Source organism: Symphalangus syndactylus, chromosome 16 (genome assembly GCF_028878055.3).
Source record: "Symphalangus syndactylus isolate Jambi chromosome 16, NHGRI_mSymSyn1-v2.1_pri, whole genome shotgun sequence".
Lineage (NCBI taxonomy): Eukaryota > Metazoa > Chordata > Mammalia > Primates > Hylobatidae > Symphalangus > Symphalangus syndactylus.
This window is the reverse complement of record NC_072438.2, coordinates 92377868-92449674: the sequence shown is the minus strand read 5'-3', so window position 1 is coordinate 92449674 and position 71807 is coordinate 92377868. Positions and strand designations below refer to the sequence as shown.

At 42.3% G+C, this 71807-nt stretch overlaps 2 protein-coding genes across 12 annotated transcripts; one reads left to right on the top strand and one right to left on the bottom strand.

Moving 5' to 3' along the window:
* Positions 1-28424: 28424 nt before the first annotated feature.
* Positions 28425-52249, bottom strand: ATPSCKMT (ATP synthase c subunit lysine N-methyltransferase). 8 transcript variants are annotated; one of them, XM_063619936.1, is made up of 6 exons: positions 52205-52220; positions 49058-49175; positions 41730-42019; positions 39185-39278; positions 37873-37923; positions 28425-29979 (listed from the first exon to the last, which is right to left on the bottom strand). In XM_063619936.1, exons 2-6 carry the CDS (start codon positions 49155-49157, stop codon positions 29954-29956), a joined length of 561 nt encoding a protein of 186 aa, XP_063476006.1. In that variant the 5' UTR covers positions 49158-49175; positions 52205-52220; the 3' UTR covers positions 28425-29953. The 8 variants fall into 8 exon arrangements, with proteins under 8 accessions (XP_063476006.1, XP_063476004.1, XP_063476009.1 ...); XM_063619934.1 differs by lacking the exon at positions 49058-49175 and having other exon boundaries at positions 39141-39278; positions 52205-52249; XM_063619939.1 differs by lacking the exon at positions 49058-49175 and having other exon boundaries at positions 52205-52249.
* Positions 52250-52346: 97 nt separating this feature from the next.
* CCT5 (chaperonin containing TCP1 subunit 5) lies at positions 52347-67489 on the top strand. Of its 4 annotated transcripts, none has more exons than XM_055245830.2 (11): positions 52347-52388; positions 56628-56688; positions 57156-57320; positions 58445-58643; positions 60598-60790; positions 60873-61022; positions 63268-63387; positions 64039-64224; positions 64966-65103; positions 65620-65800; positions 67132-67489. In XM_055245830.2, the coding sequence occupies exons 1-11, from the start codon at positions 52347-52349 to the stop codon at positions 67257-67259; spliced, it is 1563 nt and encodes a 520-aa protein (XP_055101805.1). In that variant the 3' UTR covers positions 67260-67489. The 4 variants fall into 4 exon arrangements, with proteins under 4 accessions (XP_055101805.1, XP_055101804.1, XP_055101807.1 ...); XM_055245829.2 differs by having other exon boundaries at positions 52374-52786; XM_055245831.2 differs by lacking the exon at positions 52347-52388 and adding an exon at positions 53162-53237.
* The last annotated feature ends 4318 nt before the right edge of the window (positions 67490-71807 follow it).

Sequence of the window (71807 nt, the reverse complement as noted above, 5' to 3'; positions counted from 1 at the left end):
ACCCCATCTCTACTAAAAATACAAAATCAGCTGGGCATGGGGTGTATGCCTGAAGTCCCAGCTACTCAGGAGGCTGAGGCAGGAGAATCACTTGAATCTGAGAGGCAGAGGCTGCAGTGAGCTGAGATCACACCACTGCACTCTAGCCTGGGCAACAGAGCACGACTCTGCCTCAAAACAAAAAAAAGTAAAAAAAATAAAATAAAATCAGTCAACCTTTCCAACATTGCAATTCTGAAATGCCCCATTAATTCCTGCTTGGAATTCAGCTGATTCTTTCCTGAACATGTCTTTTGTAATATCTTGTCAAATGCAGCCAATAGAAACCAACACACATTACTAATATTGTGTTTTCCTGCCTCTTTCCCTAGAGCTATAAATTTATTAGCATATAATCTGCCTTCCAAGTCACTGTGGGCAATGTTTTAACCAAAGTTTTTGTCTTTCAGACTTTATAACAGTTTCTTCACTGCCTACCACTTGTCCTGCAAGCCAATGACAAATTATAATTTTTTGTTATGTTGGCACCCCACTCCTGGTAGCAATATTTGTATTAGAATAAGCTAAGTTATACTAGTAAGAAACAACCCCAAAATGTCCATGGCTAGAAATAATAAATAATTCTTTCTGTCTCAAGTCACATGTTCATTATACATCAGCTGGTGGGAAGCACGGAGCAGACTCAGCTCCATGTCATCTTCACTAATTGATGGAGTTAACCAAAGACTCCACAACCTGGAATTATTATGGCAGGAAGAAGTGAATTTAGTTGCTGCACTAGATCTCAAAGACTTCTGCCCACATTTTACTGACCAAATCAAGTCACATTGCCATACCTACTTTCAAGAGGTTGGGAAAGTCTAATCTTACATGTGCCTGGAAAATACAGTATCAAAATAGTAAATAGTCCTTATGTTTATCACCGTTGTTTTTTTTTTTTTTTTTTTTTTTTGGTTGAGGTTCTTAAGAATAAGCTCCAAATGAACTTTCCACAAGACTACACCTAAAAAGGGAACACCAATTTCCATCTGTGTTTCTACATGTGTAAGGATACCTAGGACCATTTCCCAGACTGATCTTAAAAATGCATGTTCCACTGGTTTTGAGATGCTATGTAAAACCAGAATTGTGTTTCCTAATAGTTTTTTTTTTTAAGGTGGGTAAAAATTTCAACAGACTTCTTCACTGCAGAACTACTCAGGAGCGTCTCATGGAGCTAGAATACCTTGAAATACACTTTAGAAAAAAAATGGCTTTCATTTCGAAAAATATAATTCAATAAGTGAACTTATTCTGTGTTATATAATAAGTTTTGTTTCTCAGGTGACTTTACCCTGAGATTGGTTCTTTTGGAAGATACGATCCATGATGTCCAAAGAATTACCTATAACTAGAGAAGATCTCTCTGTGTGTTGTGGAGCCAGCTTTAGCATGCCAGAGTTACATACACTGCACTTCTGTGACTTAGGGAGGCATCTGCCGGCTAGTGTAAAAAGACTTGATGTTTCCATATAGATAATTATCCCATGACAGATTCTCTATGCTGTCTACTTCTGACCATAGATGAGGCAACTGTGTGGGACTGAGCCTCTTCTCTTCTACACAATGCTGAGGTTGCCCTTTTCAAAGTTCTCTTCCCATAAAGATTACCTTACCATTTGTATTCATGTGATTTTATTCACTTAACAATAGAAGAAAAGTACACCTATATTCCATAACCTCCATGGGCCTGACCCAAACTCACCTGTGCAGCCTCATTGATTCTAACCTACTCCACACATCTTATCTATTACTGGAGGCTTTCTTGGCTTTTGGCCACAGTGTAACTACCATGTACTGAATTTCTCTATGGAGCACAAGGAGGTTATCTACTCACTTAAAGCTAGTTACCATTGTGTTTACGACTTTAGAAATGCATGAGTGATTTATCTCCTGATACTAAACTGCATTATAAACAACTTAATGTTTGACACATTTTCCAGAATGAATTTCCTCTCTTTCTGTTCTCTTGCTTTATTTACTTCAAGAACATCGAGAGCTTACTCAAGAAGGATAATGCTCCATGGTTATGTCTTCTCTGGGAGTTGCAAACAAGACTCAGTCGGCCTGCCAAGCATATGCATATGGGTATTCCAATGTGAAACAGAAGCTTCACTGATCAGTGAACAGAATGAACCACAGCTGCTAGTTTAGATCTGGCTCGAATCAGAAGTTGTGACTTTTGCCATCTCCAAGGGCTGGTTAAAGCTCTGATTCATGCATGAACCACCCAGTCCATATGGGGTAGGTAACACAGCTTGAGCTGGAACTTTCTATTCAGATTTTATTGAGTCCAGGAAAAGAGTGATTCTCATACCAATCCATCCTCATTTTTTGATGACTACATGAATAGATGAATAGTATAATTTAAAGCTACATGCTTTTAATCTCTGAAGATACAATCAGATTTGCTTTAGGTAAAATTTGCAGACAGCTGCGAAAAATCACCCTTCCAACCAAATGGCCCATCTTTATCTCTTTTAAATGAAGGCATTAGTCTCTGACAGTCCCCTATCTTGCATTAATATGCCCTCAGGGATAAGTCATCAAGCCTATGCTTCTCAAACTTTCCCACTAAGGCACCCCTGACAGACAGTAAGGTGTATTACTAAGAAGAGAATATGGGTGTATTAGTCCATACCTGAAACTGGGTAATTTATAAAGGAAAGAGGTTTAATTGACTAACAGTTCTGCATGGCCGGGGAGGCCTCAGGAAACTTAGAATCATTGCAGAAGGCGAAGGGGAAGCAAGGCACATCTTACATGGTGGCAGGAGGTGGTGGGGGGAACTACCACACTTTAAAACCATCAGCTTCAGCTCTCGTGAGAACTCACCTACTATCACAAAAACAGCAAGGAAGAAATCCACCCCCATACTCCAATCATCTCCCACTAGGCCCCTCCTCTGACGTATGGGGATTATAATTCGAGATGAGACTTGGGTGGGGACATAGAGCCAAACCATACCACAGGGTAGCCAAAAGGGAACCCAGGAGGCATTTCTGAAGAGGGCAGAATTCCTCTGAAGAAGTTCCCCTTTTATCTTCTTTTTTTTTTTTTTTTTTTTTTTGAGACAGTCTTGCTCTGTCACCCAGGCTGGAGTGCAGTGGCATGATCTTGGTTCACTGCAACCTTTGTCTCCTGGGTTCAAGCAATTCTCTACCTCAGCCTCCCATGTAGCTGGGATTACAGGCACCTGCTGCCATGCCCCACTAATTTTTGTATTTTTAGTAAAGACAGGGTTTCACCATCTTGGCCAGGCTGGTCTTGAACTCCTGACCTTGTGATCCACCTGCCTTGGCCTCCCAAAATGCTGGGATTACAGGCATGAGCCACCTCGTCTGGCCCCCCTTTTATCTTATAAGTGTAAATAAATTTTGTGTTCTACTCTGTAAATATTTATGATTATTTTAGTATGATACTAAATACTGACTGAAGTACATATATCACTCAGAGTCAGGTCAAGAAACAGAAACCATGCCCATTATTTTAACAGAAAATTTAATAGAAAAAGTTGATAACCAAGTACTGGTGACCTAAAAAAAATGTAGAAAGAGGGTACTGAGGTAGTAATGCAGAAAACAAAACAACTAACACACTAGGGCTGGGGAACAAAGGGAAGATTTGAGGATTATTAAACCCTGGAAGCAGAAAGGAGGGGCCCCTGAGATCTGGGCCACGTCTCTGAGGAGGGGACATGAATGACTGGTGTGGGTGTTTCTGTGGGGATCAATGAGGCTGGTTCTGAGCATGTGGGAAAAACTGCAATTTGAAAGCAACCGCTGCTACTGAAACACCTGTTTTTTCCAGCGAGGTAAACAATTGTCACTGGGCTTTGGGGTCAGTCAGTAACAGGAAACAGACCAGAAGAAAGAGGTCCCGTCCTCCTTTTTCCTCCATCTTGCTGGCACTATCTAGCGCCCCCTCTTGGCAGAACAGAAAAGGGAACAGCTGGTAAAGCAGAAGTGTATTTCCAGAGTGTCAGCCCCAGTCTCACAAAGCTAAAACACAACAAAGCAAGGTTGAAGCTGAGAGGCAATAACTTAATCATCAGCCCAGTACTCAATTGTTTTCCAATAATAGTCCTAATTGAATTGATGCACCATATTTATTCAGCCTATGCCTTCATATGCCTCTGCCAAACATTTTACAGACTTGACAATGCACTGGCTTTGTCTATTACCAGCCTAGCATGAATTAGCTTAGGAGGCATTTAGCAAGGGCCAAGGACACCAGTATTCCCATTCCAGTTCAGCCACTTTTTTATGACCTGGGACACACCACTTTCTCAGTTACCTCTTACTGAACATGAGGGAGTTGCATCAAATTCTCTTCAAGTCTGTTCCAACTTTATAATTACTGGAGATTATTATGGGAAAGCTCACCGTTTATAAGCATGGCTTTTGTGGAAAGGGAAGTCCAAAACACTGAGATTTCTAAGACTTTGTTGCACATCCAGACATAGCTAAAGGGTAGGGACTGGGAGGAAAAGAGCCTTAGAAAGGAGATGTGGGAGAAGGAAACAAAAGCGGGATTAGAAAGGTGCTGAAGAGAAACCCATAGGGGTGTTAAGGGGAGAGCAGGTATGCTGAGCAGGGGAGAGCACCTGGCATTTCTGGGATTTGGATTACCCAAATTTTGCTTGATAGTTCATCTTATGATTTCTGGTGGTTGTGAAATGTAAGCTTTGCGTGCTCTGTAATTCTGTGCAGCAACAAGATAGAATGGCACAGGTCTACTCAGGTGACAGCCAACCTTTCTTCTGTAGTAAGGAATTAGAGTCCCAGTGTTGAACACCTAATCCTCTCTTCCCTTCAGGTCTGTAAAAATGGAGAGTGAGAGACCTGCACATCTTGCCATCTGCCACAAAGCATTTCTTAATCTAACTCCCTTCATCTAGATGAAATACTTTGTGCTTGGCAGAATGGTGTTATTTCAATGTAATGTATGTGTAACCTACTCCCTTGCCAAGGAAAGATTGCTTCTAACTAGATCACAGAAAAGACAAGGGTGAACCAAATGATAGACAATGTTTGGCCAGACTTTGTGTGTTTGGTGTTAATGCCTGAATGCTAACAATTCCCCTTAGGACTCTCCCTTGAACTTGGTTACAAAACACTCTGTAATTAAATATCTCCTTTAAGATATCATGCCTAATTTAATGAGGGCCAACCCCACTATAACAGATTGTTAATCTGAGCTGGTAGAGTTTTTTTCTCTTTGTTGCATCTTCAAGAATTTTTATTACTGTAAGATAGTTGGTAATATTCTTTATTAGGCTGATACGTTTTGAATTGCTTTTCATTTTATTATCACATTAGTTCCTTCTTAATGGTTTTACTAGAACTCAGAAGTCTCTGGAGTTTTAATAACCTCTCTTTTTTCCGTACTTATAGTCATGGAATTAATTTTATAAAATCACGATCCTTCACTGAATATGTCATTGGGCCAAAAGAATAAAATGCAGTAAGAAGAATTAGACCTTGAAGAGTGACTGACGATTCATCTTGCTACTGATTTTTCACTTTGAGACTTTCATTTGCTTTGCAGCAGCACAATTTCTGTTCTTTCCACCTCTAAGAATATACTTTAGGCTGAGGAATACTTTGGAATTCTTTGAACTGAGGATTATTAAACTTTTTTATATAAGCTGACTTTTTTAAATATAGGAAAGAACATATTCTTACTCATCTAAGAATACAACTCTTTTGTAGCTGGCTTTGTTTAAAGAACAGATAACGATAAGGTGAATTTTTAAAATCATCAAATTATCAATCAACCAATTTTCTTACGATCTTATTTTCATGTTTATCTTCCTTGATCCATAGTGGTAGCAATTCTCTCAAAAATAAATATCTACTAATTAAAGTCCTGAGCTCAAAACTCCTTTATTAAATATAATTTAATTGATGTGAATTAATATTAAGAGAACAAAATGTCACCTATACCATAGTCTGAAAGAACAAAAATTTTAAATCACTTTTTATCTTAGACATTGTCAAGCAATGAGACTATCAAGTGGAAATCAGTAGTCAAATTTTCAAAGAGGAATAAATAATTAAGTGCCTGATAACAATATTAAGAATTGGGTGAATTAAACTCATAGTTACAAAAGATTCATTATCACATGAAGGATTATTTCAGGTGATAAGAAACTTCTACTTTTACAGGTATATAACTGAATACATACATTGCTGCTACAGTCTCTCTGGCCACAGCAAATTAGAATATTATTACCCTCATGTCACAATTACTCCTCTAAATCTAACACATAATGGATGTGCAATAAATGTCTACTGAATGAATGGTTTTGTGCAGTTAATGGGTTGAATCAGTTAAAAGAGAACTGAGCTCTTCAAACATAACTCCTTGGTCGGACAAAGCCGCAAATTTTGCAACTTGTCAATTATTGATGGATTTGATCTTTTAACAATTCATTTGGGAAGCTGAATTATCTCTAAAGATATTTAAATAAGTAAACTATTAAGGTGATAACCAGACTAAGACACAAACTATTAATATGTTGGTTCTTGACACATATAAAACTAAACACAGATTTTAATTTCTTCAAAAGTATCAGGTATCCAAATAGCTTCACTGGTAAAAATTTACCAAATGTTTGAAGAAGAATTAACATCAATCCTTCACAAACTCTAAAATAAACTTCAAAAAATTGGAAAGGAGGAAACACTTCTGAACTCATAAGCCCAGTATTACTGTGATTCCAAAAACAGGTAAAAAAAGTCACAGGAAAAGAAAACTACAGACGAATGTCCTTTATGAGTCTACGCATAAAAATCCTCAACAAAATACAAGAAAACTGAGTCCAGCAAAAATAAAAAAATTATTTACCATAACCAAATGGGCTTTATCTTAGGAGTATGAGTTGATTCAATATATAAAAAACAATCAATGTATTAAAAATACACTGTACTACTTAATAGAAGAAAAAAACACCATATGATCTTCTAACAGAAACAGAAAAAGTATTTGACAAAATCTAACACCCTTTTACAATGACGATGTCCCATAAATCAGGAATAGAAGAGAACTTCCTCATCCACTCACCACTTCTATTCAACATTGTATAGGAAGTTCTAGCCAAGGCAATTACATAAGAAAAAGAAACAAAGACTCCAGATTAGATAACATAACCTTATGTATAGGAAATCCTAAGAGATCCACAAATAAACTATTAGATCTAATAGATGTGTTTAGAAAGGTTACAGGACAGGGCATGGTGGCCTATGCCTATAATCCCAGCACTTTGAGAGGTTGAGGTGGGAGGATCACTCGAGCCCAGGAGTTTGAGACCAGCCTGAGCAACATGGTGAGACCCTATCTCTATAAAAAATAAAATAAAATAATTAGTCACGCATAGTGGCACACGCCTATGGTCCCAGCTACTCAAGAGGCTGACGCAGAATTGCTTGAGCCAGGAGGTCAAGGTTCCAATGAGCTATGACTACGCCACTGCACCCAAGCTAGGGTGACAGAGCAAGACCCTGTCTCAAAAAGGAAAAAGAAAGGTTACAGGATGCAAGATCAATATGCAAATTGCATTTCTATACACCAGCAATGAACAATCTGGAAAAGCAATTAGGAAAATAATTTACAATAGTATATGTTTAGGAATAAACTTAACAAAAGAAGTGGAAGATTTGAATGCGAAGACTACAAAACACTGTTGAAAGAAATTAAAGACCTAAGTAAAGGGAACAACATCCAGTTTTTCTGAAGCATAAGACTTAATATTATGAAAATCTGGTTATGTTTTAAAAAGTGTATAGAAGGTTATAGCAGTTAAGCAAACATGAAAATGAAAACTCTAAAAATCGTACTTTGATTAAAGTCACATCTATTTTACTTAGGGAGATAATTTTTATCATCACTTTTCTGTATCATACAGTGTTAACATAAAAATGTATCACATCAAAGCTACATTTCTGTAGGGTAATGGCTAATAAAATGACCCCAAATATCACTCTATCTTCCTCTTTTGTTAGGATAATTATAATAAAATATGCTGCAATTCTTTTTCATCAGCAGTTAAATCACAAGTATTCTTTTGTTATTATTATTATTGTTATTATTATCGTTATTATTATTATATTATTTAGAGACAAGGTCTCACTCTGTCACCCAGGCTGGAGTACAGTGGTGTGATCACAGGTCACTGCAACCTCAAACCCCTGAGCTCGAGCAATCCTCCCATCTGAGCCTCTCAAGTAGCTGGAACTACAGGCACACACCACCATGCCCAGGTAGATCTTTTTTAGAAATAGGATCTCACTATGCTCTCCAGACTGATCTTGAACTCCCGGCCTCAAGCGATCCTCGTGCCTCACCCTCCCAAGTAGGCATTTATTCATTAATTTTGCCCCACTGACTCCCTTTTCTCAGCAAGCTTTACCATTTTACAAAATATTAATATCTGATCAGTGATGTTTAAATAATATGCCAGCCATAGTTATGACAGTATTTTCAGAGACAGAGTTCTTTTCTTCAGTTTCTGCACCTTGCATCTATTCACTGACTCATTGAAAATTTTACACATTTTACAAATTTTACCATTTACGCATACTGTCTGTGTATGTATGCGCTTAATTTTGTAAAAACAATTACAATCAGGTCAAGGAAATGACTGTAATCTAATGTTCATTAAAGTGAAGATTGATCTCAAAAGATAATTATAAAAATACAGCTTAATTCTCTCATAACCTCAGATGTACAAATTGATCTGCAAATCTAAAGACCAATCTGTTATTCTTCCCCAAATGGCAGTGAAAAAGACTAAAGAGGCTCCTGAAGGTTTAAAACACTGGAGGATAAAATTTCCATTATGTTTAATATCATTCTAGCAGTGAAACTCTGGATCTGTGATAGATTTTAGAGGGCACTGAACATATTGGATTTGAATTATAATGATCAAATCTATCAATCATTATCATAATAGACTTCTTAATTAAAATACATTATAACTATAATGGTTATAACACCTTTCTTATAAGAAGCCTGCTTTTCAGACTTCCTTCACTAATCCACGTAAAAGGAGGGAGGCAACAGATACTATTAATAATATCTTCATTTCATATTTTAAATAGACAGAAATGAAATGCTTAGCACAATGTCACCTGACATCACAAACATTTTTAACACTAGGCCAAAGGAGAGAGAAAACAAGCATAACGAACTAAGCATTTGGCACCTGTCATTTAGGGACTAAAAATTTCTACTCTAGGTCAAAGATTTTACAGGTTGAATGTGAACATAACAGTATTAAAGCTCATACAAGTATCTCTGAATTGGAATGACATTTAGATGTTACTAACACAAATGGGATAAAAACACTGAAAATGCCCTCTTTGAAACAATAGCAATGAAAAATATAGCAGTTCCCACAAAGTTTAAGAAAGTTGTTCATAAGGGCCAGGCACAGTGGCTCAAGCCTGTAATCCCAGCACTTTGGGAGGCTGAGGAAGTTTGACACCAGCCTGACCAACATGGAGAAACCCCATCTCTACTAAAAATACAAAATTAGCCGGGCGTGGTGGCGCATGCTTGTAATTCCAACTACTGGGGAGGCTGAGGCAAGAGAATCGCGTGAACCCGGGAGGCAGAGGTTGCGGTGAGCCAAGATCCCGCCACTGCACTCCAGCTTGGGCAACGAGCAAAACTCTGACTCAAAAAAAAAAAAAAGAAAGAAAAAGAAAAAGAAAGTTGTTCATAAAGATTTTAAGTTGTCAACAGGAGAATTTTTTGAAAATAAAGGAGATAAAGAAAAAAATATTTAGAGCTAGCACATACCTACATATTTTCTCACCATCCCACTATCTAGCATACAATCAGAGAGCTTTTTTCTGCAAATGGAAAATTTCACATGAATATAGGCAAATTGGAAACCTAATTCAGTGATGACACTATTTTCACACTTTTTAAATTTCTTATGGTATTGATAAAAGATATATATTTGTTCTGGCAGTTGCCTTTATATATTTATAGTGCCTTTACACACCTTTCTTCTTACCATTTTACTATCTGCTTTTCAGTCTTCACTGGAATCCTTTGACTGCCACATATTAGCTATATAACAAGAAATGGTCTTTTACCATTTTCCCTTTTCTCTCTTTTTTCCTATATTTTACTAACATTTTTTCAACTTTGTCAGAACCTATGACTTTTGCATATTTTTTCTACTCATATTTCCACTCTAGTTTTAGTCTTAATTCTACAATAAAATATATTAAATTGCCATCATTAGTCCTTTTGCTAAAATTTCCCTAGCTGTTTGTAAGTTTGATTAAGCTACTCTTCTGGTAGATACCTCAGAAAAGGTTCCTGAGTACAGTATTCCCTGAGTTCCTGCACATGTAGAACTATTTTTACACAGCTTTGATTCTTAATGAACAGCTCAACTGACTGTAAAATTCTTGGCTTGCACTTTCTTTCCTTGAGTTTCTTAAAAATGTTGCTTCACTGTTACTTTGCTTTGTACACTGCTATTGAGAAAGCTAATGCCAGCCTAATTTCCTTACCCTTCTAAGTAATATTGTCTTTTTGCAATATTTTTTCTTTGTCTTTAAAATCGGAAAATTTTTCTTTGTCTTTAAAATCGGAAAATTTTACTACACTATTATAGCCTGGAGTTGATTCTTCCATTCCATTGTTCCAGGCATATCATGGGCCATTTCAATATTTAGATTAAGGTTTTCTCTTATTTCCAGAAAGTTTTCTTGAAATATAGTTTTAAGTATTAGATCTGTTTCATTGTTTTATTTTTCTTCTTCTTCAAATATGCTTTCATTTATTCTTCTTTCTTGAAACATAGTTTTAATATTAGTTCTGGTCCATGGGTGGTAGTAAATCTTCTTCTCTTTCTCCTCCTTTCCTTCCTCCTCCTACTCCTCCTCCTTCCTCGGTATCGTCTTCTTCATCTTCATTGTCTTCTTCTTCTCCTTCCCTCCCTCTTCCTCTTCTTCAGTTTTACAAATGTTAGATCTGCTTTGCCTCTCTTCCAATTCAATCACTTTCTATCTGGCCCTTTTTACTCCTGTCTTTATCTCATTGTTATATTCTTGGTTGTTTGCCTACCTTTATTTAATAGTCTTATTAAAATTTCCAGGTACAAATAGCTTCACTAATAAATTTTACCACTGCTTAAAAAAGGAATAATAGCATTTGTGTGTCTAATTCTACATAAACTCTATCAGAAAAGAGAAAATAAGGAAACACTCTTGAACTCAAATGGCCAGCATTGCCCTGATACCAAAACCCAAAAAAGACCTTCGCAAGAAAAGAAAACTAAAGATCACTATTCTTTATGAATATAGGATACAAAATTTTTCACCAAAATATTAGCAAATGAAATCAAGTAATCATAAGAAAGATTATTCATTATAACCAAGTGCAATTTATCTTTGCAATACACAGCTAGTTCAACATTCAAAAGTCTATTAATGTCATTCATCATGTCAGCAGACTAAAAAAGAAAATACGCGATCATCTTGACAGAAACAGAAAAAGCATTTTGAGGAATGCTTTTAATCAAATGATTGACATCAATTCATTATTTGTAAAACCTCAGCAAACTAGGAATATAATAGAACTTTCTCAAGCTGATAAAGATCATGCTCAAAAAAACTACAGCTAAAGTTAACATAAAGCTTCATGGTGAAAGACTGAATACTTTCTTCCTAATACACGATAAAAGGCATGGATGTCTTCTTTCCCCACTTATAAAATATCAAAGTGAAGATCTTCACCACAGCAATAAGGCAAAAAAAAAAGAACGCATACAGATTAGAGAGGAAGAAATAAAACTGTCCCAATTTGTAAACAAAATTGTGTATATTAAAAATCACAAAGACAGCTTGGCCAACATGGCAAAACCCCATCTCTACCAAAAAATACAAAAATTAGCTGGGCATGGTGGCACATGCCTATAGTCCCGGATACTCTGGAGGCTGAGGTGGGAGAATCTCTTGAACCCAGGGACAGAGGTTCCAGTGAACTGAGATCACATCACTGTACTCCAGCCTGGGTGACAGAGTGAGACCTTGTCTCAAAAAAAAAAATTATAAAGAATCTACAAAGGAACTACTAGTAAGCTTAGCAAAGTCATTGTCAATATATAAAAATATATAAATATACAAGTATATAAAAATCAGTTGTAATTCTATGTACAAGGAATAAAACAATTCTAATTACAAACTGAAGTTTTTTAAATACCATTTACAATAGTACCCAAAACGTAAAATACTTAGGTATAAATCCAAAAAAAGTGCAAGATTTATATACTGAAAACTATAAAACACTGATGAAAAATTTTAAAGACCTAAATAAATGTGAGATAGACCATGTTCATATATTAGAAGACTCAATATTGTTCAGATATCAATTCTCCCAATTTAATAGATTTAATGTAAACCCTTTCAAAGTCCCAAAGACTTTCTGGTAGAAGTTGATAAGAAATGCCAATGAAAAGACAAAGCAATTTCAATATAGAAAACAATGTTTAAAAGGAACAAAGTTGGAGACGTACCATCCAATTTCAAAATGTACTATAAAGCTGCAATACTTAAGACTGTAGAGTATTAAATAAAGGATAGACACATAAGTCAGTGGTACAAAATATACAGTTCCAAAATAGACTCACATTTACTTTGGCCAATTAATTTTCAACACAGATGCAATGGCAATTCAATGGAGAAAGAATAGTCTTTTGAACAAATAGTACTCTACCAATTGGGTAGCCATATGCAAAGAAATAAACCTTAATCCATACCTTATCCCATAAAAACTAACCCAGAATGAATCATAGACCTAAACTGTAAAACCTAAAACTATAAAACTTCTAAAATGACACATAGAAGAAAATCTTTGTGACTGTAGCAAAGATTTATTAGATATGACACCAAAACACAATTCATAAAAGACTGATTAAATTGGACTTCATCAAAATTAAAGACTTCTGCTTTGCAAAAGACACTATTAAGTGAATGAAAAGAAAAACTAGGCTGGGCACAGTGGCTCATACCTGTAATCCCAACACTTTGGGAGGCCGAGGCAGGAGGGTTGCTTGAAGCTAGGAGTTCAACACCAGCCTGGGCAACAAAGCATGACCCTGGTCTCTATTTTAAAAAGAGAAAGGAAGAAGGGAAAAACAAAAAAGAAAGAAAGAAAAGCCCACAAACTAGGAGAAAATATTGGCAAAACACATTGAGCCAAGCGCAGTGGCTCACGCCTGTAATCCCAACACTTTGGGAGACCGACACGGGCGGATCACCTAAGGTCAGAAGTTTGAGACCAGCCTGGCCAACATGATGACACCCCATCTCTACTTAAAAAAAAATTTATATATACAAAAATTATCTGGGCATGGTGGCACACACCTGTAGTCCCAGCTACTCAGGAGGCTGAGGCAGGAGAATTGCTTGAACCTAGGGGATGGACGTTGCAGTGAGCCGAGATTGGGCCACTGCACTCCAGCCTGGGCGACAGAGTGAGACTCTATCTCCAACAACAAAAAAAAAAAGTCTGATAAAGGATTTGTATCCTATATATATAAGGAATTATCAAAACTCAATAGTAAGTAAACAAACAACCCAATTTTTAAAATAGTCAAAAGATCTGAACAGACAGTTCACCAAGGAAGATCCATAAGTAGCAAGCAAGCATATGAAAAGATGCTCCACAGAGTATGTCATTAGGAAAATGAAAAATGAGACCCTAATAAGAAACCAGTACATCAGGACAGAAGGGAGAAAACTAAGAAAACCAAGTGCTAATGAGGAAGCACAGCAACTGGAGCTGTCGTACACTGCAGGTGAGTATGCCGAATGGAACAGCACACTCAGGCAGCTTGGTGGGCCAGGCCCAGGGGCCCCCTGCTCTGTGCAGCCTGGGGTGGAATTATATGGTTTGGTTGTGTCTTCAGCCAAAATCTCATCTTGAATTGTAATCCCCACAATCCCCACATGTCAAAGGTGGGACCAGATGGAGGTAATTGGATCATGGAGGCAGTTTCCCCTATGCTGTTCTTGTGATCATGAGTGAGTCTCACAAGATCTGATGGTCTTATAAGCGTCTGGTATTTCCCCTGCTTGTACTCTCTCTCTTCTGCCCTGTGAAGAAGGTGCCTGCTTCTATTTTGCATTCTGCATGATTGTAAGTTCCCTGAGGCCGCCCCAGCCATGCGAAACTCTGAGTCAATTAAACCTCTTTACTTTATAAACTACCCAGTCTCGGGTATTCTTCATAGCAGTGAGAGTGCGGACTAACACAGGTGGCAAGCAAGCATATGAAAAGATGCTCTACATAGTATGTCATTAGGAAAACACAAAATGAAACCCTAATAAGAAACCAGTACATTAGGATAGAAGGAAGAAAACTAAGAAAACCAAGTGCTGATGAGAATGCAGAGCAACTGGACTGTCACGCACTGTGGGTGAGAATGCCAAAGGGTGCAGCACACTCAGGCAGCTTCTCATAACATTCACACATAACCCCACTTGCTTACACAATGTCAACAAAAACTCACGTTCACAACAGAAAACCTGTATGCAAATGTTTATAGTGACCTTATCCATAATCATCAAAATGGGGAAAATCCAAATGTTTCCCTACTGGTGAATGGATAAACAGACAGGTACATCCATACAATGGACCACTACTCATTGATGAAAAGTAATTAACACGCAACAACATGGATGAAACTCAAATGCATTATACTAAGGGAAAGAAGCTGGACTCAAAGGGCAATTACATTCTGTGTGATTCCACCTATGTGGCATTATAGAAAAGGCTAAACTAATTGCACTCCAGCCTGGGCAACAGAGTGAGACTCTGTCTCAAAAAAAAGAAAAGAAATAAATAAAAGGCTAAACTATAGGGACAGAAAACAGATCAGTTGTTACCAGGAAGTAGGAGTTAGAGAGGAGCTGACTTAGGGGGCACAATGGAATTTTGTGGATAATGGAATTTTTCTACCTCTTGATTGTAGTGATAGTTATGTGACTCTATGAATTGTTAGAACTCACAGCACCGTAAACCAAAAAGGGTGAATTTGTCTCTATGTAAATCATACCTCAATTTTTTTAAGTGTATGACTTTCATATTCTTCTGTTAACACCTGGAAACATTAAACTAAAACATTCCTACATAGCACTTACATAACTTATCATTATCAACCTACACTCAGAAGATATTTCTGTTTTCTCAGGACAGAATATTGGTTTTTCTGAACAAATGATTGAAAACTGAAAGAAAATACTATCAAGCCCACTTTGAACCTTTCTCCTGCTGTGGGGAAAAATTGCCTATAAATTGCAAATCACTGTCCTTCATCATTTCCCTTCACAACACAAATTGAGCGGTAAAATCCTGTTTCTTGTTTTAATTTCAGCAATAGTTCATTGGCTTCTGGGAAAGAATTCATCATAATCAATCTGATTATTTTCATGTTTGCTAGCAGTTTGCATGATTTGACCAATAGTCATATGGATAATTTGAAATATTTGTTTGTTCATATCAGTCTAACAATAATCTATTGTGTTCTGTAGCAAAGTAATTCTTTATGCCTGAAAAAAAAATCAGAATCATCTGTTTTAATGCAAACTCTCCTGATACAGGATAAAATTCCTGTCTTAAATGGCATTGAGTAAAACCAACCTGAAGAAATAATCACCAAATGACTGAAGACACAAAACACCTACTCGTGAGCCAAACCGTGAAGCAGAATAAAATGTAAATCTATCACGTACTTATCTCATCTCAGAGAACAGCTGAGCACTCAAGCTTTTCTTCTTCTTTTTGCCTAAGTGGGTGGAAATGTTTTCCTTTCATTTACTGGAAACAAAAGTGATGCCACATCAGCAGATAGACTATGAAATGAAACATTTAAAAAAAAAAAAAAAAAAAAAGATGATGCCTAGTTAAACGTAAACAAGGCACACGACAGGAGACTCCATTAGGGCATGAATTTTGCAATCAAAAACTGTATTGGGAGCCAGGCTCAGTGGCTCACACCTGTAATCCCAGCACTTGGGGAGGCCGAGGCGGGCGGATCACCTGGGATCAGGAGTTCAAGACCATCCTGGCCAACATGGTGAAACCCTGTCTCTTACTAAAAATACAAAAATTCACTGGGCATGGTGGCACGTGCCTGTAGTCCCAGCTACTAGGGAGGCTGAGGTAGGAGGATCACTTGAATCTAGGAAGTGGAGGTTGCAGTGAGCTGAGATTGCACCACTGCACTCCAGCTTGAGTGACAGAGTGAGACCCTGTCTCAAAAAAAAAAAATTGGATTGAGGAAAATGTAAATGTGGAAGGAAAAGGCCTATGATCCTATCAAAGACAGAAAGAGCACACAGCACATGCCAGTACCCACAGGGCCAAAGATGCAATATAGATAGGACAGCCAAAAAACACACCAAGTTAGCAGTGGAGGGAGGACCAAAGAAGTCAGCTCAACCAACCAGTGAACAGGAAAAAACCAATAAGTGGAAAAGAATTCATAAATTGTAAATAAAATCAGAAACACGATCAATGTGAAATAAAGAATTCTATTTTTGGAACACACCCTCCCCAAAAGACACGTTTTGACACATCATAAATGAAAAATGTTAGTAGAGTGAAATGTTCTCTCAATTAGTCATTATGCTAAGAGAAAATCTGTTACTAAAAATTCCAGTTTGGACTAGTTGGACTTTATGAAGGTCCTTATAGTCAAAACAGAGAAACAGAAGCTAGAAGAGAGCATCATTGAGTAGATTATTAGCTAAATAAACAATCAGCCAGGTGAGGTGGTCCCAGCACTTTGGGTGCCCAAGGCAGGTGGATGGCTTGAGCCCATGAGTTTGAGACCACCCATGGGCAATATGGAAAAACCCTGTCTCTACGAAAAAAAAAAAAAATGCAAAACTTAGCCGGGTGTGGTGGCGTATGCCTATAGTCCCACCTACTCAGGAGGCGGAGGTGAAAGGATCAGTTGAGCCCAGGAGGTAGAGGCTGCAGTGAGCCATGATCACGCGACTGCACTCCAGCCTGGGCAACAGAGGGAGAGCTGTCTCAAAAAAACAAATAAGTATACAAATAAATAATCTCCAAAGAGTGCTTAACAACAGCACAAATCAGATACAATTTGGCAGCTAGGGAGGTCTCAGGTGTCTGATCACAGCCCTGTCTCAAAGTTTGTGTCTGTTCCTCTCAAACAACATAGACAAGAACACTGATCACATGGTTATTAAAGTCGCATGTGGCATAAAGTACACAGAGATAACCAAATGATTGGTTAAATGTATACCCCAAAAGCCCTAAATAACCCATAGCAATGGGGCAAATCTAACATGATGAAATTTAAAAAGGAATATATTTCAGGTTCCTCAGTTGCTTCAAAAACATAAAACCCACTTGGGTCAAAAATAACTCCACTTACGTGGTTTATATAAGATATATTATGTGGCATATGTGGCTTATCAGAAGCATAAGCAAAAATTCCACCGAAGTTGAGAGTGTGATGTCCCAGCCTCATGCATGAGCAAGGAAAGGAGTGGTCTGTTCTCCTCTGCACTAGGTGGCCCACACCAGAGGCTGTGTCTGGCTCTAGGAGCCACATTCCAGAAAGATGATTTACAACCTAGCTTCTGTTAAGGAGAGTTACCAGCCTAGGGGACCATTGGGTTATGTAAAGAACTGTAAGAACAGAAGATTGGGGACACGAGAGACCTTCCGGCATTCCAAGTTCTAGCCCATAGTGAAAGTGTTAGATTTGCTCAGCCTGGTCCCCAGAGGATGAAATTAGGGCCAGTGGGTGGCAAATGCTAGACAGCCAGGTTTTAGCCAGGTATAGGAAGACACTTCCAAGCTAGGTGTGGCCCCTGTAATCCCAGCACTTTGGGAGGCCGAGCTGGAAGGATCACGTGAGTCCAGGAGTTCAAGGCCAGCTTAGGCAACATAGTGAAACCCCATCTCTACAAAAACTTTTTTTTTTTAATTAACCAGGTATGGTGGTGCATTCCTATAGTCCCAGCTACTCAGGAGGCTGAGGCAGGAGGATCTCTTGAGCCCAGGAGGTCAAGGCTGCAGTGATTGCACCACTGCTCTCCAGCCTGGGCAACAGAGCAAGACCCTTTCTCTAAAAAAATAAAAAAGAAAAGAGAAAAGAGGAAGACATTTCTGACAGGGGTGCCTCAAGGTAAAACAGGCTGCCTTAAGAATTGGGAGCAAATTGCCAGTTTCTGGACACATTTCTGCAGAGGCTCCAAAACCACAAAAGAAAAATTTTAGATGAGGGCTGATGGTCATTTGGGGTTAGAAACCTAAAGGTTCCTCTCGGTGCTGTTTGTATGTGTCATTTGCTCTTCACCCAATATGTCCTCTTTTAGACAATACAAAAAGCAAAAGAGAACGTGTCTTGGCTTTTATCCTGCTGTCAAAATCTGGTGCAGGAATAACCAGTTCTAAAAGGTAGCATTAAACTTTCAGAGAAGGCAAGAAAGGACAAGGAGGGCCAAGGGCAGAGGGAGGGCCACTGGAGACCAGACATCACCCACCATGGCCAGGGGATGGGAAGGACCCACCGAGAAGGGGGTTCTGCCCAAGGCTGCTCCCTTGCTTCTCCACGCTGAGTCCGAGGCCTTTCCCTGCCCACCCACTGTCTGCCCCTTGCTAACTTTTTCAGCTCTTTAAGCTGCTGGCCTAAATCTCACAAATAGTGTGTTTCTGTCTTTTTATTTTATTATAAAAACATAACAGAAAAAAAAAGGTAAAGGACTTAGAAGTTTAAAATAAATCAAATCATGAACTAACACTATTTACCCAATGCAAGTCATCTGAAATTACCTTCTCCATCTTCGGGAAAGCTTCGCTCTGAATGCTAGTGGATTTGCCCTGAAGTACCCCAGCTCTGATTTCCGGAGCATTATTTACTACTGTACATGGTCACGACAGTTCAGTCTATTTCAGTCCCACAGCAACACTGAGTATTTCTCTCTTCCATACTTGCTTTAAAAAGTTGCAACTCATATATGGATCAAAGCTAATCTTCTACTTAAATGTGCAAGCCTTCAAAACCTTTTATTGAAAAGTCATAAACACAGTAAAAAATGCCGAAAATATTTTAAAATATATAATGAAGAAGTCTTCCTCTCAGGTCCCAATCCCCATCCACCTTCCCCAAAGGCACAAGTGATGACCAATTTCTTGTATTAATCTATGCATAGATTATTTCTTTATTTTATTTATTTTTGTTTTTTTGAGATGGAGTTTTGCTCTTTCACCCAGGCTGGAGTGCAGTGGCATGATCTTGGCTCACTGCAACCTCTGCCCCCTGGGTTCAAGCAATTCTCCTCCCTCAGCCTCCCGAGTATCTGGGATTACAGGCGCTCGCCACCACACCTGGCTAATTTTTGTATTTTTAGTAGAGATGGGGTTTCACCATGGTGGCCAGGCTGGTCTCAAACTCCTGACCTCAGGTGATCCACCCGCCTCAGCCTCCCAAAGTGCTAGGATTACAGGCGTGAGCCACCGCGCCCAGCCTGCACAGATTATTTCTAACATGATATGCAAGTGCATGTGTATGCTCACACACACACATATGTGTGCATGCATCAACATGTGAACACTCTTTTTCACATAAATAGAAGCAACTCTCACATTGTTCTGCCTTGTTTTTGCGCTCAACAAGGTGTGCTACACTTGTCACTATACCAATTAACTCACACACCACTGGCATGCAGAGGATGAAGTGAGAGTAACCTGAAAGTTGCGTTGGTTCATAGGCCATTTTTTCTAGGCAAGGGGAGCTTAGCTTTGAATTACAAGTGTAGAATTAGAACCTTCAGCAAGAAAGGAAATGGCTCTCCACATGAAAGTCTTTCAGTTGTGTCTTAAGAAAATGTAAAAGGAGTGCCTACACGGCCCCAGAGAGGAACACCCCACCCTGCCAGTCCCCACCTTGTCGGTCCTGGGCTTGCAACAAGGTGTAAATCCTTCAGTGCTCATGTGCCTGCCATCCCCAAAGCAGTATCCCCACGCCATTTATTATTAATAGTATCATCATCCCCTCAAGCAGTTTCAGCTCCACTGAGCTACCTGCCTGGACTGCCCAAGTTACCTCCCTATGTACTAGGATTGCTTCTGTCAATGCTCAGGTTTGGAAGTTGCACGTGTCTCGAGAGGGGTCCTAATAAAGCTGCCTTTTCTATAAAGCTGGTTATGTTTAATGTGTGCCGGGCAGAGTGCATATGATAGCAGAGAAGGCTGCATCTTGGGAATCCCACATGAACTGGTGCAGGTCGCTGGACAGTCTTCCTCACAGCTGCTCCATACACTAGCTGTGTACTTCACTAGTCTCGAACCAGTGCCCATCCAGGCTGCATGCAGTGACTTACTAATTAAATGATGCTGTAATTAACCTAGGAAGGCATGGTTATGAACTGAATTGTGTTCCCCTCCAGAATTCATATGCTGAAGTCTTAACTCCCAGGACCTCAGATCGTGACTGTATTTGGAGACAAGGTCTTTAAAGAGGTAACTACAGGGCCGGGCATGGTGGCTCATGCCTGTAATCCCAGCACTTTGGGAGGCCGAAGAAGGTGGATCATCTGAGGTCAGGAGTTCGAGACCAGCCTGGCTAACATGGTGAAACCCTGTCTCTACTAAAAATACAAAAACTTAGCCAGGCATGGTGGCAGGAACCTGTAATCCCAGCTACTTGGGAGGCTGAGGCACGAGAATTGCTTGAACCTGGGAGGTGGAGGTTACAGTAAGCTGACATCGTGCCACTGCACTCCAGCCTGGGTGACAGAGTGAGACTCTGTCCCACAAAAAATAAAAATAAAATAATAAAGATATAATTAATATATTAAATATAATATATTAAATATAATAAATATAATAAAATAAAAATAGCAATATGTAATCTAACACTTAAATCAAAGATCAGTGGGCATGTGAAAAAAAAAAGCCATGTGATAAAATCACAAAGGGTAAGTGCCTGGGATGAGGCATAGGAAAGCAGAAAGGGAAAATCCCCTGCACGGTGGAAGATTTACCTGCCTCACAATCCTAACTGCTAGCCGTGCTTTACCTGGATTTAGCCTAATGCATCGTGTCACCCTGTCGCTCCTTTAACTCTCACAGTCCACACGAGAAACACTACAAAGCCACTTTACAGCAAACCCTATCGGACCGTGCCACTTTCATGCACCACCCAGTGTGGGATGCACATGCATTTTGTGAAATTATTCTGACATTTGGATTCTTTTAAAAAATAATTGTGTGGCCCACTTTTTCATTCCACGATATTACAGAGAAGAAAGCTAATTTGATTCCTTCTTTCCGGCTTTGAATTAAACCTAGTGATCAATGAACTAGTATTTTATCAATCTTTCCTGGATAATGTTCACACCATAATATTAAATTAGAAAAAGAAGACATCTAATTTCCCTCACCTATAAAAGTTATATGATCTTTCTGCTCATGTTCAATTTGCATCAGTCCATTGAGTCACAAGTGTTCCAACTCCAATATAATCGTGATGTGTCATTATCACAGGAGCACCTCATTCTGAAGGAATAAGGTGTTCCGCCTAAGAGGAGTCCCAGATAACTAAAGTTTGCTATTTGAGCACAGGAACTTTATTATTTAAATGCAGCTATCCTTACATTTATATACCTGTACATTTTTCTATTTAAATATACAGCCCGCATTGTCTTTGGGGGAAAATAAGTTCCTTGTGTTTAATAATTGCCATGGCAAGTGGTATTTCCATTCATCATAAAATCACTTATGTCATAGTGGAGTTCTTCCAGGAACATGACACTCAATGTAATCAGATGAGGAGACAAGCCCAGACATTCTGAGGTTCAGCGGCAGCTCTGCTCCTGCTGAACTCAGGGCCAAGGCCCCGCTGGCCAGTGGATGGAGTAAGCCCCTGGCTTGGTCTTACCCCTCAGGACGGTGGCCTGCTCCCTGGACTCAGAGAAAAGCCTGACTGTTATTCTCCCATCTCTCTCACAGCCACTGCCATTCCTCTGGCCTCAATCTCATGACCTTAATTCTATGTGCCCAATCTTTCTGTTCCCTAAATTCTCAACATGGAAGCTGACATCTCATCTCTTCCTGCCAGCCACTTTGCTGGCCAGCCTACAGCCTGGCCTGCTTTGGCTCAGAGGCCCAATACTGATCCCATCCATTGGGGAAGGGCTGGAAAGGGGCAAGGGTTGGTCCTCATAAGGCTGCTCCCTTGGCAATGAAGCAGTGTCACTTAAAAGAGGATGAGACACCACTAATGACATATTCCCAACAGGGGCTTCAAGAACAGTCCCCCAGTTCTAATTGGCATGGGGTTAGCATCACTGTGTTAGCTCCAGCTAAACCCTCTGGGATCTGACAGACGCCAACTTTCTCTTCTGAGCATCCGCACTTCCTAGCTGGATTCTGATACAGTCTACCTTCATCCATCACCTTTGCCAATATTTTGGCTACTTTATTAGGCAATACCAGAGTGAAAAATTGCCACAGCGCCCTCATGTCTCGGGGGATGCTAGGTTTAGATGGAGTTACGTGACACACTTTTATTGCCAAAGTTTGCTTTAGTGCCTCACAGATCTTCCGCGGAGGTCTGCCGAAAGGATTCAGGTGGCCCTGCTCAGACTGGAAAACTCCTCATTGTTCAGGGTCATTTTAGGACTCCATGCCTGCCTGTAGATGGATCCCTTCTACAACATCCCCACCAAGTCGCTGTCCAGCCTCCGCTCTGCATCTCCAGGAAGAAGGAACTGCGCCCACAGGCAACGCATTCTAACTTTTAATGACTTTGTTAAGACGGTACTTTGTATTGAGCTTAAACTTCACATCCCTTCAACATCCACCCAATGACCCTACTTTGCTCCCCAAAGCCAATCAGAACAGGTTTACTTCCAGGGAAGCAACTGAGTGTAACAAAGACCTGGTGCTCCTGTGTCTGGCTGTGATTCTGAGCAAGTTAACTACCCTTGATTTAAAAAAAAAAAAGGAAGCCAGGGCTATGTCCCTGCGGAGGAGAAGGGTATACAGCGCATGGAAACCCCTGGCACACAGTCATGCCCACTACCTTCCTTTCATCTGCATGGCAGCCCTGCAGATATGTGAAAATACCTGTCATGCTGCCTCCAAACATCCTCTCGTCCAGAGTAAACATTCACAACCTCTTTAATTGTGCTGCCTAGGATATGTTTTCAAGGCATTGACCATCCGGAATGTATTTCTGTTGATCAGTGTGGCTTCTGTTCCTTTTTTCTATTTCTAGTTTTTTATCTCATCCATTCTAAACCATTGTTAGTTTAGGGACAGGCCATACCAAAGGCATCTCTCATTGTGAACCAGGAAGGGGCGGCTCAGAGGAGACCCCACCCAAGAAGACCTCCCCATGGAGGGATGGTGCCAACTGTACCCCCAGTTGCCACCCACAGGGACAGTGGAACTTCTGGAGCCTGTTTAGCCAACCAGCTGGACTGTCATGCTGCAGGTATGGTTGGCCTCTTCCCGGCCACCCCACTGGAGAATCCTTTGGAAGTATGGCTCCCTCCACTTCCCATCCTAATGAGGGCTAAGGAGATGTTGACTAGAGCTGGGAGAAGAGTGGATAGTGCTGGGGCTCAGGACTGGGGGTGGCTCTTCTAAGTTACCAGCTCCTATACTTGGTAACCCTACCTGCCAAGAACAGCAGTCTGAAAGTGACCTTCGTTTCCCTAATTCCTTTCTAATCCTGAGAAATAGTCTCCTCACCTATAAAGCTCCCTGTGGTATGAGGGCACGGCTGAGGCTATGCTGTGGCTTGCCCATACTCCTAAGAACAGGATGTCCTCCTGGGGTGACTGGTGTTCCTCAGGAGCCATCTGATCACCTGGGAAGTCTGGTCCAAATGCACAGCCCTCTTGACTTGGTGGAGTTCCCCCAGACACCACTCCTAGGAGCTACTGTGAGTGGGGCTCCCTCCCCCTGGGAAGTCTCCATCCCTCACATGCTCCAGACGCACCTTCCAGTCCTCTAGTCCTCTCTGGGTGGAGAGAGTGGCCTCTCCATGCCTGCACTGCACAGTCGGCTCCCCTTGCCCGAGGTCAGCCTTACAACCCTCCTTCCTCCTTCAGAATGATGTAGGGTGCAAATAACACTCATGTAAAGCAGCATAAAACACGGGCTTATTACTTCATATAACAAGACATCTTGCAGTACGAGGCTCAGGGTCAATGCAGCAGCTCAGCAGCATATCCAAGACCCAGGGTCGTTCTGTCTGTCTGCTCCACCAGCCTTGGCATCTTGGCTTCCATCTTCGCTTTTCCCCGCATGGTTACAGACTAGCTGCTAAAGCTCCAGGCATTACCATCTTACATAGCATGTCCAAAAATAGGAAGGATGCTTGCTCCTCATGTGACACCTTCTATTAGCAACAAAAGCCTTTCCCAAAGCTCCTAGCAGACTTCCCCTCAAATCTCATTGGTAGGAACCAGGTCACATGCCCACAGCCCACCCTAACACCCATGGCAAAGGGGAATGGAATTGGGTAATTGATAGGGCCTCTCTTCACTGAGCACATTGATCCTGACACTTGAGAAATGGAGGGCTCTGCTGGCAAGACAAAGAGGCGGGGGTAGGAGGCAGGCAGTGTCTGCACACCACCTTCCCAGCCCCCTAGTGTCCCTGCTCCAGGACAGGCGAGCTGGGTCAGAAGCCTACAGATGTTACTGCACAGCCAGGTAAGAATAGCTCCATGGTCCAGATGACTTCAGGCATCTTAATGAAAGGCTGGTCACACTAAGGCACATAGGGCCCCAAGGGTAATTCTTGTTCTTCTGTTTGTTGACTTAAGTAGACTCCTGAAGTATGCACTGCAATGACTACGGTTTTTCCCAGAATGTGCTCAGCCAGCAATAAGCTAAGAAATAAATGCAACAGCACAAGCTCACAAGACTCCTGGACTTCAGAACACTTATTTCTTCACAGCCAGGTCTTTAACACCTTTGGCCACCAGGTAAAGTACTTTGGCAGAGGAATGGAATCCAGCTGCACGGCTTAAATGTCTAAAATCTTGCATTGCTTCTATTCTGTTGAGCTGTAACGTATGTTGTGCATAACATCTCCCAGCAATGATGAACACAGTGTATCTGGAAGAAAGTCTCATTTCTTAACTCTTTTGAACTTGATCTCTCCTGTACTTAATGGAGCTAAGCATCTGAGGGAGTCTGAACACAAGAACTAACCGAGGGTCTGAGGAGTCCACCTGAGACACCTGGGGAGCACAGGGTTGCATTCCTGGGGGTCATGCTTTTGGAGGAAGATGCATTCAGATGGGAGTTTGCTTAAGTCATCAGCCCAAGTGTTCATGGAAACCCCCATTTCTGTCTATCACAGGTCCTGTTAGGCTACATCACCCCTAAACTATACTTCTTTTGTTTTCGATTTTATCAAGTTAGCATTGGCCCCTGATTTCAATCTGTACCTGCATTTATAAATCCTATTTTTGACAGCCAACACAGTAGCTCTCATTCCCTGATTCATGTCATGTACAAATTTGATCGATGTCCTTAACCTAATAACTGATAAAAATTTAAATCAGAGAAGCCACACTAACCTCTGCAGGAAAATCCTTACTGTACAGTTTACTTAACAAGCCACAATTTCAAAAAGCAATTAAAGATCCTGCAGACTCCAAATCACAACACTTCTATGAAACAGCCCGTTTGAGGTTGAGAGACAAGCATCATCTAATTCTTGTGAAACTAAGTGCTAAGTTATTAATAACTTAATTAAAAACAAAAATGCTAAGTTATTAATAACTCTGCACATAGCTTGATGCCTGTATTAGTCTGTTTTCACGCTGCTGATAAAGATATACCTGAGACTGGCCAATTTACAAAATAAAGGGGTTCAATTGGCCTTACAGTTCCACATGGCTGGGGAAGCCTCACAATCATAGCGGAAGGCAAGGAGGGGCAAGTCACATCTTACGTGCATGGCGGCAGGCAAAAAGAGCTTGTGCAGGAAACTCCCCCTTACAATAACCATCAGATCTCGTGAGACTTACTATCAAAACAACAGCATGGGAAAGACCTGCCCCCATGATTCAATTACCTCCCACTGGGTCCCTCCCACAACACATGGGAATTCAAGATGAGATCTCAGTGGGGACACAGCCAAACCATATCATTCCATCCCTGGCCCCTCCCAAATCTCATGTCCTCACATTTCAAAACCAATCGTACCTTCCCAACATTCCTCCAGAGTCTTATCTCATTTCAGCATTAACTCAAAAGTCCACAGTCCAAAGTCTCATCTGAGACAAGGCAATCCCTTCCACCTATGAGACTGTAAAATCAAAAGCAAGTTAGTTACCTTCTAGATATAATGGGGGTACAGGCATTGGATAAATACCGCCATTCCAAATGGGAGACATGGGCCAAAACAAAGGGGATACAGGCCCCATGCAAGTCCGAAATCCAGCAGGGTGGCAAATCTTAAAGCTCCAAAATGACTCCTTTGACTCCATGTCTCACATCCCGGTCACACTGATGCAAAAGGTGGGTTCCCATGGTCTTGGGCAGCTCCACCCCTGTGGCTTTGCAGGGTACAGCCTCCCTCCTGTTCATGGGCTGGTGTTGAATGTCTGTGGCTTTTCCAGGTGCACAGTGCAAGCTGTCAGTAGATCTACCATTCTGGGGTAGGCCCTCTTCTCACAGCTCCACTAGGCAGTGCCCCAGTAAGGACTCTGTGTGGGGGCTCTAACCCCACATTTCCCTTCCGCACTGCCCTAGCAGGCCTCACTGCCCACGAGGGCCCCGTCCCTGAAGCAAACTTTTGCCTGGGCATCCAGGCATTTCCATACATCTTCTGAAATCTAAGCGGAGGTTCCCAAACCTCAATTCTTGACTTCTGTGCACCCACAGGCTCAACACCACATGGAAGCTGCCAAAACTTGGGGCTTCCACCCTCTGAAGCAACAGCCCAAGCTGTACCTTGGCCCCTTTTAGTCATGACTGGAATGGCTGGGACACAAGGCACCAAGTCCCTAGACTGCACCAAGCACAGTGACCCTGGGCATGGACCACAAAACCATTTTCTCGTAGGCCTCCAGGCCTGTGATGGGAGGGGCTGCCATGAAGACCTCTGACATGCCCTGGAGACATTTTCCCCATCGTCTTGGGGACTGACATTCAGCTCCTTGTTACTTATGCAAACTTATGCAAATTTCTGCATTCAGCTTCAATTTCACCTCAGAAAATGTGTTTTTCTTTTCTATTACATTGTCAGGCTGCAAACTTTCCAAACTTTTATGCTCTGCTTCCCTTATAAAACTGAATGCCTTTAACAGCACCCAAGTCACCTCTTGAATGCTTTGCTGCTTAGAAATTTCTTCTGCCAGATACCCTCAAGCATCTTTCTGAGGTTCAAAATTCCACAAATCTCTAGGGCAGAGGCAAAATGTCACCAGTCTCTTTGCTAAACATAACAAGAGTCACTTTTGCTCCAGTTCCCAACAAGTTCCTCATCTCCATCTGAGACCACCTCAGCCTGGACCTTATTGTCCATATCACTATCAGGCTTTTGGTCAAAGCCATTCAACAAGTCTCAAGGAAGTTCCAAACCTTCCCATATTTTCCTGTCTTCTTCTGAGCCCTTCAAACTGTTCCAACCTCTGCCTGTTATCCAGTTCCAAAGTTGCTTCCACATTTTCGGGTTATCTTTTCAGCAACATACCAATTTACTATATTACTCTGTTTTCACGCTGCTGATAAAGACATACCTGAGACTGGGCAATTTACAAAAGAAACAGCTTTAATTGGACTTACAGTTCCATGTGGCTGGAATATCTTACGTGAATGGTAGCAGGCAAAAAGAGCTTGTGCAGGAAAACTCCCCCTTATAATAACCATCAGATCTCATGAAACTGACTCACTAACACGAGAACAGCACAGGAAAGACCTGCCCCCATAATTCAATCACCTCCCACTGGGTCCTTCCCACAACACATGGGAATTCAAGATGAGATTTGCATAGGGACACAGCCAAACCATATCAATGCCTCTATAAATCCACCAGGAACACTTCTAGAAAATGTTGAACACCTCCAAGGCCCCACAGAACCCTCCTCTACCCACATCTTCATGGTAAGGAGCTACCATGGATCCCCCTCCAAGTGTGCCCAGACCATTACAGGACTGGCTACAGTGGAAGGCAACTGAGAGGCACAGAGCAAGAGCTGCCCTCCCACTAAAGCCACACACCACAGTAAGAACTCATTCTTCATAAGGAGATTGGAGCTACTGGAAAAGGGACAGACACTAGCTGCCAAAAACCTGGCTGAAGTCCACAACATCGCATCCCCTCATCTCAGACTCACACAGGTGTTCTCTACACCATCACACTGTTTATTTCTTTCAGAGAACTCCACACACACTAAGACTCCCTTGCTTATTTGTTTGTCTCTCCTTTCCAGAATAGGAATTCCATGAGGCCAGGGGCTTTGCATGTCTATTCACCGCAGAATCTCAGAGCTTCTTCTACAGTAGATACTGAAGACATATTTGTTGAATAAATGAATGTGTCCCCAGATGTTACTCATTTAAATGAAAATTATCAAACTGACCAATTTTTATAAGTTGAGTTAAAGATGTGACCATCTTACTTCATTACATCTCCATTAAGACAGTTTGGTATTTCAGTTACAGGTGTATGACTGGGAGTTCAATTCTTTTCCGTGTTAAGTACAAATGACTCAAGCTACCATTCAATATTCACTTTACAGATATATGAAGCTTGTCTACTCACGTTCAAAGGTTTTCGTTAATTCATCTTTTATCTAAATCAGTCAAGTCTCTTCTCATAAATGAGAAATATTAAATAAGTGGCAGCTCTCAAGAAACAAAAAAGTGACTAGCAGAAATAATCTGCAACTTCTGTGAATAAGATTTTTCTCAGTGTCTAAAATAACAAACATCATTTATGGACCAAAGACTAGGTACCATGAGTTTTAGAAATTGGTCCCCAGTCCACTGTTATGTGTACCATTATCCCAATGGCAGAGATACACAGAAAGCCAAGGCTCAGAGGCAGTAAGTTATGGGTCCGAGGCCTCTTGCTGATGACGAAACTGGAATCTGAACCCACCTCGGGCTTACATTTACACATACATGTACACAAATGTACACACATACAGCTTAGATTCCATAAAACACAGTAATCTAGTAGTGGAGCAAATTATTTCTAATAAATGTTACAAAATATAAATGCCTCTCTGAATCCTTTAGAAAATTAATTTTGCCATGAAGTACAAAAAGGAAAGAGATACAACTTAAGTATGAACAAAGTTATAGGAGACTGCAAACATTTGGTAATATACACTGTCTTTAAAAATCATTTCTCCTTATCGAGGCATTAAGCCATATTGTTTATAATGTGAAGAGCTATTGGCATCTTATTTTCCTACCCATAACCATGACCATCACTTATTCATCTTTTCATGCATCCAGGTGCATGAAAAGGCAGTAAGTACATTTTTTAAGAAAATAGCATCAAAAGCAGATTTTAAATCTACCCGTTTTTCTTCTGTTTGTTTTCTCCAACAGTTAAGGAAAGTAATAGTAATTTCTCATTCCAAACCAAAGACAATTACGCTCCTTTGCTAAGGACACAGCTGTAAGTCTCTACAAGATCAGGGACGACTACAACACTTCAGAACAGCACTCTCAGTAAGGTTTATGCTTGAATGGGCGGCTGGAAATGTATCGATGTTCAGGGCCTCTTTTCACGGCCTCTGAAAGTGCTCGCATCATATGCCCACACTGTGTCTATCCCCTCCCCCGTGACGTGGTCCGGAGTCCAGTGTGGGAAAGGGAACCGGCAAGCAATGACTCGTGCATCATCCTCAAGTTCAAGTTCAAGTTTCTTCTCCAACTGCAGCATCTGTGGGGAGTAACAGCTATTATTTTAATGAGCAGTGAGTCAGAGGAAATGATCCCAAAATTTCCTCTGTATTTAAGAGTCCCTGAAAATACCTGAGCAAAAATTACTACTTGTTAAAAAGAGCACTCTGGGACACAAACACATGAACAAACAATCCACTGAAATACAGAAGATACACTGACAGCAGTTGTACGAACATCTTCTAGTATTAATTACAAAATATGCCATTTTTAGCAGATGTCTATCATAGATTGTTTTCTAAATAAAATCAGGGTGTGGCAGTAATTATAAGAAGAAGCAGTTTTAAATAACTTACTTCAACACTTCAATATACCTAGTCTCATATATTTAAGACATTATTTTTCCATAATTTTTTAAGAGAGAGGGGTCTTGTTATGTTGCCCAGGCTGGTCTCAAACTCCTGGGCTCAAGCAATCTGCCCACTTCGGCCTCCCAAAGTGCTGGGATTACAGGCGTGAGCCACTGTGCCCAGCCACATTTTTCCACATTTTTAACATCTCTGAAATCAGGACACATCACACAACACTAATTGTCTTAGAATTATAATTACCAATTTTTTTGTTTCTCAATAGCAATGGTGCATCCTAAAATCAAGATCTACAGCCAATGAAACGTGGTATAGTTAGATCATGAAAAAATATACACAATTCTACCAACTGGAAATATCATGAAATATTTCATAATTTTTAAAAATGTATTCATAATATACTGATAATGAATTTCTTGATAGTTAGCCTAACTTATACCACCGTTGTACCATTTTATTATCAATCTACCAATAAAGTTTTTATTATTTGCTAAAAGTATTGATATTTTAATTACATCAACAAATTAACAACTACTTAAAAATTTATCTGCAGATCCTAAAAATATATTACCACCTTCACCATCTTCACATCCTAAAAATACTTTTTTTTCTACTTTCTTCTTTTAACTTGCTATTTTGGGATGATTTCAAACTTCTAGAAAAGTTGCAATAACAGAACAAAGAACTCCTGTATACCTATACCTGGGTTCAAATAATTTTTTTTTTTGAGACAAGATTTATTGCCCAGGCTGGACTGCAATGGTGTGATCTTGGCTCAATGAAACCTCCGCCTCCTGGACTCAAACCATCCTCCCACCTCAACCTCCTAATTTTGTAGAGACGGGGTTTTACCATGTTGCCCGGGCTGGTCCTGAACTCTTGAGCTCAAGCCATCTGCCCGCCTCAGCCTCTCAAAGTGTTGGGACTACAGGCGTGAGCCACTGCACCTGGCCTACGGGTTTACCGATTTTCAACATTTTGTCACATTTGTTCTCTTCCTCTCTCTCTGAACATTTTTTTCCTAAACCACTGGAGAAAAGGTTGTATGCAATATGCTCCTTTACTCCCTTAATACTTCAGTGTGTATTTTCTAAGAAAATATTTTCATACATAATCCCAGCACAGTTATATTCAGGAAATTTAACATTGTATTCCAATAGAATAATTCCAAATAACACTGCGATTCTGTCATTGTCCCAATAATGTTCTGTATAACATTTCCCAAGGGTATGATCCAGTCCAGGATCATTTTTGCACTTAGCCGTAACATTCCTTTGGTCTCCTTGGATGGAAAACAGTTCCTCAGTCTTTCTTTGGTTTTCGTGACAATAAAACCAAAGTGGCCCTGGCGGTGGGTCCTCTGATGTATGCTCATGAGCAGTGCAGTGTGTAGTCTCTGGCAACACCCCACCTGTGAGGCTGTGAACTTACCAGGCTCCACAGACACCCAGGAGGCCCTTCTGCTCTTGATGATGGCATTAACCACACAGTGAAGGTGGGATGCGGTGTCTCCATTGTGCGGTTGCTTTTTCTCCTTTTATAATGAGTAGTGTGTGGGGAGATGCTTTGGGATGATGTAAATCCTGTTACTCATCAGAGAGTCCCCACACTTGAAGTAGCACTCACGGACGATTCTGGCCTGAATCAATCTGCTAATTCTGTCCTTTCTTCTAGATGTACAGTTGGCACTCTACCGTAAGGAACGGCTTTCCCCTCACTTGCTCTGCCTCTCTCTCTCTCCTTACCTACCAATCTGCTATAAGGACAAACACCTATATTCTTATTTCATTGGACGGATTATAATCCATTACTGTCCTTGTGTATTCAAATGCTCCAATTCTCCTAATGTGGCCACTGGGAGGCTCTTGCCACTGGCTTCTCTGTCCTTTGGACATGCTGTTATCAAATATTGTGAGCACTTCCTTACATTCAGGCTCAATAAAATGTTCCTGGCTTTTGTATCTTCTCTTCCACAGTCCTGATTCAGCCTCTTTCTCCAAGATTCCTGGTTCCTCTTAGTGAGAAGTGATATTTAGAAAACAAGACCTAAGCAAAAATTACTCCTCTAAAAAGAAACAGATTAAATCAGGATGAAATTGATAGGGCTTCTATGATGGTTTTATTCCTGACCTATATCTTATAAAAGTGCTTAGAAAAACTCTTCTACATGACCGATGGTTGGAATGAACCAAATTCTAATTCTTCATTAGAATCAATGCCAAGATAACACAGAATAAATTCTATTAAGGATGGAGAAATTTCTATTCTTTTAACAGCCAGTATAGGATTAAAAAAAAAAAGTTCTGTTCCTTGAGGGAAAAATTAAATAAGCAAAGAATGAAACAATATGTGTTTTTCCAAAATATCAGAGATTTCTTATGGTAATTTTGTTCATAAAAAGGATAATTGTAAACTTATTCATGATGCTATTATTCTTTTCTCTTTTATAGTTTCTTTTATTTCCAAATGATTGTCATATGCTAAGTCAAGATAAACCTAAAAATGAAAGGAGCTATTTCCATCATAAGAAATTAACTGACTAAATTACACATAAATATGCAAAGAATCTGGTGCTTGATATCATACACAAAGAGAAGCCGTGATGTGTCATGTCTGCCTAATGGAATTCAAAATTATTCATACAATTATACGTTTCAAAGTGGCATGAACTCATCCTATTCTAATTACGTCTACAAAACTTTAAACACAGTTTTCAAAGGTATAAGATAACTCAGCCCTGCCACACCTACACACCCTGCCCCCCAGGATCCCTGGTTTCACTGGGCCACCAGGGTAACTGACTCCTGGCACTTCCTCCTCCCCAGGCTCCCCTCTCAAGTCCTACTGGTTGCCCCTAATTTCCCAAACCTCTAATGCCAGGGTCCAGAGCCCAGGCCTTCAACAGCTCATCCTTGTGCTCCCCAGGGAATCTCTGCTACTCCCCAGGGAATCTCACCTACTCCCAGGCTCCATCTGTGCGGATGCCCAACAAACCTATATCTCCAGCCCACCCTCTGGCCCGAACCCCAGACTCCTTCTCACCCACCACCGCCAGCCTGATGTCATGTATACCCAAACTTCACATGCCCATGCTGACTTTCCCAGCCAGCTCCGCCTGCACCTTCCCCAGCATAGTTCAAGGCAACCCCAAGCGTGTGGCAGGATGGCCCCGTGGTCTAAGGTGCTAGACACAAGCTTCCACTTCCCAAGGCAACTCCAAACTTCCAGTAACTTGGGCCAACACCCTGGGGCTGCCTGTGACCCCGCCTTTGTCTCTCTCCCCAACGTTAGATCTGCCATCTAGTCCTGTGGATTTTATCTTCACAATGCACACAGAATTTGACGCTTCTCACCAGCTACTCCGTGGCCTGGACACCCTCAAGAGCTTATAACCTGTCTCCCAGCTTGTACCCACCCCTGCCTCCACATGGCAGCATGCGACCCTTCTCAAGCCCAGCCAGCCCTGCACTCCTCTCTGCTCACCCAAGGCTCCTGCCCTTCCAAGGGCTGGTGTCCTTCCCATCCTGCTTCCTCTCTGACCTCCCCACGCACACTCATGCCACACCTGCCTGCTTGCCGCACTGCCCCCCACCCTGCCCGAGGCGCTCTTCCCTGCACGCCCCCTCCCTAACCTCAAAGGTCACCTTTGCAGGGATCCTGTCCCTGCCCCACCCCACCCTTGCTTTGCTTTGCTCCACAGCACTTTTGCTTCTGCTGTATGATGCATCTTCTACAGGCGTCTCATGTAATATCTGCTCTCCCCACTAGCATATGAGCACCTGGGGCAGGTGTGTTTTCTCTTGTACTCACTGAAGTATTCCAAGCGATTAGAACAGGGCTTGCTATAGTGGCCACACTTGTCAAATGAATGAAGGAAGGAAGGAAGAAAAAGTGATTCAGCTATGAGTTATTTTTCTTTACTAGAACATAATGATAATATTTTTGTTCATCAGTTCATAAAAGCCAAGCATGGTGGCTCACGCCTGTAATCCCAACACACTGGGAGTCTGCAGCGGGAGGACTGCTTGAGCCCAGGAGTTTGAGACCAGCCTGGGCAACATAGTGAGACTCCGTCCCTACAAAAACTAAAACCATTAGCCGGACATGGTGGCACACACTTGTATTCCCAGCGACTTGGCTGGCTGAGACAGGTGATCGCTTGAACCCAGGAGGCTGGGGCTGCAGTGAGCCAAGATCACTCACTACTGCACTGCAATCTGGGCAACAGAGTGAGACTCCGTCTCAAAAAAAAGAAAAAAAAATTCATAACAGAATTTGTAACTAAAATTAGTCATTCTTTGAGGTTATGAAAGTAGACAGTTTTCTGGGAAAAGTATAAATAATGGGTATACTTAGACCACATTCATTCATTCAGCAACCGTTTACTGAGTGATGCCTGTGCTGGTGCTGTGGTGCTGGAGGCCTGGGCCAGCTGGAAGAAGAAAGGCCTGGTCCCTGCCCCTGAGCTGATGGTGCACTGCACACAGCAAGCACTGTCGAAGGCTTCAGACAAAGAAACGCACAATAACCCATCTAAGGACAGGGCAACAAGGTACTATATGAGTGCAAAGCGGGCCGCTGGAGCTCGCCTTATTGTCATCAAGGACTGCCTTGCAGAGGAAAAGACAGCGGCCCATGAGTGGTCAGTGCTGTTCAATGAAGTCCAGAGCCAGGGGGACCACAGTCAGAAGGAAGGAAACAGCCCCAGGCTCTGGGAAGAGCAGCAATGGTGAGGTCCAGGGGGCCGAGAGAAGGACGGAGGGCTGGTGCAGAGCGCTGAGGGCAGCACGGCCCAGGGGAGGCTGGAGGGGAGCAGGGGCCACTGCACGCCAGCCTCAGGGCCACAGTGAGCGTTTGGGCCTTATGCCTAAAAACAGCAGGAAGTCACAGAAGGGTTTTACACAAGAACAAGGTTGATCTGCTCTGCACTTTGAAAAGATGCTCTCGGTGCATAAGCTCATGTTAAACGTGGATGTTCACAACCCCACAACTGGCTTGACCAGATCCAGATGGGATTCCTGCTCCTTTTTAGATAGATACATACCTGTGTGGAAATGCTAGGGCACCTCTGATTTTCAGCTACAACTGCACAGAGCTGTTAGGGATCATCAGTCTGGTATCAGAAGCAGGGGTGAGGGTTTACAGCCCCAGGGATTCCTGGCTCTGGACCTCCCCAAGGCTCCCCTGGCTCTCTGAGTATCTACCTGGGCATCAGCAGGGAACGTCACATGGCATGCCGGCTTTGTGGAGTCACCCAGCCATGGCTGGGATGGTGACTGGCACAGCACACGCCCCCTCCCCTCATGGCCTCCACTGAGACACAGCTTGATGAAGGCTGAAAGTAGGGCCCTCCAAACACAAAACTCAGCCTTCCAAACTAACAGAAGCCATCCCGGCCCCCACACCCCTGACCGACCCACCAGAGTGGAGACAGCAAGCTGGCCAAATCCCTATTACAGGGAATGTGGACACTTTGTATTTTTCAGCTGCTTGCCTTTCTCCTTGGGAATAGTGAAATGCTGCATGTTCCTTATTTCAGATTTCTCTACATACAGAAGAATGGACAGTAATCGCAAAAGTATTCATAAATAATAAGACTCCGGCCGGGCGCGGTGGCTCACGCTTGTAATCCCAGCACTTTGGGAGGCCGAGGCGGGTGGATCACAAGGTCAGGAGATCGAGACCACGGTGAAACCCCGTCTCTACTAAAAAATACAAAAAATTAGCCGGGCGTGGTGGCGGGCGCCTGTAGTCCCAGCTACTCGGAGAGGCTGAGGCAGGAGAATGGCGTGAACCCGGCAGGCGGAGCTTGCAGTGAGCCGAGATTGCGCCACTGCACTCCACCCCGGGCGACAGAGCGAGACTCCGTCTCAAAAAAAAAAAAAAAAAAAAAAAAAAAAAAAAAATAATAAGACTCCTATTTCCCCTGACCGAACAGCTCCATAAAGTGAGTCAGTCCACTTCAAACATGGTAAGAAGCACCCGGAGTCGGCTCCACAGGTCCTGGAGTGACGATGACTACCAAAGGCCACTGCTGCCCCCCGCTGGGACAAGTAACCCCGATTTCATCATCCTGCCTCTCCACAACGCACGGCATTTCCAGTAAATGCTAACGTTCTATTTTTATAAAGCATAGATTCAAATTAAAGTTACTTGTCTCCAAAAAGCTAACAATTCCATTTTAGAACGAAAGCCCAAACATCACAGGTAATAAATCACCATCAAAATTACATATCGAGCTATGATCCCAATCAGTTTTTTAAAAACGACCAGGGAGTGTGCCCTTCTACCTCATTTCACTCCTATAAGAAAAGGCTGAATACCAAAGTGTGGTCTTAATTTCAGGCCTAATGAGAATTATGAATGTACAGGATACTGTCACTTTCCAGAACATTTTACAAGACCGGGCACAGTGGCTCACACCTGTAATCCTAGCACTTTGGGAGGCCAAAGCAGGCAAATCACTTGAGGTCAGGAATTCAAGACCAGCCTGGCCAACATGGCAAAACCCCACCTCTACTAAAAATATAAAAATTAGCCGGGCGTGGTGGCAGGTGCCTGTAGTCCCAGCTACTCAGGAGGCTGATGCAGGAGAATTGCTTGAACCAGGGAGGTAGAGGTTGCAGTGAGCCAAGATCATGCCACTGCACTTCAGCCTGGGCAACAGAGCAAGACCCTGGCTCAAAAAAAAGAATATTTTATAAAAGCATTTCTACATTATATTTTAAAAGTAAAGAATATGGCATTATACTGAAGGTCTTAGTAGTAGAAATACATTTCTCAAGCACTGAAATGTCTTATACAAAAATTTGGGTATTAATTTAAAAACAAAATAAAAAAAGGTAAATTGTCTTTTTAAAAAATTAAAACCCTATCAGCTATATCACAGCATTTTAGCAAACATCCAATTCTGCCAATTTTATTATGGCTACAATGTTAGACTTTGAAAAGTGAAAAGGGATTTCTTTCCATGGTCTGTGCACCAGCAATACAGTAAAAGCTTCCCACCAAGACCATCCTTCCAAAGGCTAAGGAGGGCCATTTTCAGTACAATACTGTGGCATTTTCACTTTTGAAAGTACATAATCAAAGTTCAATACGCCATTCTTTAGCAAATCAGTAAACTGAGGTAAACTGAAACTACTCAATGCTCATCCACCCAGAAAATTATCTTCCTTCCAAATGGGAGGAATGATCAATTCAGAGGGAACATCCCATTAACTTTCCAGACTGATTTCAGCGAAGTGGAAGTGAGCGGCTGTGAAAACTGCAAACTACATTACACACGGGGACCTCAGAAAGCAGTTTCCAAACTGGAATGTTTAAGGCTTAGGGAAATCATTGAGAATTTCATCTGAAGCCAAAGTTTAAAAGTATGACTGAATCTTTTATGATTAAACTTCTAAGACTCTGAAGTATTTTATTAAATCAATGAACTGAAACCTAGTGTTCCCTAAAATCTCTAGGAGGCCATCACCGTCACACGGGTAAGTGGTGGTGTTGTGGCTGGAAGGGCCTTCAACATCATCTAACCCCAAACAGACAGCAGGAAAGCGCGTACTCACCATTTGAGGCACACCGAAAATAACAACGTTCGAGTACTGCGAAAAAGTAACCTGAACAAGTGGGAAAAGAATCGGTAGATTACGTGCAAAAAGCCAAACATTAAGCTTAACCTGTTTCACAGAAATGGAGAGCAGTTTTCCATTTTACCAAACGGTGGGTTTTGACAAACTCCTAAAAACAGCGGCCCTCCTTAAGATTTCACAAGGAAAAAAATGACATGTTCATGCTCTCATTCATTTTAATTCAGTCCATTACAGTTTTCCACACGCTTCCCTGTAAGTCATCCCATCTCATCCTCAGGGCGACTCCATGCAGGGCTCGCCCCAGTGATCAGGCGTCAGACAGCTAGTGACCACACTGTGACCCCACTGTGACCAGCTGGTGGCACCAGGGCCACGTGTTCCCACACCAGTCCACTCTACACCACCAGCTTCACCAGAACACAAGAGACTTCAGAACCATCTGTGTTTTGTTGTTGTTGAACCATCCTTAAAATTTGAATCCCCCTCTTCTTCTCTAAAATACTATATAAAAAAGTGCAATAAAATGGTCTTTAGTTGAAAAACTGAGGGGAAATGTGCTTTGCCAGTTAAAATTCTTATTGCCCAATAAAAGCCTTATTTACTCTATAGAGAGATCGTTTATGCACATACGGCATAAAAAAACAATGCAAGCAAAACTCAAGTGAATTTTTGTAAGCTACTGATGACAATATTATAATGGAAAATTCTTATTTAAGAAAAAGCATTTTATGGAACATTCCTAAAGCAAAATTACAGGGCACTTTTAGAGTTTTTAGCGTACAAATAAATTTGGAAGTATCTTATACTTTATGAGGATATGAAATAACCATGACAGCCTGATTCTCTAGCAACCATCTCTGTGTCTCTCTAAATATACGAATATGCATACACACACACACACAGGCACACAAATGGAAAAGTCTAATATTTATCGATAATAACTTATAGGATTTCCAAATGAGATGAAAAATCTCATTATTTTATAAGAAACAGAAACGACAACATTTTAATTTAGTAAATAAATTCTTGGAATTCACAAGACCTATCACATAAAAACCTTAAACTTCTCTCTAAAGGAGACTATTTGTAAAATGTATCAATGTTACACATTTCATTATGCCAGAATATTCACTTGGATTTTAATTATTTTTCTTTTAATAAATTTTTCAGTTTTCAGTCATACTAATTTTGAATAATAAAATGTTTCCTTGGATTTCTCTAGGGCCATTCTCTGCCTTACATACCTTCCACAAATCCGAAATATAAAATTTGGCAGAACCATGCACACCTTCTCGCCAAGCGCGGTATCTGGAGTACCAAACTAGCCATGGGTTTAATTCATAACCAACTGCTGTGAACCCTTCCTTCGCAGCCGCTATGACCTGTGGAGAGAGGCAGGATTTATTCAAAATAAGAAGAAAAAATGAACATACATGGTCAAACAATATGAATATTTCCTATCGACGGTTTAAACATCCAATCAAAAAACGCCTCCTGTGACTAAGACCTCATTTAAAAATGTGTCTCTAAAGTGATACAGCTTTGTGGACAAGGTAACAGTCAACCCACATAACTTAGTTTTCTTGATTGGTTAAAGATTTCACCTCAAGTATCAGAACAGACATTCAGGTTCACTTTGAACACCTCCATAATTGATTCTAGGTCAGCCAACCCCCAGGGAGGTCCAACAAAACATTGCTGAAAATCCACTGCATCTCTCCATCAGTGGGCTAGCACAGCAGCAGTGAAATGAATGTGTCTGGGAGGATGATTTTGTCAACAAGCAATAAAAATAACCTGTCAATGAAAAGTCTGCAATTAGTTACATATTTCCTTTGTAGTTAATGACTGTTCACTCAAAACTGAAAAAAGGTAAAAGTAAAATGAAATGAATCCCAATAACGTCAACTGTGGAATCCCACCGGCCTCCGGAGAGTTGGAGGGGTGTGAGGCAGTCCAGGGTTCTCTCTGCCCGTTCTGTCCTGCCCCATTCTTTCAGGGAGCATCCCTTGACTCAGCTGTCCCACCTAAGATGGTTCCCAAGTAACTACAGTGCTCCAAGAAAACATTTCCTCGGAAACCACAAAGATACTGTTCAAATACGTAAAGCATTCAAATCTGGATTTTAAAACTTTCTCTTTGATTTCTTGATATGGTTTGGCTCTGTGTCCCCACCCAAATCTCATTTTGAATTCCCATGTGTTATGGGAGGTACCTGGCGGGAGGTAACTGAATAACGGGGGCAGGTCTTTCCCATGCTATTCTCATGACAGTGAATAAGTCTCACAAGATCTAATGGTTTTATAAGGGGGAATTTCCCTGCACAAGCTCTCTCCTTGCCTGCCACCATCCATGTAAGACATGACTTGCTCCTCCTTGCCTTTCACCTTCCCCCATGATTGTGAGGCCTCCCCAGCCATGTGAAACTAAGTCTAATCAACCTCTTTCTTTTGTAAACTGCCCAGTCTCGGGTATGGCTTTATCAGCAGCATGAAAACTGACTAATAAATTTCTTTTTTTTTTTTTTTCTTTTGAGACGGAGTCTCGCTCTGTCACCCAGGCTGGAGTGCAGTGGCATGATCTTGGCTCACTGCAGTCTCCGCCTCCTGGGTTCAAGTGATTCTCCTGCCTCAGCCTCCTGAGTAGCTGGGATTACAGGCATGCGCCACCATGCCTGGCTAATTTTTGTATTTTTAGTAGAGAAAGGGTTTCACCATGTTGGTTAGGCTGGTCTTGAACTCCTGACCTCGTTATCTGCCCACCTCAGCCTCCCAAAGTGCTGGGATTACAGGCACGAGCCACCGTACCCAGCCACTAATAAATTTCTTAGAAACAAATAGTGGCTCCCAGAGGGTGAGGGGAGGAGGGGAATAGAAAGTTATCATTTAATCAGGGCAGAGTTTCAGTTTTGCAAGATGAAAAGAGCTCTGGAGATGGGTGGTGGTGATGGTGGCATGGCAACGTGAATATGCTTCACACCCTGAACCGTACACCTGCACATGGTTAAGATGGTAAACACTATGGTATGTCTATCTTAACACAATTTTAAAAGTAAAAAAAAAAAGTTAAATTAAAAATATCTTAACTTTCTAAACTCCTCCTGATTATTCTAGCTCAGAATCACAAAATCAGTCTCTATGTCTGCAGGAGCTGGTGATAGAGCCCTGCTGGCCTTCACACTAAATGCTTCATAGAACCAGCCTTTCCCACTGCTGCTGGAACTTTTCAGCTCATCATTGGGATGAAGCCAAGGATGGTGCCATCCTGCCCACAGAGGAACCTGCTCTGAGACACCCACTTGCCCGTCAGTGGCCTTTTGTCTTTATTTATAGGTGCCCAACTGGGGTCAAGTGAGAGAAGTTCATAAAAAGTCTGATCTTCAGCTTAGTGAGGGCTAATTACTGGCTCTTTCTTATTTTAACTCTATATTACCCCACAGGAATTATTACTTATACATGGATAAAAACAGACAAATATAGAAGCAAACAACTACGGGGCAAAAATGTAAAGGAGTGAAACACCATGATTTAACATGTTTCTTCTCATGCCACCTCTGTCGGCCCACATATTTTAACAGACAATTTGATAATTACCAGTTAACTGTACTTTTTCACCTGGCATGTCTACAGCATACTTCCTCCTTTAAGAACAAATTAAATCTGGGAAAAATGAATTCCAAATATGCTGGTAGTTTAATAGTTTAGTCAAACAAACATGAAATGAGCACTCTTTCAAGCTGTCAGATTTAGTAAGTCTCTGTGTAGCCTTATTAAATGTAAAGCAAAAATTTTAAGTTCTGGCTCCAAATCTTAAAATGTTTTAGCAGAACTCACAATGCGTCCGTCGCCACTACCGATGTCTACAAGGGATCCTCTTCGGCATTGCAACATTTTCACAACATTTTCAATCTGCTTTGTAGTTGCAGGTACAAACGGCAAACAGACTTTTCGAAGGGCTGGCGTTACAAACGGTGTGGCTACAGCATACACAGCCACCAGGGTCCCACCCACAAGCCCAGTAAGTAAGAAACCCCAGTTGCTTTTCTGCAAACTGTTGGCTTCAAAACTTGCAGGTAGAGCATGTCTTGACTGACTTTCTTCTTTAAGTGTTTCTAGGCGAATACCTAGATTGAAAGCAAGCAGAAAAGACACATGCAGCACCAAATCTGAAATCCAAGACAGTATTTTTTTCTACAATTCTCATTGACAAACTCATGCTTTTTAAAGAATAATTTAGCTGAATACAAGCTAAATGTCAAGCGTAGGATCCCACAATAAGTTCTAAATCCTATTAAGATATTTTGAAGAACATTATTCAATACTACGAGAAGACTACAATCTTTTCTTTCCAACATATTGATTTTTTGTGCGTCTAGGAGTCATCCTTAGAAAACAATGTATTCAAACTTATTGAGTAATTTATTAATTTAATATCCATTAGTACAAGTTTTAATCATGCACTACATATTTTTATGTTCTGAACTAACAAAGCCTCATAAACAAATAAGCATAAAGCTGTCTAATTATTACCCAATTTCAAGTAGAATTAAAGGATTCCACATCAAATCTGGTCTGGCATTTACAATCCAGTTTCACCAATGAAATTTTAAAGTAATAGAAGAGACAAAAATCAGGTTTTACCAAATATCTTAAATAAGTATGGTTATAAAGAGACTTTTACAGCAGATCCAAAAAGAATAAAAAATAAGGCCGGGCACGGTGGCCCAAGCCTGTAATCCCAACACTTTGGGAGGCCGAGGAGGGCGGATCACAAGGTCAGGACATCGAGACCATCCTGGCTAACATGGTGAAACCCCGTCTGTACTAAAAATAGAAGAATAAAAATTAGCCGGGCCCGGTGGCGGGCACCTGTAGTCCCAGCTACTTGGGAGGCTGAGGCAGGAGAATGGCATGAATCCGGGAGGCGGAGCTGACAGTGAGCCAAGATAGCGCCACTGCACTCCAGCCGGGGTGACAGAGTGAGACTCCATCTCAAAAAAAAAAAAAAAAAGAATAAAAAATAAGATCATCATTTTAGTACTATCATAAACATAAAATAATGCAGACCCCAATCACTGATTACAAAGAAATGAATGGTACCTTAAATATCCTTTTGAGATTTGTCCTTTAAAATGCATTTAAATGGGATCTCAAGATTTTGAAATTAATATTGACTTGAAATTGATTTTAAAATTGATTAATGAGGAGCACAGCACAGGAGGTAAACGCAGGACTCCTCCAGAGCCAGCCAAAGTTAGGATCCCAGCTCTGCCACCTCACTAATGATGGGACCCCGAATCCCTTGTCCTTGCTGAACCTGTTTTCTCATCTGCAAAGTGGGGGTCACAGGGATATTGAGAGGATGAAATGAGTGGATGGAGGTAAAGCACTTAGAACAGGGTGGAATGCAGTTATAGGTTTCCTGTAACTGCTGTAAGAAATTGCCACAAAATTAGTGGCTAAAAATAACACCATTTATGGCCAGGCGCAGTGGCTCACGCCTATAATCCCAGCACTATGGGAGGCCAAGGCAGGCAGATCACCTGAGATTGAGAGTTCAAGACCAGCCTGACCAACATAGAGAAACCCCATCTCTACTAAAAATACAAAATTAGCCAGGTGTGGTGGTGCATGCTTGTGATCCCAGCTACTTGGGAGGCTGAGGCAGGAGAATCGCTTGAACCCGGGAGGCAGAGCTCGCAGTGAGCTGAGATCACACCATTGCACTGCAGCCTGGGCAACAAAAGTGAAACTCCATGTCAAAAAGAAAGAAAAGAAAATCACCATTTATTATCATACAGTTCTGGAGGTCAGTCTGAAATGAATTGGCAGGCCTGCGTTCCTTCTGGGGGCCCTCGGGCAGGTTTTCTTATCTCTTCCCGCTTCCAGAGGCTGCCCACATTCCTAGGCTCTTGATCCCACATCATTCCAATCTCTGCTTCTGTCCTGACATCACCTTCTCTCACATGCCTGGCTCTGTCTTAATTTATAGGAACCCTCATGATAACACTGGGCCCACATAAATAATCCAAAATAATCTCCCATCTCAAGACCATTGATTACATCTGTACAGGTGCAGGAATTAGAATGTGGACGTTCCTGGAGAGGACATTTTTCTTCCCACCACACCCGTGAACTATGGCAATCTATTCTAGTGCAGTACAAATTTGAACCCAAGACACACAGAAAGCTGACACACAGCAGTGGGTCACCCTCAGGGCAGCCAGCCAATCGCCAGCATCCCCCACTCAGCGCAGCTTTGTTCTTGATTCCTGAAGCCCCTTAAAATGAGTTGTAAAGCTGATTTCACAGTGGAAAACCAACTGGGTCGGGGGAGGGGGCGGTGGGAGGAAGAATGCTACTAGTGCTAGTGCTAGTATTAATGCTAGTGATGGTGGTAAGGAAAATTAACTTTAAGAAGGTGATGGCATTTGATAGAAAGCAAAAGCTCTAAATAATTTCAGTTATAATTTTGGCATTTTACAGAGGAACTTACAGGCATACCTTGGAAATATTTAGTTCCAGACCACTGCAATAAAGTGAGTATTGCAATAAAGCAAGATACACAAACATTTTTGGTTTCCCACTATATATAAAAGTTATGTTTACACTACACTGGAGCCTATTATGTGCGCAATTCACTGTTCAAAAACAATGTATGTACCTTAATTTTAAAATCCTTTATTGCTTGACATTTTGGTCTGATTTATCTTCAAAAAGTTTTTTTTAATTTTTAAAAAATAGTTTATTGCTAAGAAATGCTAATGATCATCTCAGCCTTCAGTGAGTCATAATCTTTTCATTGGCGTAGGATCTGGCCTTGACGTTAATGGTTGCTCACTGATGAGGGTGGTGGTTGCCGAAGACTGGGGTGGTTGAGGCAATTTTTAAAAATAAGACAACAATGAAGTTTGCTGCATTGATAGACTCTTCCCTTCATGAAAGATTGCTCTGCGGCATGTGATGCTGTTTGACAGCATTTTACCCACAGTAGAACTTCTTTCAAATTTGGAGTCAATTTTCTCAAACTCTGCCACTACTTTATCAACTAAGTTTATAAAATATTCTAAACTCTTCGTCATCATTTCAACAATGTTTACAGCATCCTCACTAGTAGTAGATTCCACCTCAAGAAACAACTTCCCTTGCTCATCCATAAAAAGCAACTTCTCATCCACTGATATTTTATCATGGGGTTGCAGCAACTCAGTCTCATCTTCAGGCTCCACTTCTAATTCTCTTGCTATTTCGACCACATCTGCAGTTACTTCCTCCACTTAAGTCTCAAAGTCATCCATGAGGATTGAAATCAACTTCTTCCAAACTCCTATTAATGTTGATACTTTGACCTCCTCCCATGAATCATGAATGTTATTAATGGCATCTAGAATGGTGAATCCTTTCCTGAAGGTTTTGAATTAACTTTGCCCAGATCCATCAGTGTAATCACTATCTATTTCATCTCTAGCCTTACGAAATGTATTTCTTAAATAACAAGACTTAAAAGTCAAAATTACCCCCTTGATCCTTGGGCTACAAAATGAATGCTGTGTTGACAGGCATGAAAACAACATTCATGCGCTTGTACACTGCCACCAGAGCACCTGAGTAGTAACTAGGTGCATTATCAATGAGCAGTAATATTTTGAAAGGAATCCTTTTTCTGATCAGTAGGTTTCAACAGTGGGCTTAAAATATTCAAAAATCATGCTGTAAAGAAAGGTACTGTCATCCAGGCTTTGTTGTTCCATTTATAGAGCAAGGCAGAGTAGATTTAGCATCATTCCTAAGGACTCTGTGATTTTCAGAATGGCCAGTGAGCACTGGCTTCAACTTAAAGTCACCAGCTGCACTGACCCCTAACAAGAGAGTCAGCTTATTCTTTGAAGCTTTGAAACCAGGCATTGATTTCTCTTTAGGTTCCAATAGAAGGTTGTTTCATCCATACTGAAAATCTGTTGGTCAGGCACAGTGGCTCACGCCTATAATCTCAACACTTTGGGAGGCTGAGGTGGGCGGATCACAAGGTCAGAAGTTCAAGACCAGCCTGACCAACATGGCGAAACCCTGTCACTACCAAAAATACAAAAATTAGCCAGGCGTGGTGGTGCGTGCCTGTAATCCCAGCTACTCAGGAGGCTGAGGCAGGAGAATCATTTGAACTCAGGAGGCAGAGGTTGCAGTGAGCCAAGATCAGGCCACTGCACTCTACCCTGGGTGACAGAGCGAGACTCTGTCTCAAAAGAAAAAAAAAAAGAAAAGAAAAAAAAAGAAAATCTGTTTAGTGTAGCAACCTTCATCAACAATCTTAGCTAGATCTGGATAACTTGCTGCAGCTTCTCCATCAGCACTTGCTGCTTCACCTTGCATTTTCATGCTCTGGAAATGGCTGCTCTTTCCTTAAACCTAATGAACCTACCACTGCTAGCTTCAAACTTTTCTTCTGCACCGTCCTCACTTCTCTCAGCCTTCAGAGAACTGAAAAGAGTTAGGGCCTTGCTCTAGATTAGGCTTTGGCTTAAAGATATGCTGTGGCTGGTTTGATTTTCTATCCAGACCACTCAAACTTTCTCCGTATCAGCAATAAAGCTGTTTCACTTTCTTATGATTTGCGTGTTCACTGGAGTAGCACTTTTAACCTCCTTCAGGAACTTTTTCTTTGCATTCACAACTTGGCTAACTGTTTGATGCCAGAGGCTTAATTTTCAGTCTATTTCAGTTTTCCACATGCCTTCTTCACTAAGCTTAATAATTTCTAGCTTTTGATTTAAAATGGTAGAAGTGTGACTCATTCACTTGAACACTTGGAGCCCATTATAGGGTTATTAATCAGCCTAATTTCAATGTTGTTGTGTCTCAGGAAATAGGAGGGCCCAAGGAGATGGAGAGAGATGGAGGAATGGCCAGTGCAGCAGTAGGAACACACACATTTATCGATTAAGTTCACTCTTATTTGGGCATGGCTTGCAGAGCCCCAAAACATTTACAATAGAAACATCAAAAATCTCTGATCATAGATCACCATAACAGACATAAAAATAGTGGAAAATTTGAAATATTGCAAGAATTACCAAAATGTGACACAGAGACAAAAAGTGAGCATGATGCTGTTGAAAAAATGGTGTCAACAGACTTGCTCCATGTAGGGCTGCCATAAACCTTCCATTTGTAAGAAGCACCTTACTGAATGGGGCATGTTGGTTCACACATGTAATCTCAGCTACTTAGAAGGCTGAGGCCAGAAGATTGCTTGAGCCCAGGAGTTTGAGACCAGCCTGGGCAATAATAGCAAAATCCCATCTCTAACAACAACAACAAAAAAAAAGCGCACTATCTGCAAAGTGCAATAAAACAAGGTATGCCTCTACTTGCTAAAGTGGTAGTCATGCATTTAATTATTTAAGAAAAGTCAGCCAGGCACAGCGGTTCATGCCTATAATCCCAGCATTCTGGAAGGCCGAGGCAGGAGGACTGCTTGAGGCCAGGAGTTCAAGAGCAGCCTGGGCAACATGGCAAGACCCCATCTCTACAAAAAATAAATTAGCCATGTGTGGTGGCATGCACTTGTAGTCCCAGCTTTTTGGGAGGCTGAAACAGGAGGATCACTTAGGCCCAGAAGGCTGAAGCTGCAGTGAGCCATGATCACACCACTACATTACAGTCCGGACAACTGAGCAATACCCTGGTATCAAAAAAAAGAAAGAAAGAAAAGTCAAGGCACATTTGTCAGGCCCTCTATAAAGAAATTATCTTGTGGACATTCCAATTGTACAGTACAGCAGTTAAGAAGATTTGGGTCACACAGTTCTGGAGTCTCAGAACTTAATTAGTTGTTTAACACAAGGTAAGTTGTTACTAAGGCATGGCTTTCTCCTTGGTAAAATTTAGAAATAATCTGTTTAAACACAATTCAAAATTGGCCAGGCACAGTGGCTCATGCATGTAATCCCAGCACTTTGGGAGGCTGAGGCGGGTGGATCACCTGAGCTCAGAAGCTCAAGATCAGCCTGGGCAACATGCCAATACCTCATCTCTACCAAAAATACAAAAAATTAGCCAGGCCTTGAGGTGTGCACCTGTGGTCCCTGCTACTTGGGAGGCTGAGGTGGGAGGACTGCTTGAGCCTGGGAGGTGGAGGTTGCAGTGAGCCGAGATCGCGCCACTGTATTCCAACCTGGGTAACAGAGTGAGACCTCATCTCAAAAAAAAAAGATTTTGCAGTAATACTATCCTCATAGGATTCTTGGAACAGGTAAATAATGTAAACAAAGCATTTAGCACAAGCCTGAGAGGCTAAGTAATGGCTATTCATTGCTATTATTATTCTCAATACTATCATTTGCAGGGAGGGGCTCAATTTTTAACAGCTTTGAGATATAATTCATATACATACAATTTGTCCGCTTAAAGTATAAAATTTAATATTTCTTTTTATATTCAGATATATGCAACCATCACTACAGTCAATTTTTGAACATTTTCATTACCTCAAGAGGAAACCCCTTATCCTTTAGCTATCACCCCCGCATTCACCCTCTATCCCCCAGCCCTAAGCAACCACTAATCTACTTTTTGTCTCAAGAATCCCCTATTCTGGGGCCAGGTACGGTGGCTCCCACCTGTAATCCCAGCACTTTGGGAGGCCAAGGTGGGCAGATCACTTGACGTCAGGAGTTTGAGACCAGCCTGGCCAATATCGTGAAACGACATCTCTACTAAAAATACAAAAAAAAAAAAAAAAAATTAGCCAGGCATGGTGGCACACTCCTGTAATCCCAGCTACTTGGGAGGCTGGGGCAAGAGAATCGCTTGAACTGGGGAGGCAGAGGTTGCAGTGAACAGAGGAGCCAAGATCGCATCACTGCACTCCAGCCTGGGAGACAGAGCAAGACTCTGTCTCAAAAAAAAAAAAAAATCCCCTATTCTGGACTTAAAGGAATGGAATTGTATAGTGTGTGGACTCTCGTAACTAACTTTTTTCACTCAGCATATCTTCAAGATTTATCCATGTTGCAACTTGCATCAGTTCTTTCTTTTTATGGCTTAATAATATTCCATTGTATGGATATGCCGTATTTTTGTTTACCCATTTGCTCACCAAGTTTATTAAGCAAACACAAGTCAAATGACCCAAATTTCATTTAACCTGTGTAGATATGTACCTTTCAATTCAACCAGCAAAAGACATAATAAAAAGTTCCTGTTCTTCACGGCCTCCCATCTAGGCAGATGAGAGGTGGGGTCCAGGAGAGGCAGACACATGTCAGGTTCTGAGAAATGCTATAATACAAACAAAATGCTACAGGTGTACAGGAGAGGTGGAGGAAACACTGATTCCAACAATAGGACCAGTAAGGTGTTGGCAGAGAGAATATTTGAGCTGGAGCCAAAAGCAGCAAGCCTTGGAACCAAGGTGTGGAAGGCAGGGAAAGCCTTTCTGGAGCACAGAGTGAGAGATAAGCAGGAAGGCAGGCCTCTGAAAGCCAGGCTCAATGTGTATTTTATTCTATGTGCACTGTGAGGAAACTTTTTGAGCAAAGTCACTATAATATTTGTGTTTTTAAGAAAGGCAACACAGGCAATGAGTCTCTTGATGAAATCATTCTATTTTCTGTCCCAAGTTTTGATGCCTGCAAGTCTTGCAACGTCACAAACATTTGCATGGGGAAATCAAGATCCATACCCATTGCTAGAGCTTTGGAAAGAGTTACTATGTACATCCAGTAGAGGAGTACATCCAATATAGGACTACATTGTTAGCTCCCTTCAGCAAAAACAATTGATTCCTTTCTGACATGGGGTCTCACTTTGTCGTCCAGGCTGGAGTGCAGTAGCACAATCACAGCTCACCATAGCCTTGACCTCTGAGGCTCAAGCGATCCTCCCACTTCAGCCTCCCAAGTAGGTGGGACTACAGGCACATGCCACCACACCCAGCTAATGTTTTTAATTTTTTTGTTGGTTTGTTTTTAAGAGACAGGGTCTCCCTATGTTGCCCAGGCTGGTCTCAAAACTCCTGGGCTCAAGCAATTCTCTCGCCTCAGCCTCCCAAAGTGCCTCCATGCCAGGCCCTGTATTGATTCTTATCAGTGAAAATCAGGCCCTTAATATTCAAAACTAAAATCAAGACTGTTCCTACAAATCCTTCTAATGGAACATGTTCAGACTCCCAGACTATCCTATATATAAATGGCAAGAAATTTCTGTCAGGTGTTCTTTGGAACAAGGAGCCATTCTATTAAATAACGGCTGCGGTGGCCACTGGCTACTTTCATTAAGCACTTAGTAGGAGTCTATCCTTGAAAGTCAAACACAGGATGAGGTTAACTTCTACTATGTCCAGGCCCTGCTTGCTTACTGACTTCTAATATTGGTTGAAAACTTCAATTTTCAGTGGCAGATTTGCATCAACTGAAGCTAGAGGCAGTGACAGATGTACAATAAGGTACTCAAGGTTCTTATCCAAGTTCAAGCCAAAAGAAAAAGGCCAGGAAGAGAGAAGGAGCCTGTTTGGAATAGTAACTAGCCACGTGTTTAAAGCGGGCTTATATCAGAATGTCACAACTCTTAAGGACTGTTCATTGTGCACTTGTATGTGCATACCTGTTTAATAACTACAGCATATGTTATGTCCCTTTAGCATATATTCTTATGTCCTTACGAACCCTTTCTTATACTAGTCTAATGTCATTTGTGTCCTTTTGACATACATGAGCTATTGATATTAGGAAAAATCCTCTCTCGCTCCCCAGTGTTTTGACAGGGAATAAACTACACAGAGGATGCCATAGGACATTCTATTTTTCACAACAATCGAAGGAGCCAAATGAATTGCAGAAGTCAGCATTTTTAACGAGGAAACACTGAATTGGCAAAGCTAACGTGAAATAAGACCTGACTTCAAAATCTAAAATGTCCTTGAAGTGTTACTCTACGTCTAGCGCGTAAGTATTCCAAGCATGAAGAGTTAACAGATCACCAACCATCCCATGACAAAGTCAGTCCTCCCTGTTTTGTTTTAGAGAGAATCTCGCTCTGTCACCCAGGATGGAGTGCACTGGTGCGATTATAGCGCACTGTAAACTGAACTCCTGGGCTCCACCCATCCTCCTGCCTCAGCCCCCGGAGTAGGTGGGAACACAGTCGCCAAGTCTGTTCTTGAGTTTCAGGCCAGGGTCAAATGTTACAGTGCATGTATTCATTTCAGCATTTAGTGAGTACCTAATAAAGTCTGGGAATAATACAACTTTATTAGTTAAGTCCCTGCCTATGGCAGTAGGGGAGAAGCAAGGCTGGAAACCTTCAACAAATAAATCTAAACCTATCAAATATTAAGTCATGATCTTGGAGGGCGCGGAGGAAGGCAGCATAAGAGCTTTAGAGGACAGCTGCGGTTGCCAAGATCTTTCTGAGGCAGCATAATACAGGGCTTAAGAGTGGGACCTGCCGGGCACCGCGGTGGCTCATGCCCAACACTTCGGGAGACCTAGACGGGTATTATCACTTGAGGTCAGCAGTTCGAGACTAGCCTGGCCACCACGGCGTAACGCCGTCTCTCCTAAAGATACAAAAGTTAGCGAGCGTGGTGGTCTGTGCCTGTAGTCCCAGCTGCCTGGGAGGCTGAGGCACGAGAATCACTGGAACTCGGGAGGCGGAGGCTGCAGTGAGCCGAGACCGCGCCACTGCACTCCAGCCTGGGCAACAGTCTTGTCTCAAAAAAAAAAAAAAAAAAGAGTGTAGGACCCATTGCATCAGGCTGTGTAACTGTTTCTTACTAGCTGTATAACAGTGGCAAGTTACTGAACCATTTGTGCAAAATGTTAATTTATTTACCAACACTGTGTTCAGCTTGCCAGGCACCGTTCTCCTTGAATCTCACAGCAGCCCTGTAAGGTAGGCACTACTGTTACCACCGTTATTTTGCAGACAGGGAACCCGAGGGACAAAGAAGTTAAGGGACTTCCCCAAAGCCACAGCTAGGAAGAGCAGCAGAACTGCGATTCCAATCCATCAGTGTGCCTCCACTATCCCTATTCCTTAAGATCGTGCTAAAGGCTGAGTCACTTGCACTAAGCAGCCTACAACAGTCTCTGGGGAAACGCGCCCGCCGCCAAGGATCGCCAGAACCGGCGCGGGCACGGCGCGGCGGCCAGGAGCTCTGGGCACCGAACGCCAGGCTGGAGGCCAGGGCAGCCGCCCGCACCCGGTCACCGCCTCGACAGTGGAGACCTCAGCTGACCGCGAGCACCCCGGCCCGCCCGCACCCCTTCTCACGCCCGCAGGAGCCCACCATGCCGCTCCAGCCTCACCTCCTCCTCCCTCCATCGCGAGATTTCCAACAGCGTTTAAAAAAAAAAAAAAAAAAAAAAAAAAAAAAAAAATCCGGAAATGGATCCTACCATCTTCACGGAGCAGGAGTGCTAAGAAATGAAGATATAGTGCTTTAAGTCAATGAATTCCTCCTTGGGACCCACTATCGAGAAACCATCAATGGTAAAGTTTTAAAAAATGACAAATTCAATCTGCTTTTGATTTGTGTGTCCTAAGATTTCCACTAAGTGTCTTCAAACCTCCCCCCACGGCTTCCTGGATAATAGAAGTTCCCGGAGGCCGCCGATTCCAGAAGATACGGTCTGGCGTGAAATTAGTCTCAGTAGAAACATAAGTCTCGCGCGTCTTGTGCTGCGCGTGCGCAAGCTTTTGGGTCCTCCCGCGAGAGGAAAGTGCGTTCTCGCTTCCGTAGCGGTCTCCGCCGGTTGGGGGAGAGTAACTCCGGCTGTTGCACCATGGCGTCCATGGGGACCCTCGCCTTCGATGAATATGGGCGCCCTTTCCTCATCATCAAGGATCAGGACCGCAAGTCCCGTCTTATGGGACTTGAGGCCCTCAAGGTAATGGCACAGGGACCTGCTTGCGGTGGGCTAAGGGGAGGCGGCCGCGGCCGTGGCTCTGCGCCTGCGCGAGCTTAGGAGCGGCTCTGCCATGTGCTCCCCGGAAAGGTCGAGAATCTCCGTCTCCCGGCGGTCTCCGGCCCCGGCGCACCCCGCTCACTGAGCTCGGGAGAGGCCGGCGCCTAATCCTGGGCTCGGAATGTGGGGGCCAGCCAGGCTGGGCCACCAGCGCCCTTCGGAGCTGGGCGGGGCCGCTCAGTCCGGTCGCCCGCGGGAGCGAAGCGGGACCGCCTCCCCGCCCGGCCCCTCCAGCCTGACGGCCGCGTGGGACTGCGCTCCAGTGGGAAGGCGCCGGGGAGATGCTCCGTCACCTGTCGGTTAAGGCGCTGCTGCTTAACCTTTCGCTGGTCCACCCGCAACGGCCCTTCCGTTTTCTTTGTCACTCGTAAAGGTGTGGTCACTTAACAGGGTATTTCATTTCTGAGTGCTTTTTTGCCCACCCTTGAGGAGAAATAGCGAAGAGTGAAAAACGGACGCACATAACCGTAATACAAGGCGGTGTGCAGTGAGGATAGCTACGGAGAGGGTGCAGATAAGCGTGGTGCTGGAGGACAGCTTTAGATCGGGGTAAGAGGTAGCATTCTAGGGAGAGGAAACGGTAGAAGTAAAGGCTTGGGCAAGAATGCGCATGGCACGTTGTAGAATGGAAGAGCCATTCGGTTTTAATGGAGCACTGACTACTTTAACTTAACAATAGTTCCCGAAGGTGGAAGTTATTGAATGCCCGACATGGAAAATACGACGTTATCTTTGGGGAAGAAGGGGAGCCATTGAGGGGGTTTTGAGCAGAATTTCAGTAGAGCTGCACTTCAGGCAGCAAAGCTTGAGATAGACCGAAGGGAATAAGGAAGACCAGAGGGGTTAAAGAAACCAGGGCAGGGGCGCAGATAGGAAAGGAATGGTCATCTGGCACCAGACGTTGACAGAAAATGCAGAGGAAGGGACACTCCGAGAGGGCCTTCAGGGTTTGTTATAAAGTGAATTCATAATAGACCATTCCACCAGGTCTCAGGTGTCCCTGCTCACTTAGTGTCTTGGAGGTTTACTTACACAAAGTTAGAAACAGTACAGTTCCCCCATGGACTCTTCGTTTGACTTAGTGCTAGTTACACAACCTCTCGGAACCTCCTTTTCCAGTGGAGGTGGTACGCCTCTGTCAAGCTGAAGACTTGACAGTGATATTAAATGGAGTGACTTAGAGGGGCTGCACAGTGGTTGATCCACGGTGGGCACTCAGTATTTGTTTCCTTTCTAGAAAGAAAAAAGTTTCAAGCTACTTGTATTATAATACATATAATACAGTTTATTTTCCACTTAAGAGGGACCTGCAGAGAAAGTAACATCCAATACACACACCTGGTATAACAACATAACTAAAGCTAGGTTGTTTTGCATCAGCCATTTTGTTCTAACTGCATGCATTTGTGCCCAGAAGTCTCACACTCTGAGACAGGTGTTATTTTACAAAACTGGGGACTTGGGCCCAGAGCAGTTGAGAAATTGTTCTAAAGAGCAATTGCTACTAAAGAGCATTACCATGGTTCAAGGCCACCTCTGTCAGAGTCAAAGCCAGTGGTCTAGAGCAGCATTCTCAAGTTTGACATTATTGACATTCGAGGTTGGATCATTCTTTGCTGTGGGAGCTCATTTGGACAGTAACCTGGGTGTTTAAGTCTCTTAAAAGAGTTGGATGCTGTGGGTAAGCATCCTTTGAGTGTTGAGGCTCAGCAGTTTAGGGATATACACTTGCTCCCTACCTCATAGAACGTCCAGCTAACTTGAAAAACCAAAATGTATGGAAATTGAAGGCAACGGTAAAAGAAATGTATAGGCCAGGATGTGAACGTTGTAATGGTAATGGTCACAGTTCCTTCTTTCTGGTCATTTAGAGCCTTAAAGGTAATACGTATTTTGTTGAGATTCTTCAGTTGTTTAACACTTAAGTGTATAATATTTCACCTTAAAAATAAAGGCATTGACCGTGGTGGCTCACGCCTGTAATCCCAGCACTTTGGGAGGCTGAAGCGGGTGGATCACGGGGTCAGGAGTTCGAGACCACCCGACCAACATGGTGAAACCCCATCTCTACTAAAGATACAAAAAGAAGCCGGGCATGGTGGCACGCACCTGTAATCCCAGCTACTTAGGAGGCTGAGGCAGGAGAATCGCTGGAACCTGGGAGGCGGAGGTTGCAGTGAGCCGAGATCACGACACTGCACTCCAGCCTGGGTGACAGAGCAAGACTCTGTCTCAAAAAAAAAAAAAAAAAAAACAGGCATTAGTTGGCTTAGGAAAGAATCATATTCTAAAACCGTATAACCTAAAACAGAGCAGGCCAGCCAGCATAATTCTGTTTTATGCATGTATTATGCCTTGATGTTTAGACTCTTCCCTCAGACTCTTCCCTCTGGAAACACACAGAAGTAGCAGAAGGAAGAAAAAGGTTTTTTCCACTTTCCCGAGCAGTAGGGTAAAATAGATCTCGGGATTTCGAGATCTCTCCTATTTGCCAAATTCTTTACATGCTTTTCTTTCTGCCTCTTGCTTTCTCCTTTAAAAAAAAAAAAAAATTCTGTCACTCAATTTGGTAGCTAAATGTGAAAAAAAATAACAGGTAACTTTTCTGTTGTCACTTTGACAGCTACTTACCTTCCTTAAGAGGGCCAGTTGTGGGCCAGGCACGGTTGCTCACACCTGTAATCCTGGCACTTTGGGCAGCCAAGGCGGGTGGATCACCTGAGGTCAGGAATTAAAGACCAGCTTGGCCACATGGCGAAACCCTGTCTCTACTAAAAATCCAAAAAAATATGAGCCAGGCTTGATGGCGCGTGCCTGTAATCCCACCTACTAGGGGGCCTGAGGCAGGAGGATCACTTAAACCCGGGAGGCGGAGGTTGCAGTGAGCAGAGATCATGCCACTGCACTCCAGCCTGGGCAACAGAGCAAGACTGTGTCTCAAAAAAAAAAATAAATAAAGAGGGCCAGTCACTAACTTTCATCTATAAATATAATTATTGGGATTTCAGGTGGGTGGAGGAAGATTTTTAAAGCAAGAACATTTTTTCTTTTTATTTTGTGACGGGGTCTCGCCATGCTTCTCAGGCTGATCTCAAACTCCTGGCCTCAAGCGATCCTCCTGCCTCAGCCTCCCAAGTAGGTGGGGTTACAGGCTCTAGTACTGCATCCAGCTCAAAAGATTACAATTCTGCAGTAAATCATAGTGTGACAGTAAGGTGTTGTATGTTTACAGTTGGACTGTTTGTCATGAGTACAGGCCCCTCCTGATCTGCAGATGGGGAACCTGCAGATATAGAAGCCTAGATGCAAGGGACTGGAGCATCTGTGAATTTGGGTATCCTCAGAGGCTCCTGGAACTGGTTCCCCATAGATGCCCAGGGAGGACTGTGGCTCCTGGAACCAATTCCCCATGGATGCTCAGGGAGGACTGTGTTGCACAGTGGTCTCGCAAGGCCCATAAGGTCATTGTCATACTGTCCCTCTTCTCAGCTGTAAATGGGCTGGTAAAAGAATCTGTCTCGTTAATGTGTTGAAAATTCAGTGAGATAACACAAAGCACTTGGTTCTCTTTTACGTAAGAATTACTTATTAAAACTGGAGTTGTAAATGTCATAATACTTAAACCTGTCTGTTGCCCCTTAAATGTAGAAGCTTCTAGAAAATAGAAACTAAGTCATAAGTGATTTTTGTAATCATCAGATGTGTGCTTTTAACCATTGAAATTATATGTAACAGTGTTTGCTTTTTCTGTTTGTTTCATTAGTCTCACATAATGGCAGCAAAGGCTGTAGCAAATACAATGAGAACATCACTGGGACCAAATGGTAAGAGTCCACCATTCCATGTTTTTTAGCAAAAGATTTAAATCATAAAACTGTCAATACAAACCTCTCTACAGAAAGGTGGAGTATTGAGGGGAGGCATCTTACTTCCTTAGCACAGCCAAAATTTTTTAGTGTATTTCAGGTTTCTTAAACATGGTTATAATCGTGTGCAATTTTAGGTCGGACCTTTTTTTTTTTTTTAACATGTAACATCATTTCATTAGCATTTTCCAAATCATAGTTGTCTTTTGAGATTAACACTATACTTAATGATGCTCCATAATTTTTTGCCATTTATGTTAGCCAATCTAAAAATGCCTTCATGCAGCTACTATTTTGTGTATGTCGAATTATTTGTATATAATAAATTGCATAGATAAGAGCTGGGTCAAGAGGTCTTTTTTTATAGTTTGTGATACTGGTTGCCAGTTTCTTGCCCAAAGCCTACTAAACGTTGTTTTTTTTAGGGCTTGATAAGATGATGGTGGATAAGGATGGAGATGTGACTGTAACTAATGATGGGGCCACCATCTTAAGCATGATGGATGTTGATCATCAGATTGCCAAGCTGATGGTGGAACTGTCCAAGTCTCAGGATGATGAAATTGGAGATGGAACCACAGGAGTGGTTGGTAAGAAAAGACAAAACATCCTTCCTTTCTCGTTTAAGAGACGTCATTTAAGACCACAGGGCTAACACGCCTGCTGAGATTGTCTCTGAATCAGAGCATGAAAAGACAGACAAATCCAAGTTGAAGAACACGCTACAAAACAAATGCCTTGGACTTTCAAAACTGACAGTGTTACAAAAGAACAGAAAGAGGGCTGGGGGTTGTTAGGCAAGGAGAAATGTGTAATGATTGATTGGACACTGATTTTGTTTGTCTTTTAAGCTATAAAGGACGTTTGGGAAACGTGGAGGAATTTGATTATGGATCATGTACTACAATGCTGAGTTTCCTCAGTGAACTGTGACCATTATATTGCAGATGTGTAGGAGAATGCCCTTGTTCTTAGCTGTATACCTAAATACTTAGGAGTGACACGTCATGGTTTCTGTAACTAATTCTCAAATAGTTGAACAGAAACAGTATGTACATGTAGAGAAAATGTGGCAAAATGTTAATAAGTAAACTGGTATTCATTTTAGTATTGTACCTTTTTTTTCTGAAGATCTGAAATCTTTAAAAAGTTGGGGAGATTGAAGACAAGATACTAGTAAGGTTACCTTTTCTGCAGAGATGAAATTTGAATTCATTCAACAAATATTTATTGGATACCATTGTATGCCAAGCACTGTTCTTGGTGCGCTTGGAGAGCTGTAGATTTAAACAAAATTCATCTTCGTGACCCTAAAATGAGGAGAAAGGAGGATGGGGGTGGGGGGAATAAATAATAAACAAATGTTTTAGTCTTATCACTTGGGTGAATTTCACTGAATACACCCTGGCCCAGGAAACATAATAGCTTTTTACCTCTTAGAAAAATGTTCTTTTTGCATTATATTCTTTAGTTACATTCTTTACATCACTGAGGGTTGAATGTTCATTTGTGAGGGGACACACGTCCTATTCGACCTTCGCTAGAACCAAAATGAGGCTTTCTTTTAAAAATAGATGGTTTCTGCCTCTAAGATGACTTCCAGCTTAATTCTAGAAGCTGCTTCTTTCCATGATAGCATCTAACTTGTGCTGATTATACTAAAAGTGAAGTTTTGTTGTTTTCCTGAACTGATTGTCTGCTGGCTTGTTTGCAGTCCTGGCTGGTGCCTTGTTAGAAGAAGCGGAGCAATTGCTAGACCGAGGCATTCACCCAATCAGAATAGCTGATGGCTATGAGCAGGCTGCTCGCGTTGCTATTGAACACCTGGACAAGATCAGCGATAGCGTTCTTGTTGACATAAAGGACACCGAACCCCTGATTCAGACAGCAAAAACCACGCTGGGCTCCAAAGTGTACGTTTCAGTGGACGATATGATTACACATTTGTAGAGGAGGCAGTTTGTTTGCCATTTCTTAAAGGCAACACAAAATAACCACTGGTGAATTTGTATCCATTTGATTCTTTTCATTACTTGGTTTTGCTTTGTTTTTAATGTAGACGTAGACACATTCATTTTGTATTTAAGTTGAGAACTGAATTTCTAAGGTCAGGTATAAATCTCCTTGACAATATTTGCAAAATACAGTTATTTTAATTTAGCAGAATAGGTTGTGTTAGAAATCAGCTAGGGCTGGGTGCAGTGGCTCATACTTGTAATCTCAGCACTTTAGGAGGCCAAAGCAGTAGCCTGCTTGAGCTCAGGAATTCAAGACCAGCCAGGGCAACGTAGTGGGACCCCATCGCTACAAAACAAAAAACTAGCCAGGCATGGTAGCACATACTTCAGCAACTCCAGAGGCTGAGGAGAGAGGTCGAGGCTGCAACAAGCCGTGATCATGCCACTGCACTCCGGCGTGAGCAACAGAGTGAGACCCTGTCTCAAAAAAAAAAAAAAAAAAAAAAAAATCAACTAGAAAGGGTCCTACCTGGAGGATATGTGAATTTTCTTAACACTTCTTTCTATAATTTCTTTGCTGGGGAGCCATTGGGGGTGGGTTCCACTTTTTATTCAGCAAATTGCCGATCCAAAATTATAATTTAGTAAAGAGAGTCTTGAAAATGACTTGCCTCTAGTGTTTTCAGCGTTTGCGTAGTATCTGTTTGCCAGGCTTACTGCCAGGTCCTATGGGCACTAAGACACAGCTCTTCTCCCAGGAGACTCAAGCAACCTCAGCCAAGGGGTGCACTGATTATGAACAATGCCAAAGACTTCAGGTCTGTTGCCATAATATAAAAATCCAGTGTAAGCTACTTTATTACATTATATTAAATCAGTGAGAGATGTTTTCAATTGTGTGCTTGTGGTAGTTTTAGCAAAAAGGAATGAGGGATCTTCTAAACTCAGAGTAGTCAGGGAAAATGCAGGAAAAGTGTCTGCTTCTGTTGCCTTTTCCCCTGAGCAAAGCCTGTGTTAGGGCAGAAGCCTTCAGCAATGCCTGCTGTCCTCCTCTAACCACAGATCTCAGCAGAGACTAGCTCCCTAGGCAAGAGTGAGTACCCTAAGGGTAGCCTCTGTCACAAGTATAACACTTAATTTCTCCTAAAAGGAGGACATCATTACTTGAAGTGTACAAATCTGTTTTCTTGTTGCTTTATAAGTTGGCCTTGTTCTGTTTGCAAGTATTAAGTCATCTACTTAAGATACAACATGTTTACTTTCGTGGTTCTCTTTTATAGATAACCTACGATTTCAGACATTATTTCAAGTGCTAGGTTTCCCTAGTTGTTTTTCTTGGCTCAAAAATTAATTTATTGAGCAGTCTATTCACATGTTTCAAAGCTTTCAAAAAGGTAACACCCTCCATCTGTAATGGATGTTGTGGTGAATTCTTGGAAAGTTTGAATGCCTTGTCCAGTCCTTTCTCTTCCCGGTTAGTGCTACACTTCATTGAGGTAAGATTGAATCTTCCTGAGTGATGACTTACCTTTCCCACTCTGTTCTGAACTTGTAAAATAGTAACAGTATTCTGTAAAAGTGGTGCGTTCTAAGAAGACCTTAATTCATGCCAGACTACAGTGGTTTCTTCAGTACATTCATAATGGAAGGAAATAGTAAATTTCAGAGTTAGCGAAAATAAAGATGTAATTTTTTTCCCATGTAAGTATACAGTCCCCTTTAGGGCCCATGGATCACAGGTTAAGAATCTGCCCCAGACTGTTGAAAATGCAGGTTGAGATGGCATTCCCTTCTAGAAGACTCAAAACGTCATTTTATTTATATCTTTGAGTAACATTGTATTATGTGGCCTGCTTTGGTTGCAGTAATTGTGAAACCAGTGAAGTTTGTTTTGTGGTGTTTTCATCAGGGTCAACAGTTGTCACCGACAGATGGCTGAGATTGCTGTGAATGCCGTCCTCACTGTAGCAGATATGGAGCGGAGAGACGTTGACTTTGAGCTTATCAAAGTAGAAGGCAAAGTGGGCGGCAGGCTGGAGGACACTAAACTGATCAAGGGCGTGATTGTGGACAAGGATTTCAGTCACCCACAGATGCCAAAAGTAAGCCATTGCATTTCACAGCTTCGCACTGTTGGTTCACTCTTAATTCCACCAATTAAAATGTCCTTATGTTCCCCCATAGAAAGTGGAAGATGCTAAGATTGCAATTCTCACATGTCCATTTGAACCACCAAAACCAAAAACAAAGCATAAGCTGGATGTGACCTCTGTCGAAGATTATAAAGCCCTTCAGAAATATGAAAAGGAGAAATTTGAAGAGATGATTCAACAAGTAAGTCTCACCAAAGTCCTCAGTGGAATTTAAACTCCCAAAGGATACAGTTAGTTAGGTTTGATTAGTAAAAATGTGTAGTCTTTCTTCAGTTCTAAAACATAGGAAAAAACCAAATTGCATAGAAAGGCATAAACAGGGAAGAATTCTAATTTTGTCTTAAAATGGTAGTGTGTTCAGGCCAGGTGCAATGGCTCACGCCTGTAATCCCAGCACTTTGAGAGGCTAAGGTAGGCAGATCGTGAGGTCATCGAGACCATCTGACTAACACGGTGAAAACCCATCTCTACTAAAAACACAAAAAATAAGCCAGGCGTGGTGGCAGGCACCCATAGTCCTAGCTACTCAGGAGGCTGAGACAGGAGAATCTCTTGAACCCAGGAGGCAGAGGTTGCAGTGAGCTGAGCTCGTGCCACTACACTCCATCCTGGGCGACAGAGTGAGACTCTGTCTCAAAAAAAAATGGTAGTGTGTTCAGGGTCCTGAAAGAAGTGACCCTGTTACCTAAAGCTGTGCTTTCAATTGTACATACTATGTTTGCTGTCCTGGACAAATTTAACGTAGCTTACCTTGCCTTTAAGATTTCTGACTATACCTTTTAGGCAAGAGTTAATGAGTAACTGGAGTTAAACCAGAATGCACTTATAGTAATCCCAGTTCTTCCCTCAGTTAAGTCTAGTTTGGGTTCATGAATACATTAGCGTAGGTGTGCTTTCTCTCTGACGTAGCAACTCCTCTTTGGGGGCTCCAGCCTTGGGAGTTGAAAACACCAATACTCAAGAAGACAGGAACATGGGTTGGTTAGAGCATTATTTATCATAGCAAACCAACTAGAGACTATTTTCATGTCTGTTCTTGGGAAAGTTGTTGAATTTACTCATTGATGATATGGTTCTTTGTGCCTACGACGTACCAGGCTCTGTTGTAGGCACTAAAGGTACAGCAGGGAATGAAGCCAAGCTTGTGTCTTAAGGCACAGATAAGGGAAAAGTGGGTACAGCTCCATTACAGACACTGGTCAGAGACGTGACCTGTCAGGAGAGGCCAACACTGGGTGAGAGCAGTGCCCCTGGGGAAGGAGCATTCCAGGCTGAGGACAGATGGGGTTGCTCTTGAGCCAGAAACGTTGTTGGCTTGTGCAAGGAAGAGCCAGCCTCAGGGATTGGAGCATGCTGGCAGGAGCTTATACATAAAAGGCCATCATCTGGGCCGGTGGGACAGTGGTCATGAGAATGGTGCCTCAGCTGTGCTGGGGGGTCACAGATAAACTGAGAGGCCAGGGATGTTACTGGATCATGCTGGTGAGGCACAGGTTGCTGAGAATGAGAAAGGAATGGTGATGGGGCTAGATGCTAAAATGTTAAAAGCATGAGAGGCAGGGACCCAAAGAGGAACATTGTAGGTGACTGAGGAGCAAGAAGGACCCCTCTCTGTTTTGAGCACGTGAGAGGGAAAGCAGCTGCCATCTGAGGAGGGTTGCAGGGGCAGGCTGGTTTTCAGGGGTTGTGACGGAGAGGTTGTATAAGGAGGCTGCTGTTCTGGACTGAGTTCCAGAGGGTCAGGGAAGGAAGAGAGGGAGAACCAGGCAGTAGCGGGTCATCTGGGAGGCCTGATGGACACAGGTAAGAGTTCTGGGACACGGTGTGGCAGTCCCAGGTGAGCACCAGAGGTGGGGTGGGCAGCCTGATCGTTGCCCTCCCAAGGAAAAGTGACTTTGCCATTCGCAGGTCGGGGTGAGGGTGCTTCTTACTGGAAGCAGGGTTGCCTCTGTGGGCGCCTGAATTAGTTTATGGATCCACTGAGGATTGTCCACTCAGGTGAGAAGGGCAAGTTGCAAGTGGTTCATAACGTTGTTTGTTTAAAACATACTCAGATGAAACTACTGTAGGTATTTGTGACAGGACAGAGCTGTTAGCTCTTGGGAAAGGGTGTTAGCTTTGTTTGTTGACATTTCTGTTGGTTTTGCATCACTGTAACAATAGGGTTCAGCATGAATTACTGCTTGTGGTTTTTAAAGCATAGTTTAAACAATGAGGTGATCCCCATTGATAAAATATTCACTATTTAGAATTTGGAACTGACAGAAAAGTGGACACTTGTCTATTTCTTTCCTTCTCTTTGCTTTGCTTTTGTGTTTGAGTGCACCTGCCTTACACCCAACTGTGCCTCTCCTTTTTTCAAACATTGTAATGAAGAATAAATACCCATTTTCTCTTAATACGATTTGTGATGTTTCTTTTCCCAGATTAAAGAGACTGGTGCTAACCTAGCAATTTGTCAGTGGGGCTTTGATGATGAAGCAAATCACTTACTTCTTCAGAACAACTTGCCTGCGGTTCGCTGGGTAGGAGGACCTGAAATTGAGGTAGGATGTTCCACGTGAAGAGACTTTGGGATGCAGGAGTTCAGCTTATGTGTTGAGGAGTGTTTTAATAGCCCTGCCTTAAATAACTGCATCACACCAAGGCTGGCAGATGAGGGGAGGGTGAGCTGGGAGAGAGGAAAGTGCTGGAATCTTTGTTACTGTTTGGATAACAGTGCTGTGTGTTTCTGGTGTTCCCTGGCATTTTGAAATTCTCTCGCTGTGTTGTCTCACTTGGCCCTGTTGTTGACTTACTAAGGCTGGAAGACCTGGTCTCATCCAAATACTAATAGCAGTCCCAGGCAACGATGCCTCGGTGGTTCTCACTGCAGCACGGTGCAAGGAACATGCAGGCTGGGTTCCCAGAGAGAGGGAGGGCTGCACAGAGGGGAGATGAGGGCATGAGCTTAGGGGACAGGCGCCGGATGATAGATCCAGGCAGCACCAAAGCCCCAATCAAGACGCCCAGCTCCTCAAGAGCCTTGTTACCTAACAAGGTGCCTTGGGTTGAACTGGAGATGTTTTGGTCAAAGTCGGGCAGCAATTCTAGTGAACAAGTTGGTCTTAGATCAGGTTTTGCTCATTTGTGGCCCAGTTTTGAAAGTTAACTTCACCAGTACTGTCTTCGTGCTTCTCCCTGACCACCCCAATTAGCTGATTGCCATCGCAACAGGAGGGCGGATCGTCCCCAGGTTCTCAGAGCTCACAGCCGAGAAGCTGGGCTTTGCTGGTCTTGTACAGGAGATCTCATTTGGGACAACTAAGGATAAAATGCTGGTCATCGAGCAGTGTAAGAACTCCAGAGCTGTAACCATTTTTATTAGAGGAGGAAATAAGATGGTGAGAATTCAACTATTTGTCCTATACTATTGCTTATTTTACTTCATGGTCTGGCTTTTTTGCCTGTATGTATTTAACAGAGACACAGTCACCGTAAGAAAAATAATCATGTTTCTCAAACAGTGATGTATCATGGTGTAAAATTACTGAAGACCATGTTAAATTGTTAATTTCACACGGCACATTTGCCTTTCTGCTGTCCCTTAGAGTATACAATATACACTATGAGATTTTTATATCTTTTTAATACTCAAACACAGTTTAAATGTTCAAGTCCTGGATTTTAGAATGTTTGATACAATTACCTTAGGGATTAGTTAAGCTGTTAGTCCTAGCAACATAAGACTCATTTTAATAACAAATTACAATATGGTGTTATTACCAAGGATGACTTACATCTGTCCCTTAGGTAGAAAAAGGGAACCCGAGTGAATAACCATTGACGATCTCTGTTCTTTGAGAGTGAGTTTTTAGCACATTGTGGTAAATCTTTGTGAGGTTTGTCAGTTTTTGACTCTTGCTTGACCGTGTATCCTATAATGAGTCACTGGCCGCCTCTGCCTCTTGAATTTTGTTAACTACGTTGCAGGAAGGAAAGCTAGAAAGATACAGGTTATCCGATAGTGGAGGCCATCTAAATATTAGAGCACAGCCTCTCTGTCTTTAAAAGGGTGCCAGATACTTGGCTCTAAATTGAATAGATCTTGATCACATTAATTTAGGCAAAGCTATTTTCCTTAGATCATTGAGGAGGCGAAACGATCCCTTCACGATGCTTTGTGTGTCATCCGGAACCTCATCCGCGATAATCGTGTGGTGTACGGAGGAGGGGCTGCTGAGATATCCTGTGCCCTGGCAGTTAGCCAAGAGGCAGATAAGGTAAGAGATATGTGGAGATTTAGTGAAAGACTCAGGCCTCGCTGGTGGTAGAGTGTGAAGCTGCGGAATAGCGAGGTGCTGGACGCAAAACGAACAAAAGCATCGTGAGCTGTGTGTAGGTGACAGGTGTTTTAATCTAAGTTAAATCCCACATTCCTGTATTCAGATTCTGGCTACCATAAACTAGCATTTCTCAGCTGTTTTCAGCCAGTTCATCCTTGAAATAATCTCTAGTCTTTTAATGTTATTTGAAATTCAAAATTAATATTATAACTTAAAAAATAAAGCCATAAGAGCTGCTGTATTTTGAGACATCTCTCACATGTATGTGTACCCTCTGCCTGTATTCTGCAGTGACATTATAATATTCTGATAGATACAAAGATAAAGACAGCCTACTCTTAAAATTCTTTGTGAGCTGACTTTTCAAAGTGTGTGATACAGTTATGTTTTCAGGGTGCCGCTGGGTTGTTTTGTTTCGCCAAGTGCACTCACCATACCTCTGTACCTTTCCAGTGCCCCACCTTAGAACAGTATGCCATGAGAGCGTTTGCCGATGCACTGGAGGTCATCCCCATGGCCCTGTCTGAAAACAGTGGCATGAATCCCATCCAGACTATGACCGAAGTCCGAGCCAGACAGGTGAAGGAGATGAACCCTGCTCTTGGCATCGACTGTTTGCACAAGGGGACAAATGGTGAGGAGCTGTCACGCCTCTGTGTGGGGTGTCTGATTTAAACTGAATAATCATCCACTGTATGTGCTGTGAGATGATGGTGTCTTTTTAAATATGTAAACCCACTTCAGGTATTCAAGTCCTGAATTTTAGAATGTTTGATTGCTGTAGGAATTGGTTAGACTACTAGACCTAGCAACATAAGACTCATTGTAATAACAGTAAACTGCATATGGTACTATCACCAAAGATGACTTAGGTTTTAATCTCTGGTTTTTGGGAAGTAATGCCATATTGCTGTTTTTACACAAATGTCTGTCAGTGGACAGCATATATATAACAGCTCTGAAGTGGGCTTTAGTTCACAGTTCACTGTGTGGTTAATCCTGCACACTGTGGAGCATTTTCTAAATGTAATACTATAACCTCTGTAGCCACTTGTGTAGCTCAGCTCCCGAAAAGATATGGTGACGGTAGCTTGTTGAAGCAGTGGTCTCAGGCATTTCTGTACTAAATCAGGCCATGTCTGTAATCCATTCACAGAATGTGACAGTTTTTGCTTAAGGTATAGGTACATTGTGCTTTCCATGCTCATATTCCAGGGGCTTCAATAATAGCAACTCTTTGTGAGGCAAATATGTAATATTTCTAACTTGAATGCCTGGTTGTGCTCAAGTTTAGCATTTCTAGGGCTGGGTGCAGTGACTCATGTCTGTAATCCCAGCACTTTAGGACGCCAAGCCAGGTGGATCACCTGAGGTCAGGAGTTTGACACCAGCCTGACCAACATGATGAAACACCATCTCTACTAAAAAATACAAAAATTAGCCAGGCCTGGTCAGGGCAGGCACCTGTAATCCCAGCTACTCGGGAGGCTGAGGCAGGAGAATCGCTTGAACCCGGGATGCAGAGGTTCCAGTGAGCCAAGATCGCACAGTTGTACTCCAGCCTGGGCAACGCCTGTCTCCAAAAAAAAAATTAGCATTTCTAGATCTTTCTTGGAAATATCTTACATTTCAGCTATGGTCACATTCACTTACTTTAGATTTCCTAAGTTAGAGTATGGATACTTTGTGGGATGTTACTGAAAAATTTCACCCTGTAGCTAGTCATTGAAGACAGCGCCCTCCCAACAGCTCTCTTTACCAGGTTCGAGTTCCAGAGTGTCCTTGGAAGTAATGAAATTACATTCATCTGAAAATGAAATATAACTGAAATTAGTGGCTTCCTGCTTGGCTTCCAGGAGTTCGTATTTCTTAAGTCTTACTGTGCTTCCACAAATCAGGAAGAGCTGGTTATTGATAGTTTATTGTATGCTATTTTAGGATAATCAATGTCCTTGTATTTTTCAGATATGAAGCAACAGCATGTCATAGAAACCTTGATTGGCAAAAAGCAACAGATATCTCTTGCAACACAAATGGTAAGAATGATTTTAAAGATTGACGACATTCGTAAGCCTGGAGAATCTGAAGAATGAAGACACTGAGAATACTATGTAGCAAGATCCACTTCTGTGATTAAGTAAATGGATGTCTTGTGATGCGTCTACAGCTATTTATTGTTACATCCTTTTCCAGACACTGTAGATGCTATAATAAAAATAGCTGTTTGGTAACCATAGTTTCACTTGTTCAGAGCTGTGTAATTGTGGGGGTACTATCTCAACTGCTTTTGTATTCATTGTATTAAAAGAATCTGTTTAAACAACCTTTATCTTCTCTTCGGGTTTAAGAAACATTTATTGTAACAGTAATTAAATGCTGCCTTAATTGAAGGGGTTTGGGTGGTTTTTTTTTTCCTCAAAATAAGCTGTAGGGGGCCGGGCACAGTGGCTCACGCTTGTAATCCCAGCACTTTGGGAGGCCGAGGCGGGCGAATCATGAGGTCAGGAGATCGAGACCACGGTGAAACCCCATCTCTACTAAAAATACAAAAAATTACCCAGGCGTGGTGGCGGACGCCTGTAGTCCCAGCTATTCGGAGAGGCTGAGGCAGGAGAATGGCGTGAACCTGGGAGGCGGAGCTTGCAGTGAGCCAAGATTGCGCCACTGCACTCCAGCCTGGGCGACAGAGCAAGACTCCATCTCAAAAAAAAAAAAAAAAAAAAAAAAGCTGTAGGGACTATTTTAACAGCTTAAACATGAACTCTCAAGATGCAGTTTCGTGTTGAGAGGAATATGGGCTTGATCCTCTTCCTATCTAAACGGGTGGGCCCTTTGATTGTAGGGGGTCTACCACAGAATTATGGGATGCCTTAAGTGTTGTTACTAGGTTGCTCACAGCCTAACCTAGCATGTTTAGAGCTGATGGAGACCCGTGTGAGCCTCTGCTTTCCTCTGGCCCTGGCCCCACCCTGAACACATCTCATGTGCAGAATCAGAACTAGCATGTGCAGAGCTGACGACCAGCACAGGCTTAGGGCAGTTCAGAACCCACTTGTTTTCTTATCAAAGGGACAGTTAAGTGGAGGTTAAAGTAAATTACAGGAAATAAGGGAGAAATCTTGCAGTTAACCATGTTCAGATAGAGTGACTGAAATTAATTGTACTTGCTAAAGTAGTACTAGCTAACTGATGGGCCAAGACTTGCTCCGAGAACTCTACTGGGATTGTCTGTTCTCACAACCCAGTGAGGCAGAACACTTTCCTACTGCTCACATCTTACAGGTGAGTACTAATAATTTGCCAGCATCTCACCACCAGCAAGTAGTAGGGCCAGGTCAATCCCAGGCAGTCTGACCCCAGAGTGGCCCAGCTCATCCTCTACCCTATTCTGCTATTTGCTTGTTCATGATTCTCTAGATTTTCTAAAATAATGTTTCTTAAAGAGCATCGTGATGATAAAGCTCATCATGATGAACTCTATCACTAGTTAAGCCACCTTAACTAGTCAGATTCCCTAGAATTAGGAGATGGTGACTTGTCTAAATTTGCGTAAGTGATGAATTTGGGTTACCTTCTCACGTGAACCTGGAGATTTACCAGTCTTTTAACTGTTGGGTCATTGTCTTCTCTCTACATTCATGCATTGGATGTTTTGCTAAATAACTCCTGTGGATTTAGGAATGTGTGCTAATAGCATTCTTCCTAATTTTCATGTTTATATGGAACTATGCAGTTGAGTATTGAAAGTTTTAAACAGTGTATTTACAAGGACTGATTCTAGCCTACAGAGAACATACAGCAGCCTTCTTTGGACCACAGTCTTATCCAAGGGGTCTATGGTTGTATCAGAAGAGCCACTAAACCAATCCCGCTTTCCAAAATTGAACCTCACAGACATTCCTGATATTTTTTGTGGTTGAGAAACTGGTCAATTAACAGAAAAACTTAGAGATGTTTCACAAGCCTTTGATTTTTGTTTCATCTATTTGTAATAAACCTCTTGCAGGTGATGTTTTTTATCTTTCACGTTCCAGATCACTCAGGTTTTATTTTGCTGGTACTTTGGCCACACCCTCTCCTTCCCCATGTGGAGCAAAAGCAACTTAGGCTGCTTGACCCAAAGGCTAGATTCCCATGTGAGTCCCCATGTATTACTGCTGGTTCCCGATTTCTACACCTGCTGGATTCATCGGAGGTTTGTTAAATGTCCTGTTCTTAATTTCAGCCTACTCAATTTCTATGTGGGGGTGGTTCCAGGATGTCCTGTAGGTGCCAGATTTCATGAATGCTCAAGTCCGTGATAAAAATCATGTGGTATTTGCATATAACATACATCTTCCTGTATAATTTAAATCATCTCTGTTATTCATAATACCTAATATAAATGATATGTAAATGTCATACTGTAGGGAGTAATGACAAGAAAAAATCTACATGTTCAGTACAGATGCAATTTTTTTTCTCTGAATGTTCTCAACCTGAGGTTGGTTGAATTCAGATGAGGGTGAACTCTGCAAGCAGCCGCTGGGAGGGCTGAGAGGCCTGTCTCTGTTACATGGGACTGAATTTCCTGAATCTCATTTTCTGTCTAGGTGAAACAGTTCCAACAGATTGAGGGTTGAGGGGGGCCAGAGGAAGGTGACATGGTAGTAACTGACTAATCAGTAATTTGTAAGCACGGAGAAGTTTCTCCAACCTAGATGTTCCTTGCAGGCAGCCTTGGCAGGATGGAGTCATCTAAAAGCACCAGAAAAGTGGGGACCAAAGGCAAATGGCCGAGAAAGTGTTGAAGGGCAGGAAAAGTGGGGAAAACATGACAAAGTAGTAAAAATGTAAATGTGTGTGCCCTATCACTGCTCTAAACGGTTTATGTACATTAAAGCTGGTTTTCAAAGTCTGCTCCATGGATCCCTCGGCGTCCTGGGTCTTTTCAAGGGGCCCGTGAGGTCAAATGTATTTTCCTACACTAAAGTTACTGCCTTTTTCACTGTGTTGACTTTTGCACTGATGGTGCAAAAGCAGTGACCATTAAAACCACATCTTAGTGTGAGTCAGGTAGTGGCACCATACACTTTCAAAACGAAAATCAATTTTTTTGGCCAGGTGCAGTGGCTCGTGCCTGTAATCCCAGCACTTTGGGAGGCTGAGGCAAGAGGATCGCTCTAGCCCAGGAGTCAGAGACCAGCCTGGGCAACATAGACCCTGTCTCTACCAAAAATAAGTTAGTTGGGCCTGGTGGCATGCTTGTGTGGTCCCAGATACTTGGCAAGATCCTTTTGAGCCCAGGAGGTTGAAGGTGCAGTGAGCCATGGTCACACCACTGCAATCCAGCCTGGATGACAGAGCGAGACTCTCAGTAATAAAGGATGAATCTTTGACATGGCATAATGGAATGTGTCAACAACTGGAAGATCTGCTCACTAGACCAATATTTGCCAAATATGCATATGATGTTACAGCATCATGCACAGGTACCAGACCTTTTCAAGATGCAAGATGGACCAGTGTGACAGAAGAAAGCGTATCCAGTCTATCCCTTGTTGGGTTTTGCTGCAATATTGAAGAATATCCAGTTTTGTGAAAGGCAATTAAAATACTTCTCCCTTGTCCAACTACATATCTGTGTGTGGCCAGATCTTCATATTCCAGAACATGCTGTGGCCAGGCACAGTGGTTCATGCCTGTAACCCCAGCACTTTGAGAGGCTGAGGCAGGAGTATCCCTTGAGCCTAGGAGTTCGAGACCAGCCTGGGCAACAAAGTGAGACTCTGTCTCTACAAAAAAAAAAATTGTTTAATTAGAGGGCATGGTGATGTGTGCCTGTAGTCTTACCTACTTGGGAAGCTGAGAAAGGAGGATCCCTTGAGCCCAGGGGGTTAAGGCTGCAGTGAGCCATGATCATGCTGTTACTGGCGTTGAATCTGTACAGGTCTGCAACAGCCTCAATTCTCGCCTCCTCAGAAGAAAGAATTCGACTGAGGGGCATAACGCAGGAGAGACCAAGGCAAGTTTTAGAGCAGGAGTGAACGTTTGTTAAAAAGCTTTAGGCCGGGCGCGGTGGCTCATGCCTGTAATCCTAGCACTTTGGGAGGCCAAGGTGGGCAGATCACTTGAGGTAAGAAGTTTGAAACCAGCCTGGCCAACATGGTGAAACCCCGTCTCTACTAAAAACGCAAAAAAATTAGCTGGGCGTAGTGACAGGAGCCTGTAACCCCAGCTACTCAGAAGGCTGAGGCAAGAGAATCGCTTGAACCAGGGAGGCGGAGGTTGCAGTGAGCCGAGATCACGTCACTATACCCCAGCCTGGGTGACACAGCAAGACTCCGTCTCAAAAACCAAAAATAAAAACAAAAAGCTTTAGAGCAGGAATGAAAGAAAAGTACACTGGGAAGAGGGCCAAGCAGGCAACGAGAGATCCAATGCACGGTTGGGCCTTTCAACTTGGGGTTTTATATGTTGGTGTACTTCCAGGGTCTTGTGTTACTTCTCCCCTGATTACACACCCCTGGCGTGGGCTGTCGCATATGCAGTGGTCTGCCAGCACTTGGGAGAGGAGCAGGGCAGTATGTTTACTGGAGTTCTACACATGCTGACTTGAGGCCTTCCCTTACCAGTCTAGCGTTCCAGTTAGATGACGCCAT

Coding starts and splice junctions, on each gene's coding strand:
- ATPSCKMT (XM_063619933.1), bottom strand. CDS start 49,157: ATGTGTCTGCCTCTCCTGGACCCCACCTCTCATCTGCCTAGATGGGAG. Junction 42,020..49,057: donor TTTGCTGGTTGAATTGAAAG/GTACATATCTAC, acceptor CTTTCAATCTAG/GTATTCGCCTAGAAACACTT. Junction 29,980..39,140: donor ATATTTCGGATTTGTGGAAG/GTATGTAAGGCA, acceptor TACTCCCCACAG/ATGCTGCAGTTGGAGAAGAA.
- CCT5 (XM_055245829.2), top strand. CDS start 52,682: ATGGCGTCCATGGGGACCCTCGCCTTCGATGAATATGGGCGCCCTTTC. Junction 64,225..64,965: donor TTAGAGGAGGAAATAAGATG/GTGAGAATTCAA, acceptor TATTTTCCTTAG/ATCATTGAGGAGGCGAAACG. Junction 65,104..65,619: donor TTAGCCAAGAGGCAGATAAG/GTAAGAGATATG, acceptor GTACCTTTCCAG/TGCCCCACCTTAGAACAGTA.